This window comes from Marmota flaviventris, chromosome 11 (assembly GCF_047511675.1).
Source record: "Marmota flaviventris isolate mMarFla1 chromosome 11, mMarFla1.hap1, whole genome shotgun sequence".
Taxonomy (NCBI): Eukaryota; Metazoa; Chordata; class Mammalia; order Rodentia; family Sciuridae; genus Marmota; species Marmota flaviventris.
In genome coordinates, this window is record NC_092508.1 from 90,838,742 (window position 1) to 90,910,830 (window position 72,089).

General features: G+C 36.2%; 1 pseudogene; it reads left to right on the forward strand.

The window, feature by feature from the left end:
• The first annotated feature begins 35,631 nt into the window (after positions 1 to 35,631).
• Positions 35,632 to 36,974, forward strand: LOC139707671 (activating transcription factor 7-interacting protein 1 pseudogene; annotated as a pseudogene).
• The last annotated feature ends 35,115 nt before the right edge of the window (positions 36,975 to 72,089 follow it).

The following is a 72,089-nucleotide window of genomic DNA, read 5'->3' on the forward strand; positions in this document are numbered from 1 at the left end:
TCCATTTGTTTTCAGTATTGGAGCTAGATGCACGGAGAATTCTGGGTTACATGTAGTATGTAATACTTTATTTGACATTAAAAATTAAAAATTTCTTGAACTATATTTGAAAAACAAAACTTTGAGCTTTGCAAATAGACATAGAAACCCTAGTAAATAAAAACCTATATTGAGGAGTAAGTAATAAGATATATATATGGGTAAAATAAAAAATTTACTGTTGTACCTGAAACCTAAGTTACTGGAAGTGAACGAATTGCAAATGGTTATTGCTGTGAGAAACAGCTTCTGCTTGTTAGTCTTAATATGTCAACTATGATCTGCATAAGGCCTACTTCCATGCGGCTTGAGGTAATAACTGAGAGAAAGACAACTCTTCCCAACATGTAATTCTTTTCCTTTGTATCTTTTTTCATTTTTTTTCTTTCTTCAGAGCTTATGTTAGTCAGCTTTCGTGAGGCTGTGACAAATACCTAAGAAAAACTACTTTAAGGCGGAAAGATTTATTTTGGCTCATGGTTTCAGAGATTTCAGTCCAATGTTGCACTGGCTTGACAGAGGTAGAACATCATGGTAGAAGATGGTATGGGGGAGGAAAGCTGATCATGGCAGCCAGAAAGCAGAGAGAGGGGAAGTGAGCAGAGGCAAGAAATACCCTAGCAGGACATACCCCCACCCAGCTCCACTTTCTCCAACTAGACGCTATCCCTAAAGTCCCTACCACCCTCCCGTAATGCCATCCAATTACTAATGCATCAGTGTGTTAATCCACTGAAGGAGTAGGAGACCTCATGATCCAATCACTTCCCCATAATCCCCACTTATGAATTTTGCTGCACTGGGGACCAATGCCTCCGAGGGACAATCCAGATCCAAACCCTAGCACTTCTTTTTCTCCTCTTATTTTCCTGTGTCTTCTAGATCAACAATTATTTGAATATGTATTATGTACTCAGTGTAACTGTTGAAGGATCAAAACAAAAGAATATTGAAAACTGTAAGACCTGTCTCCTAATCTTGAGAGACTTATAGTTTTTTTTTTTTTTTTAAGGAAGAAAGGGTAAAGAGAAACTATGATAAACCTAGTTCTTGCAGTAAAGTGACCTTTGTGTCATATTAAGTACTGAGAAGACAGAAAAGTGCTGTCAACTGGGTTATAGTCTAGTACTAAAACCCCAAACCCAAAATGAAACAAAATCAAAAAAGAAAAAATATGTAAAAATAAAGTAACTTGGCAGACATTACTCATTTAATTCCTTCAATAGCTCTGTGAGATACTTGGCATAGCCTCATTGTGAAGAACTGAACTTAAGATATTTGTTTAAGTGTATCCTGATCTAAAGTCATATTTACTTGTACTACATGAAGCAGCCTTACAGAAATAATAGAATACAATGGAATCAAGTACATTATGGGACGAAGTAGGCTAGATTTAAAATAGATATGTTAAAGAAGGATATTACAGGTAGTTGGAAAAATGGGTAAAGACTTAATGGAGAAGTGTGGACTTGAGTCATTTTCAACATTCATTCCTTAACGAAATGAGTTAAGCATTCTATGCCAAACACAGTGTATAAGCCTGGTTTAGCTGCTGGAAACACAAGTTTTAAATAGGATCGATGCCTTCAGAGAAATCATAACAAAAACTTTGTGAAATACATTATGTAGTGAACTATAGACATATTTCATAAGATTTTTATTTTCCAAAGTTCAATTGAAAAAATTTAATTTCAATTTCTTAAGTTAAGGTGAACCCCTACAAGAGTCAACCAAGATTTGTACTTTTTATATTTAATTTCCACTTAACATTTACCTTTAGCACAATGTTTCTCTAATGTAGCTCAGCAAAGAAATCACCTAGTTTTTCAGTTTTAAATCACTTAAAACTGAAGATTCTAGAAGAGTCTGGGAATCTGTGTTTCAAACAATGGCCCCAGGCTATTTTTACCATTATTAAGTTTGGAAATCACTAATTTAGCCCTAAGTCATTTGAAACACAGACTTGGAAATCTTGATAATCAACTCAGATTTGTACAATCCAAACTGGTTTGACACACATCTGGAAATGTCTGTGACATCATGGGGTCAGATAAACTTGGGCTTTTGTTTGGATGAAAAAAATCACCATTCCAAATCAGATTAAAGTGAACAAAATTTAACATAAGTAATTTTTAATCCTACTAATGAAAAAAAAAAGAACAACTAAATTCAAATTAGTGTCGTTTCTAAATACCTAAAACCAAACTTTTTGGGGAAGAGAATTAGACTTGAAGAAAATTATATAGGACGGGGAATAAAATCTGATTTCTAGGAGAACATTGTCTGGTTTTCAGTTTTAGCAGAATTTAAGAACTTAACAGGAGGGTGAATAAGTATTTTGGTGAAAAACTTTTCAGATTTTGGAGGAGGGTAGTAAAGGAAGAAATCTATGTGTTATATATAGTATGCTTCATAAATACTTTTTTAAAATACATTTTTTTAGTTGTTGATAGGCTTTTATTTTATTTATTTATATGTGGTGCTGAGAATTGAACCAGCACCTCACACATGCCAGGCAAGTGCGCTACCGCTGAGTCACAGCCCCAACCCCTAAATGCTTCTTAATGGTAGTTACAATAAAATTTTCTGAAAGCCAGAGCCTTATTGTTTTATTTTCTTGGTGAAGTGGCTAAAGGTTGTTCTGTGGAAAGAGAAGAAAAGATGCTTTAGCTTCCTGATCCTGAGCAGTGAAGACTAATGCACATAATCTCTCCTGGATGTTTGTCAGTGTGTTTGGGTTTAGGCTGGTCTTGCAATAAACTTGCTGTGCAATTTGGAACAACTTCCTCAAGTGCTTTATTTTTTATGTTCAATCTCTGTCAAAGGGAAGTAACAACATATAATCTATCATGTAGATTATTGTGAGGCTTGAATGAGATAGGGGTTAAACATGAGTTATTAAACTAATTTGATAATCACATATTCTGTAGATTTTGTTTCAAAATGGTCTAAAAATCATTCTAAACTAATTGAAAGAACTATTCAAGGAAACTAACACAGACAAGGGAAAAGCCCCAATAAATTCTTGAGATTCTACCAGCGCCCAGATGCTCTGGGACGCAGTAATAGGCCACCTCATCACCAGAAATCATTTCAACATCAAAGAATAAAGTAACAATGGTGTGGGAGCCACTCTCGTAAACCTTCCCAGTCCCTGCTCTACCTGTTTAGTAGCTAAGTAGAGGCCATCCTATCTACTGCTGTCCATTTTTCATGGGCTTGTAACTCAGACAGTGGTTGTGTTCCTTCTTAATTTAAATGCTGTTACTCACTTGGAATGCCAAATGGGAAAATGCTGGCAATGCAAAGGTTAATAGAAGCGCTGACACAACCTTAATTGCAGCAGCACAAACATATCGCTATAATTGTAGCTAGTACTTATCTCAGTTTCTCATACTCCTTCAGCCCACTGAGATCTGCTGCAAGCTGAGGATGAAAAGAGGGCCTCTGGAGTCGCTCGATCAAGCCGGGTCTGATAGAGTTATCAGGCTTTTGCAGATAGAATGCCTGCCACTGTTGGATACACTGTCATAATCCCTGTCTAGGCAAAACACCTGGACTTCCTCAGGGACCACCAACCCCTTCCCCACCTCAACACTTACTGGCACCTCATCACGCCACTAACTGGGCGGGACAGATGAAACTGAAAGGAAAAAGGTGCCAGTCTAAACTGGTTGTCAGATGCTTCACTGAACATTTCCCATTAGGTCATTATTTACTCTCATTTGAATATATGTTTATTTTCATTCTTAGGAAGGCATTGGAAATGTGCCCAACTCGTCTACGGCAACTGACTGCAGTTTTTAAAGCCCAAACATGCTGATGCTTGTTGAGTGTAATTGGCCATGCTGCATCGTGATGGCTTTGGGAGGGTGGAGATGCTCATTTTGCAACTTTGAGATCTCAAGTCAGCTAATTTAATGAAGACCCAGACTCCCTACTGTTGAAAGAGACTCTCACGAAATTAGCCATCATCATTGTTTGTCTCCTTAATGTTAGTGTTGAACTTATGTAGATTGAGTACCTGTATGGTGCCCATTAGACCAATGTGATTGGGTTAATATGTGTGGATGAAAAGGTTGGCACTAGTGTCTTAAATTCAACTTTTACAGTCTGTGTGTTTGGTTCTGTTTAGACAATTCATAGAGGTACATGTATGTGAAATTGTGTATTGTTTATCGATTTGGTTTGCCTAAACTAATGGTAGGTTATCTATATGACATCACTATGTATATAACAGGAGATATTTGTGCTCAATATTTTAACCCTAATCCTGGGAAGATCATGGAGCTAACATTTTTCAGGTGAAATCATGTGTTTAGAAAGACAATTCTGTCTTCTCTACATATACTTCTAAACACTTGATTTCAAAGGTAAAGACCGTTGCCTATTTATTTATTTGGGGCTGGGAGCGGAGGTTCCAGCAATAGCCAGAAAGTATGCAAGGTGAATTCAAAAAAGAGCTGGAACCCTTCTTTGCCATCTTTAAATATCTAATGCATGGGTTTGCTTTTGACACCTCAAGTCACACACTGGAGAACTTTAATTCTCTCTCGTAAAAAAATCCAATGCACTCAAAGATCTACATTTCTTTCATTCATTCTGAGAATTTGTTCATCCTAATGGTTTAGTAAGTTACTCATGTTCAGAGGCATTTTTGCTTAAAAGAGGGAGTGTGGCGGAGGGAATGACTAATCTTACCACAGTAGAATGAATCACTGAAAACGACAGAAACCCAGTGATCAATAATGATACTCTTAGAGAAAGGTCCTCTGCAGTGTTCATCACTCTTATAATCATATCTAATAAAGAGGCCCAGACTCTGGACCATGAGTGTGATAATCTGTCACGAGAATAAAGTGGACATATGGGTTTGTGTCCTGGGACAGACAAAACACATATGTAAGAAATACCAGCTGCGTATTAAAGGGGCTCCAAGAAACATGTTAATGGACAGAGAAAGGGAAATAGGTCCTTGGAAAAATAAATATGTGTACAAATGGAAGACATGGAATTTGGAAATATTGTTCTCATCAGGCTAATGATAATAATAATTCTAATAACAATAAGTTATCATTTATTGAGCATTTACTTCATGCCAGAACTCTTAAGTGCTTTATCTTGTTATAAATTTCTTGCAACTACTCTGTGAAGGAGATGTAGTTCTTTACATTTTAGATGGTGAAAGTGAAATACAATTTAAAAATAGTACTTGTCAAAGTTGAATAAAATACAGGGGATTCTAATTCCAAAACCTGGACTGTCAATGAATGTATTGAGCAGTTTCAATAAAGCCAGTTCAGAAGTTTCTTTAATTTTTTTTCCTTTGCTGGAGGAATATATAGGTCAGCTTAAATCAAGGAAGAGAAAATGGCTAGTTAGGACACAAATTATGTGTATCCAAATCATGAATTCTTTGAACTGCTGTACCTCTTAAACAGCTATTCATTCTCCAGGTCAGATAAGGAAAAGAAAAGTTGTTTTTAAAACCCATAGGAGAAAATTTAAAGGAATCCCTGAATTAAATGACTGTTGTGACTCTACTTAGAAAATTCTTCCTTAGATGGATACAGTGGCCCATGCCTGTAATCCCAGTGACTTGGGAGACTCAGGCAGAAGGATGGCAAGTTCAAAGTCAGCCTCAGCAACTTGGCAAGGCCCTGTCCCAAAATAAAAAAATAAAAATGGTTGGGATGTAGCTCAGTGGTAAAATGCCCCTGGATTCAATTTCCAGTATCAAACAAACAAACAAACAACAACAAAGTTCATTGAAGCTAGATTATTTTCCAGAACTTGACTGTTGACTAAGGAAGAACAAGCATCATTTTTGTGGAAGGTCTGAAAGGTCATTTCATATTCTGAGTTACTCAGTCATCAGTGCTTCCTTCACATTTGCTCTGGTTTATTTTGGTTTGCTTATTTTTTGGTTTCTTTTGGGAACTATAATTACATGTTAGATAAAATAGTAAAATTATACTTTTAGTGCTGAGATAAAGTTTGTATTTAAACACTGGCTTAGCCTTAGATGCGAGCCAGGTTGGACAAAAATAAGAAGGATATCCAACATTGGGTGGATTCCTTTTTAGGTGTTCCAGAGTATGAGAAGTGATCTTTGCACAAAATGAGGATTTAAGAATGGCTTATTAATTATAATAGAAGAGTACAAACTTTAACAATTTAACCATTCTACCTAGAACTAATCTTGTTCTCTATTTGTAACTTTTGTCCAATTATGTAATAGAAAATACCTGCAAACTTGAAGTCACTTATTTTCTTAAAGTATGCACACTAACAATGAAAGAAAGAAAAAAGTCAATCTTCCAACTCAGAATCTTACATGGCTTTTGAAAGGCAAAAACAGATCTCTTAGCTCTGGTTAATCAGATTAATTTGATCATCAATAATTAAGAATTAAAATTTTAATCAATAAATAAAACCATTTAGTTAAATCATCTTTACTTTCAGACAGTATATCACTGAAACCCCAAAATAATCTGTGTAAAAACTACCACAAGCAATAAAGCAGTATTAAAATTAACATATAAAATTGAACAAATATGTAAACAAAACTACTTGAAGTTAAAGAGAATGAAAGACCCAATGTATGATTTAAAACCCACACAGAGATACCGTTAGACATAGCACAGCAAGAAGAGTTCAAAACTTCTATAAAGAGAACCATAAAGCACTGCTGACAGACTGTAAAATACACCAAAATAACTGGGGGAGAGGAGATATATTATGTTTTGAACGGGAAAATTTGATACCCTAAAGATATCAGTTATTTCTCAATTAATTAATTTAATGCAATCTCAAGAGAAATTGCACCACTTTTTATTTTCTGGCATTAGAAAATTTGTCTATAAAGTTGATTTGGAAGAAAAAAAGCAACAATAGACATGAGGAACTTAATTGAAAAGAATAATAAAAGGAGACTAATCCTAAAATATATTAAAAACCATATCATGTACTATAAAACATCTATAATTAAAATAGTATAGCATGAAAGCACAACTGGAAAGGAAAAGTAGACCAAATGTGTCAGAGAGGTAAATCACACCATAAAAGAACTAAAATGAAAAAACAAGAGAGAGAAATGAATTGCAGTAGATGGGGTAGAGAGAGAAGATGGGAGGGGAGGGGAGGGGAGGGGGGATAGTAGGGGATAGGAAAGGCAGCAAAATACAACAGACACTAGTATGGCAATATGTAAATCAATGGATGTGTAACTGATGTGATTCTGCAATCTGTATATGGGGTAAAAATGGGAGTTCATAACCCACTTGAATCAAATGTATGAAATATGATATGTCAAGAGCTTTGTAACGTTTTGAACAACTAATAATAAAAAAAGAACGAAACTGGAATCCAAAAAAAAAAAAAAAAGAACTAAAATGAAAAATGGGTGAATACCTTATAGCCTAGGCATGATACCTTTCTAAGTAGGACTCAAAATACAAAAGCACTTGGAAAACTATTGATAGTTTTAGAGGATAAAAGATTAACAATAACATCAACAAATTTCTGTATGGCAAAAATAAGTAAAAAAAGAAAACCCACAATGAGCAAAGTGAAATTGACAAAATTGGGAAAAATTTCTCAATTTATATCAAAAACAAAGGATAACAGTTCTAATATCAAAAGTTTAAAAGTGTTGGACTGTGGGTGTGGCTCAGTGCTGTAGTGCTTGCCTAATATGCATAAGTCCTTGAGTTATCTACAACACTAAAGAGGGAGAGGAAAAAAGAGAGAGAGAAAGAAAGAAGGAAGGAAGGAAGGAAGGAAATGAAGGAAAGGAAAGAAAGGAAGAGCTTTTAAAGCTTTTAAGTTGGAGAGAAAAACAATATGTAGATCCTATAGAAAAGCAGGCAAGAGATTTAAGTATACAAACAACACACAAGAAATACAACCAGTCCCTAACCATTTGCAAAGTTGCTTAACATCATTGGTACAGGGCTTAAACATTTAAAACTACACTGAGATCCCATTCTTGTTTATAAGATTGGCCTAAATCTTGACAGCTTCCCCTTCTGGCTGAGTGAGATATTCTCATATATCGATGGTGGAGGCACTGAAATGTGTAATGTCAAGTGGAGGACAAATTGGCAATACCTATTAGTTGGCATAGAATTCACACTTAGGGGAACCTATTTTAAATGAACCATAGAGGGAAAAAACAAGACGACATTTGTGCAAGACTATTCATTGCAGAACTCAAATGCCCATCATTTAGGACTGATCATATGCTATATTATATCCATACAATGGGGGCAATATACCATTGTTAGGAGAAATGAGAAAGAACAGTCTACAAGCATCAAGTCATCTATGAAACTAATAGGCTAAAGGAAAGACTTAAGAGACATAGCTACCTGATACCATATACAGGTCTTATTCATAAAAAACATGGATAATTTTATGCCTTCTAAGCATAATAATGATGATATTAGGTAGGATTGATAAAGAAATATACCTAAAAAAGTTGTTATATAAGCTAGAAAGATGTTAAGAATGATGGCAGGCCTTTTGGTAATTAGATAGCTCATAGTCTAGTGAGTCAAAATCACTTATTTTAAACTAATTACCATATTCAATTTATTCTAGGCCTTTTTGGATTCATTCATAAGCCAAGAGTTAGAATGAGGACTAGAATTAGAGCTATAGTTAGCTTGAGTTTAAGATTGTTAAACTATTTGGGAACCTATTTCAAATGAACCATAGAAGGAACAAATAAGAAGACATTTGCGCAAGGTTATTCATTGCAGAATTCAAATGCCCATCATTTGAGGACTGATCATATGCTATATTACATCCATATAATGAGGCAATATACCATAGTTAAGAGAAATGAGAAAGATCAATCTACAAGCATCAAGTCATCTATGAATCTACTAGGCTAAAGGAGAGACTTAAGAGACACAGCTACCCGATATAGTATACAGGTCTTAATCATGACTTCACAAACTTCTTCTGTAATTAGTACATGTTTGCAGCTTTATCAGTCATACAGCCTTAGTTAGAACTATCAACTCCGTCCTTGTTATTCAAAAACAGTCATAAACAATATATAAACAAAGGAGCAACGTGTGGCTGCTTTTCAATAAAATTTTACTTTCAAAAATGGGCAGCAGCCAGATTCAGCCTGCAGGCGATAGTTCGCTGACGCCTGACAAACTATTAAAAATTATATGAGACAAGTTGAGCACTGATTAGATGGGAGAAAAGGGATAGGATAACCACAATGACCCTTTTATTTGGAAAGGAGAACAATGAGACACACAGAGCAGTTACTGGTCCATGGAAATTCTGAAATCTTATTAAGCAAGATCCTTTCACACTGAAGTGGGCACTGTTTCAAGTTTACACTGTAGTCTCTGTCTTTATAAGTAGATTTTCAGTCTGTTGCATTCTATGACCTTTAGTCCCTCTTTCTGACGTTCCTATCTTTTCCATTATCAACCTTGGCCACGTATGAAAATGTTCTTCTTGGGTTGAGCAGTTTCTCAGCCTGCTTCCTTCCTATGCTGGATTGTCTATTGTTGACTTGGCACCTGGGCTCCTGGCTAAGGCTGGGAACTGAATGTCTTAATCTCCTGTTCTCTAAGGTTGTGAGATGGAATTGGCCAAGCAGATGAACCTTCATGGGACTGAAATGCAGAGGCTGTCACTCTTGGGAGGTTTTGGTGTCAGATATGTTGCATGAAGACATCTCCTGAGCCTCTGGTTCTCACTCTCCTGCTCTAGCTCATCCTCTTGATTTCCTGACCATGCTAACCAACAGCTGCCTCAAGCCTCCCTGAGCTTGGCTGTAGATCCACAAAGGTTTGTATAATGCTCTCCCTGAGCTCCTGCCTTGTTATATCCTCAGGTCCCTCTCTGGCAATAGATATACACAGGTTTCTTATATCTTCCTGCAAGATTCAACTTGTCAGCTCATGCTTCAAGAAAGCAGTCATTAGTGACTATTTGTCTTCAGCTTCTACTTTTAAGACCTACACTTTCTAAACTCCACCCGCATTTGTGTCAACTATAGTTCTCATATTAAATCTCTTATTTCTTGCAATCCTCATAGTGGCTTTGTTTCCCTGACTTAACCTCTATAAGCACACTGCCCACAGCAAGGCGAGAACCAAGAGTTATTTAACAGCTCAGTCATCTTCTGTCTGAGTCCAGCTGGATGATCTTTTGGAATATAATTCTCAAAAGCTTGCATAGCTTTTTGTACATATAATTTTATTTACTTCTTTGTATCAACACCCACACTAATAATTCTTTTTGACACATGCATCTTTCTCGGAAATTAATTTTGGTTACTTTAAACCTATCAGATTTCATGTAGGAGTCACGCCCTTAGCATATTTTCCCCTTGTCCTTTATCTAAATAAAAGGATTTTTGTTTTTCTCTTGATTGATTTAGAAGTTTCAAAATGGGCTTATAGTGAAATGCTTGGTTTTATCTTCCCCATGAAACTTTTTAAATTCACATTGATCACCCAAAATGTCTCTTTTGATGTAATCTTCTATTGGTTGAAGATCACATCCAATTTCATACTTAAACACTGAAGGCCCCACAAATTTCTGTGCTCCCTTTATTTCCTTTTACTCTCACAAGCTATCCAGTTCTTTTCTAAGTTGATCTCTTTCTTGTAATACTTTACTAGCTCTCCCAAGTTTCTCCACTTAAAGTCACAAGCTCATTTAGTACAATCTTTCCCCATGGTTATTTGTTTGCCATTACATAACAAGGGTCATTGTCTTTCTTCTGTAGACAAATTTCAGAGTCATCTACCATCCAGCAGTAAAGCTAAATGCTATATGTTTGGGATTATATGTTACAGAAGCATCTCACTTTGGGGATGAATTTCTCTATGAGTAAGTTTAGTACAAAATGTGCTATAGTTTGGCTCTGTTAGGCTAAGTATTAGCTGCTTAAAATGACAGGATTTTATTTCTCACTCACATTATAGGCTTATCAATGGTCATCTGAAACTTGTTTCTGTCTCTTGTAATCCATGTAAAGACAGCAGTATTTATGGGAAATGTGTATAGTCTCATCACAGCGAACAGAACTGAGCAGAACCACACAAAGTAGGTATAGCCGCATACCTACTTTCCCCAAATTTCCTAGAAACTGGAAGAGAAAACAAAAAGAACTTCAAAATACACAATCACCTGAAGATGTGGACTTAGAGATGAAACATGTGTAAACATTTTCTTGTTCCTCTAAGCTCATATTTCACAACTGTGTAAATTCTTAGCTACTTAACTCTTATTGCAGGTTTGCTTAAAACAAAGCCCTTTAGTGTTTAGTCTGACAGTAGACAAATTTCAATAGGAAATACTGTATATTTTTTGTATTAATTGTCCTTTGGCATTCTTATTTTTTAGTTTAATTAATTATACATGACAGTAGAATGCATTTTGACACATCATAAATAAATGGAGTATGACTTCTCATTCTTCTGGTTGTACATAATGTAGAATCACACGGGTCGGGTCGTGTAATATATGCATACAGGGTATGACAGTAGAATGCAAATCAAAACTACATTCATTCTACTGTCATCCCTACCCCATATCCCCTCCCCTCCCTTTTACTCCCCTCTGCCTAATCAAAAAGGGCCTCTATTTTTCCCCAGCCTCCCCACACCCTTATTGTGAATTAGCATCCAAGTATCAGAGAAAACAATGAGCCTTTGGTTTTTTGAGATTGACTTATTTCACTTAGCATGATATTCTCCAGCTTCATCCATTTACCTGCAAATGCCATAATTTTATTCTTCTTTAAGGTGAGTAATATTCCATTGTATATACCACATTTTCTTTATCCATTCATCTGTTGAAGGGCACCTAGGTTGGTTCCATAGTTTAACTATTGTGAATTGAGCCGCTATAAACATTGATGTGGCTGTGTCACTGTAGTATGCTGATTTTAAATACTTTGAGTGTAAACTGAGGGATGGGATAATTGGGTCAACAGGAATCTCCACAATGCTTTCCATAGTGATTGCACTAATTTGTGGTCCCACCAGCAATACTTTTTTCCTACATCCTCACCAACATTTATTGTTGCTTGTATTCTTTTATTTTTTATTTTTTTAATTTTTATTGTGGGTTGTTCAAAACAGTACAAATTTCTTGACATATCATATTCCACACTTTGATTCAAGTGGGTTATGAACTCCCACCTTCACCCCATACACAGATTGCAGAATCACATCAGTTACACATCCATTGATTTACAAATTGCCATACTAGTGTCTGTTGTGCTCCGCTGCCTTTCCCATCCTCCACCCTCCCCCCTCCCCACCTCTCCCCTCCCCTCCCCTCCTCTCTCTCTACCTCCTCCACTGTATAACCCTGAGGGTCTCCTTCCATTACCATGCAATTTCCCTTCTCTCTCCCTTTCCCTCCCACCTCTCATCCCTGTTAAATGTTAATCTTCTTCTCCTGTTCTTCGTCCCTACACTGTTCTTAGTTACTCTCCTTATATCAAAGAAGACATTTGGCATTTGTTTTTTAGGGATTGGCTAGCTTCACTTAGAATAATCTGCTCTAATGCCATCCATTTCCCTGTAAATTCTATGATTTTGTCATTTTTTAATGCAGAGTAATACTCCATTGTGTATAAATGCCACATTTTTTTTATCCATTCGTCTATTGAAGGGCATCTAGGTTGGTTCCACAGTCTTGCTATTGTGAACTGTGCTGCTATGAACATCGATGTAGCAGTGTCCCTGTAGCATGCTCTTTTTAGGTCTTTAGGGAATAGACCAAGGAGGGGAATAGCTGGGTCAAATGGTGGCTCCATTCCCAGCTTTCCAAGAAATCTCCATACTGCTTTCCAAATTGGCTGCACCAATCTGCAGTCCCACCAGCAATGTACAAGTGTACCCTTTTCCCTACATCCTCGCCAGCACTTGTTGTTGTTTGACTTCCTAATGGCTGCCAATCTTACTGGAGTGAGATGGTATCTTAGGGTGGTTTTGATTTGCATTTCTCTGACAGCTAGAGATGTTGAGCATTTTTTCATGTATTGTTGATTGACTGTATGTCCTCCTCTGAGAAGTGTCTGTTCAGGTCCTTGGCCCATTTGTTGATTGGGTTGTTTGTTTTCTTATTGTCTAATTTTTTGAGTTCTTTGTATACTCTGGATATTAGGGCTCTATCTGAAGTGTGAGGAGTAAAGATTTGTTCCCAGGATGTAGGCTCCCTATTTACCTCTCTTATTGTTTCTTTTGCTGAGAAAAAACTTTTTAGTTTGAGTAAGTCCCATTTGTTGATTCTAGTTATTAACTTTTGTGCTATGGGTGTCCTATTGAGGAATTTGGAGCCCGACCCCACAGTATGTAGATCGTAGCCAACTTTTTCTTCTATCAGACGCCGTGTCTCTGATTTGATATCAAGCTCCTTGATCCATTTTGAATTCACTTTTGTGCATGGCGAGAGAAAGGGATTCAGTTTCATTTTGTTGCATATGGATTTCCAGTTTTCCCAACACCATTTGTTGAAGATGCTATCCTTCCTCCATTGCATGCTTTTAGCCCCTTTATCAAATATAAGATAGTTGTAGTTTTGTGGATTGGTTTCTGTGTCCTCTATTCTGTACCATTGGTCCACCCGCCTGTTTTGGTACCAGTACCATGCTGTTTTTGTTACTATTGCTCTGTAGTATAGTTTGAAGTCTGGTATCGCTATACCGCCTGATTCACACTTCCTGCTTAGCATTGTTTTTGCTATTCTGGGTCTTTTATTTTTCCATATGAATTTCATGATTGCTTTCTCTATTTCTACAAGAAATGCCGTTGGGATTTTGATTGGCATTGCATTAAACCTATAGAGAACTTTTGGTAATATCGCCATTTTGATGATGTTAGTTCTGCCTATCCATGAACAGGGTATATTTTTCCATCTTCTAAGATCTTCTTCTATTTCTCTCTTTAGGGTTCTGTAGTTTTCATTGTATAAGTCTTTCACCTCTTTTGTTAGGTTGATTCCCAAGTATTTTATTTTTTTTGAAGATATTTTGAATGGAGTGGTTGTCCTCATTTCCATTTCAGAGGATTTGTCGCTGATATACAGGAATGCCTTTGATTTATGCGTGTTGATTTTATATCCTGCCACTTTGCTGAATTCATTTATTAGCTCTAATAGTTTCTTTGTAGAGCCTTTTGGGTCTGCTAGGTATAGAATCATATCATCTGCAAATAGTGATAATTTAAGTTCTTCTTTTCCTATTTTGATGCCTTTAATTTCTTTCGTCTGTCTAATTGCTCTGGCCAGTGTTTCGAGAACTATGTTGAACAGAAGTGGAGAGAGAGGGCATCCCTGTCTAGTTCCAGATTTTAGAGGGAATGCCTTCAGTTTTTCTCCATTCAGAATGATGCTAGCCTGAGGCTTAGCATAGATTGCTTTTACAATATTGAGGTATGTTCCTGTTATCCCTAGTTTTTCTAGAGTTTTGAACATAAAGGGATGCTGTACTTTGTCAAATGCTTTTTCCGCATCTATCGAGATGATCATATGGTTCTTATTTTTAAGTCTATTGATGTGGTAAATAACATATATTGATTTCCGTATATTGAACCAGCCTTGCATCCCTGGGATGAATCCTACTTGATCATGGTGTACAATTTTTTTGATATGTTTTTGTATCCGATTCGCCAGAATTTTATTAAGGATTTTTGCATCTAGGTTCATTAGAGATATTGGTCTGTAGTTTTCTTTCTTTGAAGTGTCTTTGTCTGGTTTAGGTATCAGGGTGATGTTGGCCTCATAGAATGAATTTGGAAGTTCTCCCTCCTTTTCTATTTCCTGAAGTAGCTTGAAAAGTATTGGTATTAGTTCTTCTTTAAAGGTTTTGTAAAATTCTGCTGTATACCCATCTGGACCTGGGCTTTTCTTAGTTGGAAGTCTTTTTATGGTTTCTTCTATTTCCTCAATTGATATTGGTCTGTTTAGGTTTTCTATATCCTCCTGACTCAATCTGGGCAGATCATATGACTTAAGAAATTTATCTATGCCTTCACTATCTTCTAATTTGTTGGAGTATAAGGATTCAAAATAGTTTTTGATTATCTTCTGTATTTCTGAAGTGTCTGTTGTGATATTGCCTTTTTCATCCCGTATGCTAGTAATTTGAGTTCTCTCTCTTCTTCTCTTCGCTAGCATCGCTAAGGGTCTGTCGATTTTGTTTATTTTTTCAAAGAACCAACTTTTAGTTTTGTCAATTTTTTCAATTGTTTCTTTTGTTTCGATTTCATTAATTTCAGCTCTGATTTTCATTATTTCTTGCCTTCTACTTCTTTTGCTGTTGTTTTGCTCTTCTTTTTCAAGGATTTTGAGATGAAGTATGAGATCATTTATTTGTTGGTTTTTTCTTTTTTTAAGGAATGAACTCCAAGCAATGAATTTTCCTCTTAGAACTGCTTTCAATGTGTCCCATAGATTCCGATATGTTGTGTCTGTGTTTTCATTTATCTCTAAGAATTTTTTAATTTCCTTCTTGATGTCTTCTATAACCCATTGATCATTCAGTAACCTGTTGTTCATTCTCCAAGTGATGTATGCTTTTTCCTTCCTTCTTTTATCGTTGATTTTCAGTTTCATTCCATTATGATCAGATAAGATGCATGGTATTATCTCTACTCCTTTATATTGTCTAAGAGTTGCCCTGTGACATAATATATGATCTATTTTTGAGAAGGATCCATGTGCTGCTGAGAAAAAAGTGTAACTGCTTGATGTTGGGTGGTATATTCTATATATGTCAATTAGGTCTAGGTTATTAATAGTGTTATTGAGTTCTATAGTTTCCTTATTCAACTTTTGTTTGGAAGATCTGTCCAGTGGCGAGAGAGGTGTGTTGAAGTCTCCCATGATTATGGTATGGTGATCTATTAGACTCTTGAACTTGAGAAGAGTTTGTTTGACGAACATAGCTGCACCATTGTTTGGGGCATAAATATTTATGATTGTTATGTCTTGTTGGTGTATGGTTCCCTTAAGCAGTATGTAGTGTCCCTCTTTATCTCTTTTGATTAACTTTGGCTTGAAATCTATTTTATTTGATATGAGTATGGACACTCCTGCTTGTTTCCGAAGTCCATATGAGTGATATGATTTTTCCCAACCTTTCACCTTCAGCCTATGTATGTCTTTTCCTATCAAATGCGTCTCCTGTAGGCAGCATATTGTTGGGTCTTGTTTTGTGATCCATTCTACTAGCCTGTGTCTCTTAATTGGTGAGTTTAAGCCATTAACATTTAGGGTTATTATTGAGATATGGGTTGTTCTTCCAGCCATATTTGTTTATTTCTGTTACTAAACATGGTTTGTTTTCCTCTTTGATTATTCCCCCTCCCCTTTACTGTCCTACCTCCCACTGTTGGTTTTCATTGTTATTTTCCATTTCCTCTTCCTGTAATGCTTTGGCGAGGATGTTTTGAAGAGATGGTTTTCTAGCTGCGAATTCTTTAAACTTTTGTTTATCGTGGAAGGTTTTAATTTCATCCTCCATCCTGAAGCTTAATTTCGCTGGATACACAATTCTTGGTTGGAACCCATTTTCTTTCAGTGTTTGAAATATGTTATTCCAGGATCTTCTAGCTTTCAGAGTCTGTGTTGACAGATCAGCTGTTATCCTGATTGGCTTACCCCTAAATGTAATCTGCTTCCTTTCTCTTGTAGCTTTTAAAATTCTCTCCTTATTCTGTATGTTGGGCATCTTCATTATGATGTGTCTAGGTGTGGATCTCTTATGATTTTGCACATTCGGCGTCCTGTAGGCTTCTAGGATTTGGGGTTCTGTCTCATTCTTCAAGTCTGGGAAGTTTTCTTGTATTATTTCATTGAATAGACTTCTCATTCCTTTGGTTTGGAGCTCTGTACCTTCCTGTATCCCAATGACTCTTAAGTTTGGTCTCTTAATGTTATCCCATATTTCTTGGATGTTCTGCTCATGGTTTCTTAACAGTCTTGCTGAGCTGTCTATGTTCTTTTCCAGTTGAAATACTTTGTCTTCATTGTCTGATGTTCTATCTTCTAAGTGTTCTACTCTGCTGGTAGTATTCTCCATTGAGTTTTTAAGTTGGTTTATTGCTTCCTGTATTTCTAGGATTTCTGTTTGTTTGTTTTTTATAACCTCTATCTCCCTGTATAGTTGATCCTTTGCTTCCTGGATTTGTTTGCGTAATTCGTTGTCGAAGTGATCTTTCATTGTCTGATTTTGCTGTTTAATGTCTTCCTTGATACTCCAGATCATCTGAAGCATGTATATCCTGAATTCTTTATCTGACATTCCATCTGCTGCAGCTGTTACCTTTTCTAAAGTTGCGTTGACCTGCATTGCTTGTGGTCCTTTCTTTCCTTGTCTTTTCATACTGCTTGCGTATCTTTCCTGCAGGTGCGGGCGGCGGCTCTGCTCTCTCCTTATTCCAATTGGGGTGTCGTGGCTACCACGCCGGCAGGTCACTGGGCCTGTTCTGGGAGCTGGCGGCGGCTCTGTTCTGCCCCTACTCCAATTGGGGTGACGAGTGTACCACGCCGGCAGGCCACCGGGCCTGATCCGCCGGTCGGTTGCAGGTTTGCCTACCCTGCAGGCGCGGGCGGCGGCTCTACTCTGCCCCTACTGCAAATGGGGTGACGTGTCTGTCGTACCGGCAGGCCACTGGGCCTGTCCCGCTGGTCGGTCGCAGATCTGCCCACCTTTCGGGCACGGGTGGAGGCTCTGCTCTGCCCCTACTCCAATTAGGGTGTCATGGCTACCCCGCCTGCAGGACGCTGGGCCTGTTCCTGGCACGGGCGGAGACTCTGCTCTGCCACTACTCCAATTAGGGTGGTGTTTGTACCACGCCGGCAGGCTCCTGGGCCTGATCCGCCGGTCTGTTGTAGGTCTGCCTACCTTGGAGGCGCGGGCGGCGGATCTGCCCTGCCCCTCCTACCACGCCTGCGGACCCCTGGGCCTGATCTGCAGGTTGATCACTGGTCTACTCACCCTGCGGGCACGGGTGGCAGTTCCGCTCCGCCCCCACTCCAATTGGGGTCACGTGACCCCCACACCGGCAGGGCCTGATCCGGGCGTGGGAGAAGGATCTGCTCTGCCCCTACTCCAGTTGGGGTGACGTGTGTACCACACTGGCAGGCCACTGGGCCTGACCCGCCAGGCTGACACAGGTCTGTTTACCTTGCAAGCGCGAACCGCGGCTCTGCCCTGCCCCTCCTACCACGCCCATGTACCACTGGGTCGCGGGTCTGCCCACCTTGCGGTTGCGGGTGGCGGCTCCGCTCCGCCCCCTCTCCAATTGGGGTCACGCGGTCACCACGCTGGCGAGCCGCTGGGCCTGCTCCGGGCGCTGGCGGCGGCCCGGCTCCTTCCCTCTGGCTCGACGACAAATTGAGGAGACTCGGGTGACTGTGCCTCACCCCCCCTACCAGGAGACCAACTGCTTATGTCACCACTGGTATTGATGAAGTTCCCTCCTCCGCCGCTTTCTGCAGATGTCAGATCTCTGCCATGTTGGTATCCTATGCGAATGGCAGCATTTCGTTCCCCTTGCCGGGCAACCAAAGCACCGGGTGAGTCCTGACCGGCCCTCAGCAGGACCCGGACCGAGAAGCAGTTTCCGCGGGCTCCTAGCCCCGGGCCAGGGAAGTTCCGGGAGCCGGAACTCGGCCACTCCGTGCTCGGTGTAAGCTCCTATAAATGTAAGCTCCAAGAAGCAGTCCCCGCGGGCTCAGTTCCGGGAGCCGGAACTCGGCCGCCCCGCGCTCGGTATTCACTCTGATAAGATCAGGTTCTAAGAAGCACCCAGGCGCTGAGCCCTAGCAATCTGTCTGCAAGCCGCAGGCGAATTGCAGCCTGAAATTACCTGTTCTATGGCTGAATGAGCTGCGGTCAGTCAAAAACAGGGGTGGTGACGTCAGTTTACCAACATGGTGGCTGCTGGCCTCCTCTGTGGTCTGACCGGTGTGGAGAACCGAGATGGACCGCTTCCTTCCCCCGTCTCGAACCCAGAATTCAGCCCTGAGTACGGTGCTTGCGCGGCTGGCAGAAACTGCAGCGCTGTAACCCTGCGTCTCTATCCCAGACTTTAGCCGCGGGGTGATTTGCTGAATAAGCAGTGTTACCCTCCGTGCGACAAACCTCTCGCGTTTGAGTCCCCGTAGCCGATCCTCGTGCGATGGAAATCCTTCCTCCAGGTTCCGGAGCACCCCACTATTGCTGGAAATTCCTAACAAAATATCCTTTAGCCGTCCTGACTTGTCATACTCCCACACAGTGAAGCAGCACACGGGGACAATGCACTCCCCTCGCCGCCATCTTCCTTCTGTTGCTTGTATTCTTGATAATTGCCATTCTGACTGGAATGAGATAAAATCTCAGTGTAGTTTTGATTTGCATTTCTCTAATTGCTAGAGATGTTGAACATTTGGAAATACTGTTTTATGATCAATTCAGTTGCTGAACTATATTATTCTTTTATCTATTTAAATATTTGGCACTAATTTTATCATTTTTTATAAAAGGTGGCATACTTATTTGTGATGAGCTTTTAATTATATATTTTTTGTTGGTAAAATTACTTTTTTTTCCCAATGTAGCAATTTTAAAATAGCCATGGTAAACCATGAAAATAAGCCTATGCTAGAAGTTCCAAAGTCAAAATAGTAAAATGTAGCAGAAATGTGCTAGAAAGAACTGTACCTTTGAGCATGTAGCTCTACTAAAATAATCTATTCACTTCTTTGCTATAGGTTGATTTTATATAGTATGTGCTTCCTGCCTTCTTGACTTGGATTCAGTCATGTAAAAATTGTTTTAACTCACACAAGTTAGAAAATAGGATGCAAACCAAATTTTGAATTTGCTCCCTTTGCCTTGGAGTATCAGGAGAGGATCATGCCTGGTGTTCTTCTATCCTTAGTCCCAGGAAGAGACTCACAAGAGGGGCTGTGGAGCCATCCCAGTCCACCCACAGGCACATGAACCTGAAACATATTCTCTTCATTTAATCTGTTTTTTTTTTTTTGTTCATTTTAACTGTACAGAGTAATGATTTTCATTATGGCATATTTGTAGATGCATATATAATATACTTTGATCATATCTGTCTCATTACCCTTTCTTACCCACCCCTAACTCCTCCCCATGGTCCTCCTCTTCTCTAATAGTGCCCCTCCTACTTTTGTGTTATCTTTTTTTCTTTCTTTTAAATTCCACATATGAAAAAAAAAAACAACAACATGCAAAACTTATCTTTCTGAGTCTGGCTGGTTTTGCGTAACACAATGATATCCAGTTCCAGACATTTTCTTGCAGATGCTAAGATTTTTTTGTGATTGTGTATCATAGGGCAAATGCTAATTGGTCATGTAACTGGAGACCTAGTTTGTACCTCTATCTCTGCCTAGTTATCAGGTGTATGAGGATATAGACAGGATACTCAACCATTCTGTGCCAAGTTTCTCATCTGCAACTAAAGACAATAGTACCTATGTTAAAACTTTACTTTCAGGCTAAATCAAGACAATACTAAAAATGAAAAAACACATTGAATAGTTGTGAAATATTTAGTTGGTGAATATTTAGTTGGTAAAATAGTTGGTGAAGTTTCAATGAGTAATAAAATGCAGATATACATAAATTATATATATTTGTTTCATAAAATTTATTTTTATTTTCATTTCAGAAAAATTACATGCTAGATTATCATGATGAGATTTTTTTCATAAGTGAGGGCATAATGTAATGATAAGAAGGAATAAAAATGAGATAGCTATTCTGAAATTATAAATTTGAGTATATTTTTACTTAAAATGTATTGAAGATTAAATATGAAAATGGTGAAATCACTGTCATGCTTTCAAAAATTTATTTAAAAAAAACATTCAGAATGTCCACTAAAAGAGTATAAAACAAATTAAAATTAGCAAAACTAAAATTAAGGTTGATAAATTAATTTTTGGAAAATATAATTATATATCATTACTTTTTTAATAAAAACAAAATTATTTGCAAATGTAGCATTTAGTAGTCATTTAGTTGCCAATATAAAGATAGCAATCATGTTTTGAACATACATACACATTCAAAAAGAATATAAACTGTTACTTCATCAGTAGTATGCATGTTCTATGAATGCTGTGCTAGTCATGAGTACCACTGGATTCAGAGTGGAAGAGAAAAAGAGGAAAAAGTACTGAGAAATAATGTTTGTGCAGCAATCCATTGCATTCATGCTGAGAAGATTTTATCAAGTACATTATTTGTGAGTTAGTTATCTAAGTATTTCTGCCACTAAATTCCTGCCTGTACTGGTGTCTAAGACTGTTTCACACAGACTGGATAATTTATAAAGAACAGAAATTTATTCTTTCACAGGTCTGGAGGTTGGAAGTTTAATATGAAGACACTCATATGTCCTTCTTGCTGCATTCTCATAAGGCAGAAAGAAGAAAGTCAAGGGGAGGTGAGGGCTGTGTCCATACTTGGCAGGAGAACAGAAAAGAGAAACCTCACTCCTGCAATCCTTGTTTGTAGTGGCATTATCTATTCGTGAGAGCAGAACCCTCATGACCAAGACACATTCCAAAGGCACACTTCTCAACACTGTTGCTTGTTTCTAACACCTGAATTTTAGAAGGGACCTATTAAATCCATAGCGACTGGCAAGCAGCTTCTGACTCTGATATGGGAATTAGCACAACCCTCAAACCTTCACCATGTAAGGGCACAATTTCCCTTTGTTTAAGTTTGTAGGACTCAAACTACAAGTCTTATGCCTTGGAGGTCAGGGGTAGCTGGCGTGAGCTATTACTAACATCCTTGGATTTCAAAAATATATAACATTTCAAAGACTCCTCTTAACTAGCAACCACTCCTTCTCTGACGCATCTGGCTGCACATTGTTCTTTGCCCTGTGTGGCTTCTGTTATCTTTCAAGGCTGGACCAGTGTCTGTTTAAATTAAATCTAATTACTGAATAAAAATTCTGAGAACCAGAAAGACCTAACATGTTTTGTTCTAGGCCTCAAAGTTCTAGAGATTATTCTGTGGAGTGGGGGAATGAAAAAGCACCTTCTTCTATGGAGAAGAATACAGCAGTTTCTTGGCATAGACAAATTGCCATTACTTAAATTTTGTTTCTTTCTCAGAGTTTTGATAGAGTCCTAGGCTAACTTGCTGGATTTTAAGCATCATCTACCTTTCCAATTATGCTTATGATGTTAATGAAAGTCCCAGAACACTCTAAGTCAAATATACTTAGTTTATTTTCTGTTGCTTCAACTAATTACCTGAGACATGATAATTTATAAGAAGCAGAAGTTTGTTTGGCTTATGATTCTGAGGCTGGGAGGTCCAAGAGCATGCTGGCACCTGCTCAGCCTCTGGCCAGCGTTGCATGATAATATGATGGAAGTGTGAGTGACAAGACAGACAGTGAATCAGTTTAGGTCTCCTTTTCTCTCTTCGTATTAAGTCACCAGTCCCATCATGGGGGCTCCACCTTGATGACTTTATTTAATTCTAATTGCTTCCGAAAGGTCCTTCCAAATACCAACATATGAATTTGGGAATTGTTTCCAACATGTGGAATTTAGGGAATACATTCAAATCCTACAATATACCAAAGGGGGAAAATGAGAATGGGGGAAAACTTTTCCACTGCAAGATGATGACATATTCCTCTGTTTAATCAAACTCCCTGCTAATCATAACTACCAAGGTCATTTGGACAAACAACTTGCTTTGCATACTGAAACTGATTTAAGCTCACAGGACTCCATAATTTCAAAATCAATAAAAACTTATTATTGTTCCTATTTGTACTGCTGAGTAAATCATGGTGTGATTTTTACCTCTTAATTCTTAAAGGTGTTATATAAAAATATTGATTTTAATAGTTTTTTTGTGCTACCAAAAGGATATGTAATTTATACATACACAGCCCTTTGGCATGATGCCTAAGGCAATAGGATTGTTGCTACAAATAATGTGTAAGAAATTTTGTTTTAAAAATCTTTTATTGAAGTACAACTTTCAGGCAGAAATATGCACAAATTACAAGTGAACATTTTGCTGAATCTTACAAAAAAGTAACACACTTTTTTTAGAAAGTAACACACCTGTATAATCACTCTGCAGACTAAGAAACAGAATATATCAGTACTTGAAAATCTTCCCTCTTCCTGCTATCAGCTACTATGAACTGAAAAAGATAATCACAATCTGACTTATAACACCACTAATTAGTTTTTTTGGTATTGAACTTTACAATAAGTTGGACCCCATAGTAAAGAAAATTGTTATGCCTACTTTAAACAAATGAACTCAACTTTATGTTTATGCAATTCATTCATATTTGGGGGGGTTAGCAATGATTTTTTTCATTCCCTTTATTATAAAGTGTGCCTCTGTATGAATGTATCAGGATGTCTTTATCCACTTTTCTGTTGATGGACACTTGGTTCCAGGTTTTGGCTGCTATTAATAGTGATGCTATGAACAAGTCTTCTGGTGTACTCATGCAAGCATCCATAGCTGTAAATTCCTGAATCATAGAGTATTCCTGTGTTAAGTCTTAGTTAATAGTGCCAAACTGTTTTCTAAAATGATTGTGTCAGTTCACACTCCTGATCACCATGTAAGCCACTTCCCTCTGTCACACTCTTCTGCCATGATGTCCAGCCTCACCTCAAGCCCCAAGGAATGGAGTCAGCTGTACATGGACTTCGACCTCTGAAAACTGTGAGCCCCCAAATAAAACCTTTCCTCCTTATTGTTGTTTTGGTTGGTTCCTTTAGTCACAGCAGCGAAAAAGCTGACAAAGCAATGTTGTACGCCTTTTCTTAAATTTACTGGCTATCTGGATATCCTTTTTTTGATGAAGTAGTTGGCCAAATCTTCTGCCTATTTTCCCATTTGAATCTCTGTCCTTTTGTTGTTGTAGTTGTGGATGTTTGTTTGTTTTAATGGATTGATAGGAGATATTTTATGTCTGGGTTTCCATCTTTAATGCATGTTACAAATATTTTTTCCTACTTCATAGATTAACTTTTGCTTTCTTAATGACGTTTTCTAATGAAACTACAGTCTTAATTATACTATTTTTAGTGTCATGTATTCCCTTTTAATTAATTTTTTTTATAATTGCTTTTTGGTGTCCTGTTTAATGCTTTTGCTTTACCCAGGGGGATGAAGTTTTCTACTATATTTTCTTTTAGCAGTACGTGTGATGTAGCTTTACTTTAAAAAAGTAATTTTTTTTTACTAAGAACAGAAAAAAAATACTGATAAATATCATTAGTATCTTGTATTTCTATCCTTTCAAAGAAGTTGAATTAATTTATATATTTACATTATTTATATAAATGTATCTTGAAATGGTGCCGAATAAGAATAGAAATATCTTTCTTAAATAATTTCATATGCCTAAGAAAGAAGACAATAAGTATACATAAAGGACTGTAAAAACTGAAAGGAATGAAAGGAAACACAAAAGGTGCAAATAAGGAAACCTAGGTATGTTTTATTTTTCTTTCTCTTTTTGGGTGGGTGACAGGGAAGACTGCGTGGAAGAGATGGCATTATATCCAAGCCTCATGTATGGAGGGAATTTGGGCATGAGATATGGTGAAGGTATTTGGAATAGTGAGAATAGAATAAAAAAATTATCAAAACTTGGAGTGTTATACAGAGAGTTCTCAAGTTACAAAGGCTGAGATTATAATTTTTTTTAGCTTTATGATGGTGCAACAGTGATACACATTTAATTAATTCAAGGTAATAGGTGTACTTTGAGTTTTGATCTCTTTCCTGGCTAGCAATACACAGAACATTCTATTTTGCAATGCTGGGCAGGACTCCCAGTCATCTATGTGATCACAGTAAATAAGTGATACACTGTAGTGTGCTGGGTTGCTCTACTGTGATATTCAGTATGTTTGTTGCACTAAATGCATTTTCAATTTAATGATATGTTCAATTTACAAACAATTTACCAGGGTTAGTGCCATAGTAAATCAAGGGCATCTGTATATGCAAAGATAGGGGCAATTTAACCAGATAGCTTGTGTGCAGTATGACTAATAAGTCTCTAACCTTGTGTTATGGTTTGGATGTGGGGTGTTCCCCCAGATCTTGTATGTGAGACAATGCAAGAAGGTTTGGAGGAGAAATGATTGGGTCTTAGCCTTAAGCTAATCAGTAAATTGATCCCTGATGGGATTAACTGAGTGGTAACTGGGGACAGGTGGTGTATGGCTATGGGGTGTACATTTTGTCTGGAGACTCTCTCTCTGCTTTCTGATCATCATGTGAGCCACTTCCCTGTGCCACACTCTTCCACCAAGATGTCCTGCCTCACCTCAAGCCCGGAGGAATGGAGCCTGCTGTCTATGGACCTCTGAAACCGTGAGCCCTCAAATAAACTTTTCCTCCCCTAAAGTTGTTCTGGTCTCACAGAAGTTGACTAAAACATGTTGACTATTAAAAACAAATTCAACAGAAAACACGTCTAAATTGCATGTCATTTCCTACAAAGTGGCTGTATTACCACCTTTTCAGTTATATTAGCAGAAACCAACAGTAGCCAGTTTAAGTCCAAATAGGAAGAGGGATAACTGGGTATTCCATGGAATCTAATGGTAGGCATGCAGACAAAATTCAGAAATCAGATGGACTATAAAGACTGGTGCTCCATAGTGACCCAGGTAATCCTCCATCAATTTATCTGCCTCTCAGGGGCATATCTGTTTCATTTAGTTCTCCTGCTGGAGAATGGCTTCTTTGATTCTCAGGCCAGATGTGAGAAAAATAGCTTCGAGAACCTCTTCCATAACTCTCTTCCATTTATGAAATCAGATCAATGTGCTTGGAATCCAAAATTCCCCAGAGAATGGGCTCATTGATCCAGTTTCAGTCAAGTGTCCATTCCCAGTCTGATCAATTGTGGCAGGGCAGTGCACAAGAGGGATGTAATAGCAGGCATCATCTTTGCTGATGTGATTCTTGGTAGCCTTCCCTCCTTCCTCTACAACTATCAAAAGCAGTGAGACAGGCATTGTTCTAGTGATAGAAATGCATCAATGAAAAAGAGCCCAAATTGTGGTCACCATGGAGTTTATCATCTAGTGAAGAATATTACTATATAAACAAGGATATAATATACTTTGTCAAGTGGCACATCCTCAGAAGAAACCATAGAGCAGTGTAAGAAGATAAGGAAGGATGGGGTGAAAGACCTCAATTTTAGATCAGGTGGTCAGAAATGCCTCTTTGGGAGGGACTATTGAGCAAAAGGAATGCCTCTTTTGAAGGGAATGCCTTTTATGAAAAATTGGGGAAAGGTAATTTCATCAAGAAATGCATGGGTATTGGCTTTCATGAGGAACTATTAGAAGATTAGAGCAGCTAGAGAATGGAGAATGAGAAGAGTGGTGGGAGACAAAGTCAGACATGATTATTATTTGTAATTAGTGGGGAGTTTTCCCTTTCTTAATTTTATATGTTGTCAAGAACAATGTATAAGTAGAAATCTCTGAACAATTGCATGTTTTCTTTTGAGATTAGAGACCTTTTTTGCAGGTACTGGGGATTGAACCCAGGGGCACTTTTCCATTGAGATATATCTCCAGCTCTTTTCATTGTTTATTTTGAGACAGTGTCTTGCTAAATTGCCTAGGGCCTCACTAAGTTTCTGAGGCTGGTCTTGCTAACCTCCTGACTCAACACCCAAGGCACCGGGATTATAAGCATGCTTCTTAAAACCTCTATACTACTTTCAACTGCTCTTATTCATTTTATGTATTTTCCTAGAGTATCAGAAATAATTATTTTTATGTAGAACTTGATATTCTTTGCTCTAAAAATAAAATTCATTTTAATCCAGACATAAAATCTATATTGAATCCCACACTTGCTTACACAAAACTGACTGATAAATCTGGAAAGTTCCTACATACAGAACATTTCACTATTGTCTGCTTCTAGAATCAGTCTTATTCTTTAAATTTTGCACATAATAAAAATAATATGCTTTGCTCTTTACCAGAAAACATCACATTTGAACTAGCAGATAGGAGTGCTAGTTTAACCCTGTCACACACTCCTTCTGTGGCTTAGAGTGTTAATATTTTGGGGGACCAAATTCCAGTAAGTATCTTAAAGCAATTTGAAAGCATTAAGTTATCATTATCATCTCCAGCTCCAATTACATTGTTAAGCACATGGTAGATATTCAATCAATATTTTAATGAAAGAATGAATTCAACAACATTACTTCTCAAGAGTTTAGTTAAATGCCCCATTAAATAATCTACTAAGTAATCAGAACTCTCTCCTGCCTTTAGTGTTTGATGGAGGAGGAAGGGAAAAAATATGGTGTGGTTTAATCAGCAAACATTACTTAAGGCTTCCAATGTGCCAAGTTCTATATTAGGTACTGGAATTCCAGGAAGGAGTAGGAAGAATCTTTCAAAACTGTTTATTTTGTGTTGGTCCATAGAAGGAAACCACCTACATACCTATTGATGTGTTTTCTGTTCTTATATTCTGTGAGTTGTTAGGACTATTTGAACCGTTAGAACTGTTGGTTTTCCCATTCAGATAAGCTAAATAAATAACTCTCTTACCAGATGGATTTAGTTTTGAACATTTTTCTTCTTAATTAAGCAAAGCCAGGTTCATAAAACATGAAGATCAGCCACCATTTCTGAAATGGTAGATTGTAATCTGGCTCCTCAATAGAATCATATGGTGAGATTTTAAACACCACCAATTCCTGAACCTCACCTGAGAGTTTCTGATTTAATTTGTTTGATATAAGCCTGAGTATCAATCTTTTTATATTTCTCCTCCTAATTCTGTCATGTGGATAGAGTTGAACACCACTATTTTAAGGATTTCAGTTTTGTATTTATTCTAAGAATTTCAGGAGCAACTAAGTTCACATGTATATATTTAAAGTTCTTTTTAAAATTCAGAGGATCAATATCCTGTTTGGCCTTTAATATCCTACAGTAAATAGTACTGCTGGTTACACATGTGAATGGACATGTGCAATGATAAACATGAGAACTCTTGGAATGCAGCTTATCTCTCAGTTTGAACCCACTCTCTGTAATGCAAAGAAATGTAATTTTTTTGAAGGATCTGCAATAGCATTATCATAATGGTTTTCAGTGAACTTCCTAAACATTAATGCAACATTGTGTATGCAGGTTCTTATAGGTGTTTCTGGGAGGAAAGGTCTCTAAGTCAGATATTCAAGTCAGACATGGTGGCTTTAATCTCAGCAACTCAGGAAGCTGAGGCAGGAGGTTGCAAATTCAAGGTCAGCCTCAGAAACTTAGCATGATCTTGTCTCAAAATAAAAAAAAAATTAAAAGAGGACTAGAAATGCAGCTTAGTGGTAAAGTGCCCCTGTGTTCAATCCCCAGTACCTAAACAAACAAATAAAAAAATTAAATCAGATAGTCAAAGGGGACTGTGAAGTCTTCTAAGGTTATTAAAACAGCCATTGCACACTGCTATAAAAATGCAGAGCCCCCCCCAAGTTTAGAGGAGAAAGTACTGATGTCTCTCAAAACCAGTCTGATAAGAGGTAAGAGGATGTTTCTTGACTTTTCAGAAGACATTTGAGAGCACCTCCTACTTCTTCCCACTCTGTTTCTAAGAATGATTCCATGACAGAGGAAGGTGAATGTGAAAGACTTCAATATATCCAACCACCTTTCTTTTCTGGGAGTGAGTCAATACACTTTCTTCTTCCTATATTTTTTGCTCCCTAAAGAAATTTAGGAAAACTTTCTTCACTTTTTGCCTTTAAAGCTTTTGCCATATACTTATTATTGCTGGACATCATGTGTATTTCATTGTTTATTGTTTTGCTCAGTAGATAAGCAGAATGAGCCCAGGATGCTGCCTTATCATGGTAGTTCTGTTTTTTCACTGCTGCTTCTCACTGTCTAGGACAGTGCCTGGCATGTATTAGGTGCTCATAAAATGTTTGCTGAATGAACAATGAGTCAGTATTCAATATCATCTGTCACCATCCACTTCCTCATTTGATTTTATCACAGTGTTCATTCAATTCACACTGTCATTTGTCGGTCTCTCAAGTCAAGACAGAAATTTCAGAGTATGGAACAAGCAGATAAATATATATATAGAGAGAAGCATAACTGTCATATCATCATGGTTGATTCTAGCACATTTTGGTCTATTATGCTTCCTAAGTTATTGATTGCCTGCTCACTGAATGATAGAGAGGCTTGACTTCATTCTCTAGAGTTCCTCTAAAATGCCTAGCAGGGAGTGCAGGAAAGTTTAGTAGAAAAAGAAATACAAAGAACATTAAAATGGGAACCCAGATACTTGAGATCTAGATTTGGCTCTGTGGCTGTAAGATCTAGTGGTAATTAGCTTCTCTCTTTTAGTGAATGTCTTGGGCCAGCAGATTCTGATTCCAGGCATGTGTGCTTTCCATAGCAAGTCAGTATATTCACTCTTTATCTGTAGGTTCTGTGCCTGCATATTCAACCAGCTATCAGTGGAAACTATTTGAAAAACAAAATTGTGTCTGTACAGAATATTTAAAGACTTCCTTCCCACTTTTCATTATTCTCCAAACAATACTGTATAATAACTACTGACATATCATGTACATTATATTAGGTATTAAATTAATTCAGAGATGATTTAAAGTATACAGGAAGGTGTGAAGAATATATGCAGATATTATGCCATTTTAATAAGGGATATGTGTATCTACAGATTTTGATATCCAAGGGGGTCTTGGAACTGATCCCCTGAAGGCAACTGTAATAAGTACCAGGCACTAACATGTAGGATTCACACAAGAATCAGAGAAACTTCACAAGGGAAGCAAACAGCTAAGGAATTTTGCTCTCTATGATTGGGCTCATCTACAAGTAGTTTATGCATTTCTCATGATTTAATTAGCAAAATCTTCAGTGCTTTCAACAGGCTGAAATATTTCCTTGTGATTCCTTGGCTATGTCCACCCCTATCTGAGACATGATAGAAATTGCTCCTGTTGTCTTGATAGGCTATTCATTCTCCTTTCATGAGCTGGACTACCTGGTGCCTCTTTAAGTTACCTGTATTTTAGCATGACCTAGCATACTGTACTGTCTCCATTTCTCACTAGGAAGACCATGAGCTCTTAAAGACAGGTACAGTAAGTACTTAGTCCCTAGTAGGTGCTCCTTCAATTTTGGATATGCAAATGAATAAATGAATGTAATGTTTGCTACGGTTACAGCTAAATAAATCAATAAGTCAAATTTACCTCCTATTTCATTGAAATTATAATAAGACTGGGTTCAAGATAACACTTCTTACAGTTAAGGATTATTATTTACTTTTGAAAATGTCATTCCTTTACAAGTATCAAAACATGATAATAAGGTTCAAATGGCAGCTGAATGTTATGGTGAGCTTTTATACTTCCATAAAAAGCACAGAACTGCTGGGTATGGTGGCTCATGCCTATAATCCCAGGAACTGGGGAGTTTGAGGCATGAGGATGACAAGTTTGAAGCCAGTCTGGGCAATTTAGTGAGACCCTGTTTTCAAAATAAAAACAGGATTGGGGATGTTAGCTCAGAGGTAGAATGCCCTTAGGATAAATCCCTAGTAACACACACACACACACACACGCGCACACACACACACACACACACACATACACACACACGAACAACAACAAAAAAAATAAAGAAAAGAAAAAGAAAAACAAAATTACAGCATCAGATATAGGTCTTACCAAATGTTAGAGCTAGAAGAAACCTTGGCTATAATCTAATTATGCAGCAGTAAGGAGACAGAGGCTTAGTAATTAATTCACCTGAAGTTCCTAATAGAGAAGCCACTAACTGAGACCATAACCCAAATTTTCTCATTTCTACTTAGTTCATTAACCTCACTGCACTACCACACAATCTATAGTTCCTGTGCTTCGATTTAGAATTAAATTGGAAATTTCTCTTGCTTTTGCCTTCCCCTCCTTTTTGGGCAGACCCTGTTTGGGGCATTCAATCTCCAGTCGTGTCCTCTCCTCTGTGTACTTTGCAGTACTTCTGTGCAGTTAACTTGCTACTTGAGGCTCCTTTTCTCTCATTTCCCTCTTAGAGTCTTCTGAATGAAACTGTAATTCTGGAAATTGACAGGGAGTGTGAAAGGGGTGGAAAGGCAGCAGATGGAGTGGAGGGAAGGAGGGAAGTGGGAAGTCTGGAAACAGCCTGGAGGCAGCCACAACCTGGTGGCCTAAGCCCACAGATGCATTGCTTGACTTTGAAGAAATCTACACACATATTCTCATGAATATTCTCATATGGCAATAATATTGTACAGGTGCAAAGCACTTGCAATCATCTCATGAGAGAAGGGATATAGGGTGAGGAGCAACCCAAGTTTGAGTATTGTGATTAAAATTATAATAATTTACTATAAATAAATTACTGTGAGTTTTTGGCAGACCATATAGCTCCTCTGAACTTCAGTTTCCTGATCTATAAAATGGAGTATATTCTATGGCCCTCTTAGATTGTCTTGGAGAACCAATCAGTTTTAATATTCAAAGCATTTTGCCAACTATAATTGCTATATGAATGAAGTACCTGGCATTTGGCAGTAGGAATGTTTGAATCCTTATTCTTAGAATCCACAGCAGGATGATTCTAATAGCTATGTAAATGTTCAGTTTCATGGATTTGTTACAGGGTGGTGATGTTTAAATACCTGTATCAACACCGCATGTGTATATTATGACATATATTCACCTCATCTTCTATCAATCAAACCTATCCCCAAGTCTGGCTTATGTAAGTCAGGCAGAACAGGGTGGAAAGTGTGCAGATATGGATGGGCCCCAGAGAGAGCGATCTCTGCAGTTTGACATCCTGGTTGCAGAGAGGGAGAGAGTGTTAGCAGAGTAGGCCTTGACAACACTACAGAGATTTTTGACTGCCAGTGTGGCACTGAAACAGAAGCAGACTGAGTTACGAGAACGGTATGGGGAAGTGAAAAAATACGAGGCGTATCGTAAACTTTGTGCTCTGTCAGATAAGGAAGCACACAGAATAAAAGACATTTCAGACTTGTCATGTGGACGATGGACATCTAGGACAGGGAATCAGTCAAGGTCACAGCAGGAAAGAGCTGGCACTACATTGGTAGGAAATTTGAACAGGTATTATCAACAAAATAATTGATTGCAAAGGTACTGGTACAATATATGTTTCAAGAACCTAGAACTAGACACAGCAGAAATGTTGCCACCACCAGGCTGGAAGGGATGAGGAGAGGGCATAATTCTGGAAATCATAAGCAAAAGGATTCATGCAGAGGAAGCTGATTCTGTTTGGAAACCAGAGGGAAGTAAACCCTATTGACCTGGTCCATTCTGTTCAGACTCCAGGGCAGAGCATGGGGTGAAGATGAGTTTAGTAATGAGCTTGTGTGGGCAATTGGGAGATTTTTAGAAATCTCATTCCAATTTCTTGGCACTGTATAAACCTCTAGAACTTTGGAAAAATCCCAGGGAAAGGGAGGAGCATGGGTACAAACTGGTTAACTTTTGAGTTTCCACCCCTACAGCGGAATGGGGACTTGAAATAGAAATCGAGCTCAGTTACAGAAAAAGACATATGTTATGGTTATGCTTCTTGCAAAACGTAAGTTTTGTACTGAGAATTGTAACCACGTCATATAATAAGGTGAATACATATTATATGGACCATAGCAAGGATCTGTAAGCCCAGTGTTATATATCACATACATGTGTAAACATATACCACACACACATACACACACACACACACACAGAGAATCCATGGGTGTTATCACCACCAAATGACAATGTAAATGACATTTGCATCAGGGTATAATGTGGAAGAGTGCTGGCAAAGAGGAAGGAAGAATGGGATGAGTAAGAAATCAGTAGGAGTGTATTAAGTCAGAAATATCAAGAAGGAAGGAGCAAATGCGATTTGAAATGGCATGAGCCACGGGTGTGATAAGCTGGAGACTTCTTAAATGACATCATGCAGTCAGCAGAGAGCAGCTCTTTGTCCACCGTTGTCCAGGATGAGGTCATGAGGAGGAGCAGCATGCAGCCACTAATGGAGAAGAAAAGAAAGAGGACCTGGAGTCCCTGAAGACTCACAGACAAGTCTGATTTCCCATTTCCCTGTTTTCACTTCCATGGGAGTATCTTCAGCCTGTCTATGGCTTTCTTTCTCACAGTGTCTCTTCTTTTAATCTAGGTTGAGTAGTGCCTAGTTACCTGTGTGTCTATTATAAGTTTTATAATTATTTTCTGAAGTGTTTTAAAATTGGGGAAACTCAATCCCCATTCTTTCTTTCTTTTTTTTTAAAGAGAGAGAGAAAGAATTTTAATATTTATTTTTTAGTTTTTCGCGGACACAATATCTTTGTTTGTATGTGGTGCTGAGGATCGAACCCGGGCCGCACACACATGCCAGGCGAGCGCGCTACCGCTTGAGCCACATCCCCAGCCCAATCCCCATTCTTAATTACTGAGAAAATGAAATCTAGCTGGGAGTGGTGTGGCATGCTGGTAATTCCACTATTCAGGGGGCTGAGACAAGGGGATTGTGAATTCGAGGCCAGTTTGACACCATAGCAAGCCCCTATCATTAAAAAAAAAAAAAAGAAATCTAAAACTCAGTCAAATTTAGTGATTATTCAGTCACTTTACGTGGAAGTTGACACAATCAGGACTATTTTACTTTGGAGGGCCTTAGACACAGTCATGGGTGGCATTAGTAAGAAGAGAATGGCCATTGTTAGCACTGTTTCAAACTATTGTGTCTGCTGCATCCTTTAAGTTGTATCTAGAATTATCTGGTGTTAACACAATCCTCCTTGACAGCAGTCATCTATTGAGATATAGTCACATTGTCATTTAACCATCGGTAGGATAGTCTCCAGCTCCATTCATTTACCTGCAAATAATTTTATTCTTCCTTAAGGCTGAGTAATATTCCATTGTGTATATGTACCACATTTTCTTTATACATTCATCTGTTGAAGGACACATAGGTTGGTTCCATAGTTTAGCTATTGTGAATTGAGCTTCTATTTATAGAATAGTTGTGGCTGTATCACTGTAGTATGCTGATTTTAAGAGTTACACTCTTTTTTTGTTGAAGGTTTCCTTCTCCCAATCATGAAATTCTTTCCTTCTCATCTTTCCAACTTTAAATGCACACTTAACCCTTGAGTTATAACTTAGAGTTATAACTCTAGAGTTATAAAAACTTGAGTTTTATAACTCAGAGTTATAAAAACTCTAAGTTACAGTATATGCTACTGGATAAATATTTAGTAGACCTTTGGAACAATCTGTGAAGATTAAAAAATGCTCTCAGAAAAGAAATAATCTCTCAAGCATATGTGGGTGTATGAATATGTGTGTGCCTTTTTTCTTTCCAACTTAAAAGTATTTTTCACCCCAAATATTTGATACTGGGTGACCTAGTTTCAAGTCCTATTTTGACTACATATTGCTTAGGTGGCATTGGAGAGTTCACTAAATGGCTCAATGTGTTTCCATAATTGAAAAATTAGGAAAGCAATATCTACCTTTTATCTTTAAGGGAATGAAAATACTTGGAATACTTTAAGGGCTTGGTAAATGTTACCTATGTTTGATCTTATTCCATTCCACTAATGATACAGATGTATTGAAGGCAAAGTAAGAAAAAAGGACTGACCATAAATTAAAGTGTAGGAAAAAAATTCCAGTAGTTCTCCAGTCTCCTTTGTGCATCCATTTTTATTGTTTTAGGAACCACTTAAGTCCAGCTGGATGAGATAATTTGGGTGTTGATTGCAGCAGAGATCTTTTTTTTTTTTAAAGGAACCTAGATTTTTTTATTTGTTCTGATTAGTTATATATGACAATAGAATGCATTTTGATACATCATACATAAGTGGAGGTAACTTCTCACTGTCTGTACATGAAGATATGGCGTTGAATTACACTAATTGTGCAGTCATATATGCACATAGGGTAATAATATCTGATTCATTCTACTCTCCTTCTTACCCCCATATCCCTTCCCCTCCCTTCACTCCTCTCTGTCTAATCCAAAGTACTTCTATTCTTCCCTAGCTGCCCCCCACCCCTTATTGTTAATTAGTAATTTCAAATCAGAGAAAACATTTGGTGTTTGGTTCTTTGGGACTGGCTTATTTCACTTAGCATAATAGTCTCCAGCTCCATTCATTTACCTGCAAATAATTTTATTCTTCCTTAAGGTTGAGTAATATTCGATTGTGAATATGTATCACATTTTCTTTATGCATAAATCTGTTGAAGGGCACATAGCTTGGCTCATAGTTTAGCTATTGTGAATTGAGCTTCTATTTATAGAATAGATGTGGCTGCATCACTGTAGTATGTTGATTTTAAGTCCTTTGGGTATAAACCAAGGAATGGGATAACTGGGCCAAATGGTGGTTCTATTCCAAGTTTTCTGAGGAATCTCCATACTGCTTTCTATAGTGGTGATACCGATTTGCAGTTGCACCAGCAACGTATGATTGTACCATTTTCCCCACAGCCTTGTCAACATTTACTGTTGATTGTATCCTTGCCAAATCCCGCTAAACCAAACAAGGGTCCTTCTGTGCTCAGTCCTAGTATTCAAGGGAACTCTCCTGCCAGTGCTGCACCATTAGGAACAACACTTGCCGTAGAGGCTGTTCCCACAGCACACTCTATTGTGCAAGCCACAAGGACTTTACATACAGTAGGCCCATCAGGACTCTAGAGTCCATCAAATAACCGTGGTCCTATACAGATGAGAATTCCAATTTCTGCTTTTAGTACTTCATCTTCTGCAGAACAAAACAGCACTACCACCCCAAGAATTGAAAACCAACAAAACAGTAGATGCTTCTGTTAATAAAAAAGCTGCCGATAGCACATCACAGACTGGAAAAGCCACTGGCAGTGATTCAAGTGGTGTCATTGATCTCACAATGGATGACGAAGAGACTGGAGCTTTACGAGACGCAAAAAAGCTAAATCACACTCCTGTATCAGCCATGGGTTCTTCTTAGCCTATGTCTTGACCATTGCAACCCATACAACCACCACCACCTCTTCAAGCATCAGAGGTGCCAACAGGTGGACCATCTCAAACAACACACTTGCTACCTACAGCTCCAACCACCTTGAATGTAACACATCATACAATAACTCAGGTGACCACAAGACTCCCTGTGCCAAGAGCTCCTGGAAACCATCAGGTGGTTTTTACGACTCTCCCAGCACCACCACCTCAGGCTCCCCTCCGAGGAACTGTTATGCAGGCTCTTGTTGTTCATCAGGTCAACCTTCAAAAGAGTGTTACAGTTTGAGTGCCTCAAACTACCACATATGTTGTAAACAATGGACTAACTCTGGGATCCGCAGGTCCTCAGCTCACCGTGCATCACCAACCACCACAAGTGCATACGGAGTCCCCGTGTCTTGTGCACCGGCACCCTTACCAGAAGCCCCACAACCACACCAGAAGCTGCCAGCACCTCTATACCTCAGAAGCTACACTTGAAGTTAGCACAAGTTCAGTCAAAATGACATTGTACTGTCATGGAGTATCCTGGAGGTGGATTGAAGCTGTGCTACGGCGGAGTTGCCAACTCTATGCTTACTATGAGGAACCTAGTGCCACTGTGTTCTCACAATGGAAAAAGACTGGGGAGGTAAAGTCACTTCCCTTTCCCAAGGCTTGTACTCTTACCCAGTTTGTTTCTGGTAGCAAACTATTTTGCAGTATGAGCCAATGATATTTATGGATGTTTTGGACCTTTTTGTGACCCTCATTCAACGAATGTGATCTCTTCTTCCCAGAGCAGTGAAATCTTGGAGCCTTGATTGTTTCCTCTTTTAAAAGTTCCACCTTTTGGTCTTGTTTTTAATCTTGTGCAAGATACCTAATGTAAAATCCACATTTGTGCAAGATTTCTTGGACATATGTGTGTATATACTACATTGTTTATAACCAGAAGTAAAATAAACTCAGCCTGTAAAGCAAGAATCTTCTCCCAGACCAAAAAAAATAAAGTAAATGTAGAATATCAAGCCCAATTTAATATAGAGGAATAAAAAGTGACTATTTTCCAATTTCTGGATAACAAATAAATAACTCAAAAAGGAAAGAATATTTGACTATAGAAAAGTAGAATAGTTCTCAGTTTTTATTACTATGAATGGAATTCAAAGACAGCAAAATTGAGAAGTTATTTAACTACATTTATGTCAATTTATTAATAACCTTAATATTGAAAGCAGTTGTATAAATTGAAATAATTTCTATATGTTTATGAGCAAAATACATGAATAGATAATTTGTTTTAGAAGTACAAATGATTAATTAAAACATGTGAAATGTTATCAAATACTCAAAACGTTAGAAGTTAAAATGAGATAACATTTTTACATATTGAATTAGAAATATGAAAACAACTCAGTGTTGTTGAAGATCAGGCTATACATAATTCTCATATAGTACTGGTGAGAATTGGACATAATGTAATTATAAAATTGAGCTCTTGCTTGTTAGGCTACAACCTTCTATTAGGTATTTACCGAAGAGTTTACAGTTGTAGATAAGTATCTTTTGCATCTCTCTAGGACCTGAGAGCCATTGGTCTCCAAGAGCTCCGTGAGTTGACAGATCCTGACTTTAATAATTACCAGCCAACAAACACAGCTGGACTAGTCTCACTTTCATGGGCCAACCTTTTGTATTTTTTACTTCTTGGACTCAGCTCCAATAGTTCCTCTTTGTTACTTGCTTTAAGTTGACTTCAAAAATCACTAATTATTCAGATTACACACTGAGCCACATATTATTAATTTCCTGCTAGCTATACTATACTAGGATAACACATCTGGATGTTGGTTAGGATAACAGTTGCCTGGATTAGTTTTCTGGACCTGAAAGGTGCTTTTGTCAAAACTGCCAACTTTTCATTTGATCCAACACTGGTGTCCAAAGGGTAATTTTTGAAATCAGGGAGCCCAAAACTCCATCTTCAAATCATATAAACACATGTTTTTCCATGCAAAGTCTTAAAAAGTGATTATGCATGCACAGTAGTTATCTTTCCCCATACTTTCAGTCACAACAATTCTTTACCCCAAACCCTATCCTTAGGGAGGCAGATTTGAGACTTGGGTCTTTTACCTCTGCCCTTGACCATCTTGTAAATTGACTCTTCTTGCAAAATTCAGTGTCTGTGACAGCATACTGGGCATCAGGCAAAATGAGCCTATTTCAGTAATAGTTATATATGCATAATTTTTATATATACAAAACCTAATAACAAGGCTGGCTTGGTGGTGCATGCCTGTAATCCCAGCGGTTTGGGAGGCTAAGGCAGGAGGATCACCAGTTCAAAGCCAGCCTCAGCAACTTAGCGAGGCCCTACGCAACTTAGTGAAACCTTGTCTCTAAATAAAATATAGAAAAGGGGCTGGAGATGTGACTCAGAGATTAAGCACTCTGTGTTCAATCTCCAGTGCCAAAACAAAAACAAACAAAAAATAATGTAATACTGGGGAATATACGCCATTTTGTTGAGCAATTTGATAATATGTATGAAAATCTTAAAAATGCTTACAGTATTTAACTGAGAAGTTCAATCTTAGGGCATCTATGATGACAAAATATTCTAAAATTTAGGAAAAGCTTCATTATAATAATAATCAGAGCCTTTCATTTATCTACTATGTCACAGGCTTTATTTAAATGATGTCATTCACTTATTAACAAAATTCCTAAGCAACTGAGCCAGGATTTGAATTTTTATCTGTCTGCTAAAAGTTTTGCCTGAACTTTCATTACCGTTCATCTGTCTAAGATATCTTTCCTGATACAATAGTGAAAATTTAGAAATATTTAAAAATCTATTAATAATGTAATGATCAAATAAACTATCATTTATACATTCTATTCAATTCCATGCAGCCAGAAACAGTATAGAAAATGCATATTCTTAATCATTTTTAAGTGTGAGTAGTGAAAAAATTTGCATATTTCTATGATTTTAAATATTTAAAGAGGATGAATTCAAAGAATGGGAAAGAATAAAATTACTAATAGCTGTCTTTAATTTGTGGTACTATAATGACCTTTTTCTTTTTTGTCTCTATACTTTTTGGGCTTTCCAATTTTTCCAATTAAAAATGGCTTACCTTATGTTCAGGAAAAAGTACATCTTGAAAGAAAAAATTTATGGAGGCATTTATCTTCTCATGGCCCATAGAGAATGTATTGTCTTTATCCAGTTAAATTTTCAGCAATACACTTTGCCTACCCAAAGAAAACTCCAGTGAAAAGAAGCAATTGTTCTGAGGTTACCACTAAAATGTATAATTAAACAAAATCTGTTAGTGCCATGTAAACAAATAAGAATATTGGTATCAACATTGTAGACAGGTGAAGACAGCTTTTGAAAATATAAGGGAATGAGAACAAAGTTATATATCTAATAAAGAGATTTTAGTTTCCAATTTAATCAGAAAATATTTTGTCTTACTAATAACCTGCCCTATGAATATATATTATGTCTAGGGAGTTAAGTACATTAACATATTGATAATTTTTTTTTCTTTAGGTGGAAAAACACGGAACTAATTTTTACAAGCTTTCATTAAACCTACTTAACCTGATTTTTTTTTTTAAAGGAGATATTTCTGCAGAACAAGTACCATCTTTTGAGCCCCATCTAGTTTTAGAAAATAAGCTTTACCATAACACAAGTAGGATAAAACCAGTGATTTTTGTATGTATTTCTATTTTCATGATACAATCCTCATAATTCCATAATTAACACTGTAATGATTTGATAATGATCACTTTGTGGGATTATTAACCACTCTTGGTTCCTTCTCACCTCATTAACTAGCAAACTAGGCACTGACTGTTGATAATAACCAGTTTCTCATAGGCTGTTGCTCAAATTACTAACTCTTTTTAGTTTTATGAAGCCATTTTCATTAGAGAGTGAATAGTTTTTTTAAAAATATTTTTTTCCGACATCAGGATCATGTTAAAAATAAATGACTTTTTCACCTAATTCCCAATTATTTTTTCCTACAAAGCAGCAGCATCAGATTAAAAATTGTTTTGTAAGCAGTTTTTTAAACAAGTAGAACTAGTTTAGTTAAAATGGTTCTGCTCAATTTGTCTGGTATCTTGCTAACCAAAGTGTCAGGAAACACAAGTTAGAATTTTAAAAATAATGGTAGCTTTGCTCTTATTATTGAGGAATAGTAACATTGACTTTGATTCATAAGTTGGGGAAGTCATGATTGGACAAGCCGACCAAATACATTGCATTGGAAGTGCACTTGTTCATAGGTCCCTGATAAGTGTTTATGATTTGCATTAAATGGAGACCACCAGTGTTACCATTATTTTTTTTGTCTTATTTACTTAAAATAAAAATAGGAGTTGGGACTATAGGTCATATATGATACAGTGTTTGCTTAGCATGTACCATGCCCTGGTTTTGATTACCAGCACAGCAAAATACAAACAAAAAAAAAACAATAACAAAACTAAATTAAAAAATAAAAAAATTAAATAAATCCAGAGATTCATTTCCTGTGAATTCTCAAATAATTTCTTTTCTCAATCTTTTTTTTTTTTTTTTGCAGGGGGTGGGTACCAGGGATTGAATTCTGGGACACTGGACCACTGAGCCACATCCCCACCCCTTTTTTATATTTTATTTAGAGACAGATTCTCATTGAGATGCTTAGGGCCTTGCTAAATTGCTGAGGCTGGCTTTCAACTGGTGATGCTCCTGCCTCTACCTTTGGAGCTGCTGGGATTATAGGCCTGTATCACCGAGACTGGCTTGCTTTTCTCACTTTTATATCAAGTTATCCTTTTTCTTTTGTTTATAGATAATTTTTATAGAATATAGCTATAAATTTAAAAAATTCTTGTTTGAAATAATTTCTGTTATTTCATGTAACTATTTACTTAGTTGACAATTATATATATTTGCATATATAACATTGCTTTGAAATAGATATACATTGTGGAATGTCAAAAAACAGGTAATTAGCATGCTCACACTTTATAGATTTATATTTTTGTGTGGTGAGTGAGACCTCTTAAAATCTATTCTTAACAATTTTTAAGAATAAAATACGGAAGTCAGGCGTGGTGGTGCATAATGGTAATCCCAGCAACTAAGTAGGCTGAAGCAAGAGAATTGTGGGTTTGAAGCCAGCCTCAGCAATTTAGTGTGAGTCTCAGCAACTTAGCAAGACCCTATCTTTTTGTTTGTTTGTTTATTTATTTATTTTTTGTAGTTGTAGATGGACAGCAGCCCTTTATTTTGTTTATTTTTTTATGTGGTGTTAAGGATGGAATCTAGTGCTTCATGTGTGCTAGGCAAGTACTCTGCCCCTGAGCTATCTTGAAATAAAAAATAAAAAGGGCTGAGGATATAGCTCAGTGGTAAAGCACCCCTGAGTTCAATCCCCAGTGCTTAAAAAAATATGACACTATTAATTATAGTCACAATAGTTGAACAATACATCTAGTAACTTTTTACCTCTGTAATTGTTAATTTGAATTGTCAAATTGATTGGTTTAAGAGATGCCAAAGATTAAGAGGCTTCTGGGTGTGTCAGTGAGGGTCTTTCCAAGAATGATTGTCATATGGGATAGTGAACTGGAGACCCTCCCTAAGTGTGGGCAGTACCATCCAATAGGATGGTGGTTTGGATAAATAACAATTGGAAGAACAAAGAAGCAGCAATAGATGCAAGCTGGGTTCTTCTTGAATGGGTTCTTGATTGCTGCTATGATGGCCTTTTGCTCCTTCACTTTTCCAAAGGGGATTTTGCCAGTGTGTTTCTCCAGGGAATTTCCAAAAGCCTTTTGTCTAAGACTGGGGTAGCACAGTTGATCCCGCTTTTCTGAGGCTTCAGCCTCTTTGTGCAGCTACTAGTTCCTCCTGCTCTCTATCCTGCAGAGGACCATTGTGGACTATTCAGCTTCTGGTTATGTAAGCCAATCTAATAAATCATGTTTTTATAATTATGCTTCGTGTTGATTCTATTCCTCTAGAGAACCCTGACTAATACACCCTTCTAACTGAAAATTTGTGTCCTTTAACCAACATCCACTACCTTACTCTCAACCACTGGTAACCACCATGCTTCTGTCTGCTTTAATTAATTCAACATTTTTAGATTCCACACATAAGTGAGATCATGCAGTATTTGTCTTTCTGTGTCTTATTTCACTTAGCATGATATCCCCCAGGTTCATCCATGTTGTAAGAAATGACAGAATTTCCTTCTTTTTAAAAGGCTAAACAATATTACATTTTGTGTATGTGTATATGTATCTCATTTTCTTCACCTATTCATCCATTGAAGGGCACATAGGTTGATTTCCAAGTCTTGGCCACTATCACAATGCTGTAATGAATATTGGAGTGCAGATATCTCCCCAGCATACTAATGTCAATTCCTTTGGTTTACCCAGAAGTGAGTATTACTGAATCATGATAGTTCTATTTTTGAATTTTTGGAATCTTCATACTGTTTTCCATAATGGCTGCACTAATTTACATTCTTATCAACAGTGTCAAGAGTCCCCTTTTCTCCATATCATCATCAACAATTATCTTTTGTTGTTTTGATAATAGGCATTCTAACACAGTGAGTGTTATCTCATTGTGGTTTCAATTTGTATTTCCCTGATGATCAGCTATGTTGAGCATTTTTCTCTTATACTCACTGGCCACTTACATATCTTCTTTTAAGAAATGTCAGCTCAGAGCCTTCACCCATTTTGAAATCAGGCCTTTTATTTATTTATATATTTTTTTACTATTGAGTTGTGTGAGTTCCTTATGTATTTTGGACGTTTCCTCACAAGATATACGGCTTGCAAATATTTTCTCTCATTGAAGGTTAAATATTTATTGATTATTTCCTTGTCTGTGAAGAACTTCTTTGTTTAATATAAACTCATTGGTCCATCTCTTCTTTTGTTATTGCCTGTAGATTTAGCATTCTTTTCTTAAATACATTTTTAAGTCCTAATTAGTTATAATTGACAGTAGAATGCATTTTGACACGTCATACATAAATGGAGTATAACTTCTCATTTGTCTGGTTGTACTGATGTAAATTTACACAGGTCATGTAATCATAAATGCCCATAGGGTAATTATGTCCGGTTCATTCTAATATCATTCCTATACCCTTCCCCCACCCTTCCCTCACTCCCTTCTGTCTAATCCAAAGTACCTCTATTCTTCCCCACCCTTCTTGTGAATCAGCATCCACATATTGGAAAAAAAAAAAAAACATTTGGACTTTGTTTCTTTGGAATTGGTTTACTTTGCTTAGCATAATATTCTCCAGCTTCCTCCATTTACCTAAAGATGACATAATTTTAATCTTCTTTTAGGCTGAGTAATATTCCATTGTGTATATATACACCACATTTTCTTTATCCATTTGTTTGTTGAAGGGCACTTCGGTTGGGTCCATAGTTTAGTTACTGTAAATTGAGCTGCTATAAACATGGATGTGGCTGTGTCACAGTAGTGTACTGATTTTAAGTCCTTTGGGTATAAACGAAGAAATGGGATAACTGGGCCAAATGGTGGTTCCATTCCAAGTTTTCTGAGGAATCTCCATACTGCTTTTCATAGTGGTTATACCAATTTGCAGCCTCATCAGCAATCACCATTTTCCCCAAATTCTTGCTTGTATTTTTGATAATTGCCTTTCTGACTGAAGTGAGATGGAATCTCAGTGTAGTTTTGATTTGCATTTCTCTAATTGCTAGAGATGTTGAAATTGCTAGAGATGTTGAATGGCTTTTCATATATTTGTTGATTGATTATATTTCTTCTTCTGTGAAGTGTCTGTTCAGTTCCTTGGCCCATTTACTGTTTGAGTTATTTGAGGTTTCTTTGGTGTTAAGTTTTTTGAGTACTTTATATATCCTGGAGATTAATGCTGTATCTGAGGTGTATGTGGTAAAGATTTTTTACCATTCTGTAGGCTCTCTGTTGTTATTCATTGTTTCCACTGCTGTGAAGAAGCTTTTTAGTTTGATTTCATCCATTTATTAATTCTTGATTTTGCTTCTTGTGCTTTAGGAGACTTGTTAAAAAGAAGTTAGGTTCTAAGCCAATACGGTGGAGATTTGGGCCTACTTTTTCTTCTGTTAGGTGCAGGGTCTCTGTTCTAGTGCCTATGGCCTTTGATCCACTTTGAGTTGCTTTTTGTGCAGGGTGAGAGATAGTGGTTTAATTTCATTTTGCCACATATGGATTTCCAGTCTTCCCAGCACAATTTATTAAAGAGGCTATCTTTCTCCAATGTATCCTTTGGCACCTTTGTCTAATATGAGATAACAGTATTTATATGGATTTGTCTCTGTGTCTTTCATTGTGTATCATTGGTCTACATATCTGCTTGTTGCCAATACCATGATGTTTTTGTTACTATGGGTCTGTAGTATAACTTAAGATCTAGTATTGTGATGCCTCTTGCTTCATTTTTCTTGCTAAGGATTGCTTTGGCAATTCTGGGTCTCTTATTTTTCCAAATAAATTGCAAAATTGCATTTTCTATTTCCATGAAGAATGTCATTGAGATTTTAGTAGGAATTGCATTAAATCTGTATAATGCTTTTGGTCCTATGGCCATTTTTACAATGTTAATTCTGCCTACCCAAGAGCTTGGTAGATCTTTCCATCTTCTAAGGTCTTCTTCAACTGAAGAGCACTTTCTTTAGTGTTCTGTAGTTTTCATTGTAGAAGCCTTTCACTTCTATTGTTAGATCAATTGCCAAATATTTTATTTTATTTTTTTGAGGCTATTGTGAATGAGGTAGTTTTTCTAATTTCTCTTTCAGTGGATTTATTATTGATGTATAGGAATGCATTTGATTTATGGGTGTTAATTTTATTTTATTTTTTTAATTTTTAAAATTTTTATTATTAGTTGTTCAAAACATTACATAGTTCTTGACATATCATATTTCATACATTTGATTCAAGTGGGTTATGAACTCCCATTTTTACCCCGTATACAGATTGCAGAATCACATTGGTTACACATCCACTTTTTTACATACTGCCATACTAGTGTCTGTTGTATTCTGCTGCCTTTCCTATCCTTTCCTATCCCCCCTCCCCTCCCCTCCCCTCCCATCTTCTCTCTCTACCTCATCTACTGTAATTCATTTTCCCCCTTGTTTTTTTTCCTTTCCCCTCACTTCCTCTTATCTGTAATTTTGTATAACAATGAGGGTCTCCTTCCATTTCCATGTAATTTCCCTTCTCTCTCCCTTTCCCTCCCACCTCTCATCCCTGTTTAATGTTAATCTTCTTCTCATGCTCTTCCTCCCTGCTCTGTTCTTAGTTGTTCTCCTTATATCAAAGAAGACATTTGGCATTTGCTTTTTAGGGATTAGCTAGCTTCATTTAGCATAATCTGCTCTAATGCCATCCATTTCCCTTCAAATGCCATGATTTTGTCATTTTTTTAGTGCAGAGTAATACTCCATTGTGTATAAATGCCACTTTTTTTTTTTTAATCCATTCATCTATTGACGGGCATCTGGATTGGTTCCACAGTCTAGCTGTTGTGAATTGTGCTGCTATGAACATCCATGTAGCAGTATCCCTATAGTATGCTCTTTTAAGGTCTTCAGGGAATAGTCCGAGAAGGGTAATAGCTGGGTCAAATGGTGGTTCCATTCCCAGCTTTCCCAGGAATCTCCATACTGCTTTCCAAATTGGCTGCACCAATTTGTAGTCTCACCAGCAATGTACAAGTGTACCCTTTTCCCCACATCCTCGCCAGCACTTGTTGTTGTTTGACTTCATAATGGCTGCCAATCTTACTGGAGTGAGGTGGTATCTTAGGGTGGTTTTGATTTGCATTTCTCTGACTATTAGAGATGGTGAGCATTTTTTCATGTACTTGTTGATTGATTGTATGTCCTCCTCTGAGAAGTGTCTGTTCAGGTCCTTGGCCCATTTGTTGATTGGGTTATTTGTTTTCTTATTGTTTAACTTTTACAGGAACATACCTCAATATTGTAAAAGCTATCTATGCTAAGCCTCAGGCTAGCATCATTATGAACGGAGAAAAATTGAAGGCATTCCCTCTAAAATCTGGAACAAGACAGGGATGCCCTCTCTCACCACTTCTGTTCAACATAGTTCTCGAAACATTGGCCAGAGCAATTAGACAGACGAAAGAAATTAAAGGCATAAAAATAGGAAAAGAAGAACTCAAATTATCACTATTTGCGAATGACATGATTCTATACCTAGCAGACCCAAAAGGGTCTACAAAGAAACTACTAGAGCTAATAAATGAATTCAGCAAAGTGGCAGGATATAAAATCAACACGCATAAATCAAAGGCATTCCTGTATATCAGCGACAAATCTTCTGAAAATGAAATGAGGACAATCACCCCATTCACAATATCCTCAAAAAAAAAAAAATACTTTGGAATCAACCTAACAAAAGAGGTGAAAAATTTATACAATGAAAACTACAGAACCCTAAAGAGAGAAATAGAAGAAGATCTTAGAAGATGGAAAAAATTTACCCTGTTCATGGATAGGCAGAACTAACATCATCAAAATGGCGATATTACCAAAAGTTCTCTATAGGTTTAATGCAATGCCAATCAAAATCCCAACTGCATTTCTTGTAGAAATAGATAAAGCAATCATGAAATTCATATGGAAAAATAAAAGACCCAGAATAGCAAAAGCAATTCTAAGCAGGAAGTGCGAATCAGGTGGTATAGCGATACCAGATTTCAAACTATACTACAGAGCAATAGTAATAAAAACAGCATGGTACTGGTACCAAAACAGGCAGGTGGACCAATGGTACAGAATAGAGGACACAGAGACCAATCCACAAAATTACAACTATCTTATATTTGATAAAGGGGCTAAAAGCATGCAATGGAGGAATGATAGCATCTTCAACAAATGGTGCTGAGTGTTAATTTTATATCCTGCTACTTTGCTGAATTCATTTATCAGTTCTAGAACTTTTCTGGTGGAATGTTTGGGATCTTCTAAATATAAAGTCATGTCATCAACAAATAGTGATAATTTGGGTTCTTCTTTTCCTATTTGTATCCCTTTAATTTCTTTCTTCTAATTGCTCTGGCTAGAGTTTCAAAGACAACTTTGAATAAAAGTGGTGAAAGAGGGCTGGGGATGTGGCTCAAGTGGTAGCTGCTCGCCTGGCATGCGTGCAGCCCGGGTTTGATCCTCAGCACCACATACAAACAAAGATGTTGTGTCTGCCAATAACTAAAAAATAAGTATTAAAAAATTCTCTCTCTCTCTCTCTCTCTCTCTCTCTCTCTCTCTCTCTCTCTCTTTTAAAAAATGGTGAAAGAGGGCATCCTTGTCATGTTTCAGTTCTTAGAGAGAATGGTTTAAATTTTTTTTCCATTTATAATGATGTCATCCTTGGTTTTAGTATAAATAGCTTTTATAATGTGGAGGTATGTTCCTACTATCCCTAGTTTTTCTAGTATTTCAAACATGATGGGGTGTTGTATTTGTTAAATACTTTCTAGAATCTATTGAGGTTATCATGTGATTCTTGTCTTTAAGTCTATTGATATGATGAATTATGTTTATTGATTTTTTTGTGTTCAACCAACCCTGAATCCCTAGGATGAAACCCACTTGATCATGGCTCACTATTTTTCAAATATGTCTTTTTTTTTGGAGGGTATGAAATTTGCCAATATTTTATTGAGAATTTTTGCATCTGCATTCATCAGGTATATTGGTCTGAAGTTTTCTTTCCTTGATGTATCTTTGTTTGGTTTTGGTATCAAGTAATACTAGCTTCATAGAATGAGTTTGGAAGGGTTCTATTTGAGGATGGTTAGTGTTAAATCTTCTTTGAAATCTTGTAGATCTCAGTTGAGAATCTGTCTGGTCCTGGGCTTTCATTGTTGGTAGGCTGTTGGTGGCATCTTCTATTTCATTGCTTGAGATTGATCTGTTCAAATTGTGTATGTCTTTCTGGTTCAGTTTGGTTAGGTTGTATTTCTCTAGAAATTTGTCAATGTCTTTAAGATTTTCTATTTCATTGGAGTATAAATTTTCAAAATACTTTCTAATTATCTTTTATATTTCAGTAGTGTCTGTCATGACATTTTCTTTTTTACCATGAATTTTAGTAACTTTGCTTTTCCCTCTCTTTTTTTTAGCTAAGGGTTTATTAATTTTATTTAATTTTTAAAAAAATCAACTTTTTGTATTGTCAATTTTTTCTTTTGTTTCAATTTCATTGATTTCAGCTATGACTTTAATTATTCCTGTCTTCAACTGCTTTGGGTGTTGATTTTTCTTCTTTTTCTATATCTTAGCGATGTAATGTTAGGTCTTTTATTTATTGACTTTCTACTCTTTTAATGAGTATGCTCAATGCAATGAACTTTCCCAGAGATTTTGATATGTTTTATCAATAATCTCATTTACCTCTAAGTATTTTTTCATTTCCTTCCTGATTTCTTCTGCTATCCTTTGGTCATTTAATAGCATATTATTTCATCTCCAGGTATTAGAGTAGCTTCTATTTTTTATTTTATTGTTGATTTCTAATTTTATTCCATTATGATGTGATAGCATGCAGGGTATTATCTCTGGTTTTTTTGTATTTGCTAAGAGCTGCTTTATGGCATAAGATAGGTCTATTTTAGATCCATGTGCTGCTGAGAAGAACATGTATTCACTCATTCACGGATGAAATATTCTATATATGTTTGTTATGTCTAAATTATTGATTGTTTTATTTAGTTCTATAGTTTCTTTGTTTAGTTTTTGTTTGGAAGATCTATCCAGTAGTGAGAGAGGTGTGTTAAAGTCACCCAGTATTAATGTGTTGTGGTCTATTTGACTTTTGAAATTGAAAAGTATTTGTTTGATGTACATAGATGCTGCATTGTTTAGGTCATAAATATTTATGATTGTTATGTTTTGTTGACGTATAATTTCCTAAGGAGTATGAAATGTCCTTCTTTGTCCTTTCTGATTAACTTTGGCTTGAAGTCTATTTTATCTGATATAAGTATAGAAACTCCTGCTTGTTTATGTGATCCATGTGAGTGATATGCTTTTTACTTTCCTTCATCTTCAGTCTATGGATGTCTTTTCCTCTGAGGTAAGTCTCTTGGAGATAGCATATTGTTGGGTTTTGTTTTTTAATCCAATCTGCCAGTTTATGTATTTTGATTAATGAGTTTAGGCATTAATGTTCAAGATTATTATTGTGATATGATTCATGTTCCTGGTCATTTTGGTTTATTTCTAGTTTTTAATTTGAATTAGTTTATCCTTTGATTGACTATTCCTTTAGTTACTACCTTCACTCATTTTCACATTTAAAAAAAAATTTCATCTTCATGGAATATTTTGCCAAGAGTATTCTGAAGTCCAGGCTCTCTAGTTGTAAATTCTTTTAATTTTTTTTTAACCAGGAAGGTTTTTATTTTATCTTTAAGTCAGAAGCTTAATTTTGCTGGACAAAGTATTCTTGGTTAGCATTGGTATACATTTTCTTTCAGAGCTTGGTATGTTATTCTAAGACTTCCCAGATTTAAGGGTGTGGGTTGAGAAATCAGCTGAGATCTGTATTGGTTTTTCCCTACATGTAATCTGATATTTTTCTCTCATAGCCTTTATAGTTCTATTAATATTTTGTATGCTAGGTTTTTTCATTATCATGTGGTTTGATGTGGGTCTGTTGTAAGTTTGCACATTTGTGGTTCTGTAAGCCTCCTGTATTTGCTTTTCCACTTCAATCTTTAGACTTGGGAAATTTTCTGATATTTCAGTGAAAAGATTGTGCATTCCTTTGGTTTACATCTGCAAATCTTCATCTATCCTGATAAATATTAAATTTGTTTTTTTCATGTTATTCCACAATTCTTAGAAGTTCTACTTATGATTTCTTAACATCTTCTCTTCATAGTCAACTTTATTTTCAAGATTATGCATTTTGTCTCCATTGTCTGAGGTTCTGTCTTCCAAGTGGTCTAGTCTGTTGGTGATGCTTTCTATTGAATTTTTAATTTGCTTTATTATTTCCTTCATTTCAAGAATTTTTATTTATTTATTTTTTCAGAAACTGTTTATTGAGGTGATCTTTTGCTACCTAGATTTGCTCTCTTACATCATCCTTTACTTTGCAGATCAGTTTAACTATGTACATTCTAAACTCCTTCTCTGACGTTTCTTTTTTGTGGTGTCAATGGATTCTGTTATTAGATTATCTTGGTTTGCTTGTGATGATTTGTTCCCTTTCTTTTCATGTTGTTTGTATGTCTACCCATCTAATAGTATGAATCTGAGGCAGTACAGTTTCTACCCTATGAACTTAGAGTGTCTCTGAATGTTTTCACTTCTTCTTTAGGAAGAGACAAGTAACAAAAACAGGTGCAAACAATTTACAGCATTAAAACAAATAGTTCCCACTATGATGTCTACAATATTAATTATCACAATAAACAGAAATGATATGATCATTTATTGCCTATTTTAATAATGGCAAGTTTACAAGAGTTTACATTTTCAAATGATGGTTAAGGAGAGAACAGAAGTGATATAGAATGTGATGATTATGAGGAAGGAGGAGAGAAGAGAGAAGTAAAAGTTTAAAGGAAGAGTGAAAGAACAATAGAGATGGGCTGTTAGCAGAAGAAAAGAGAGAATCAAGGGAAACAGGAAAAAATATACATAAAGTTCTCACCCACAACCTGCACAGATGAGACAAACTGGGTTTAAAAGAGCTGACTGCAACATTAAGAAAGCAGTGAAAAGTCATGCGACCCAGACATAAGTTTTTCAAATCAAGGGCAGGATGGCCCTGAGACTTTAATGGTCAGTTTCCATGCTGGAAAGAGCCTGTGTTTTCTTTATTTTATAGCTGGGACATCAGAAGCAGGGATAAGGTTTTAAGGGTGGAGTCTTGCTTTGTGATGTCTTGTGATCAGCAGACTGATTGAAATCTTGGCAAGTCACACCCATCTCAAGTGCTGTGTGGGATCTAAGGCAGAGTTAGAGGGGGAGGCACTCCTGCATCATGCAATCACTCTCTGACAGGGAGCCTGCAATGCCAGGCCTATCCCCTCATTTGGCTACGATGTGCAATAGTTCACACACACAGCCCATGGATGGCTGGTGACATAAAGCAAAAATTAAATAAATAAATAAATAAATAAAAGGACACAAAGCAAAATTAAAATATACTAATCAAACATCCTAGTTCACAAAACAACTAATATATGTGAAATAACTGGCTTCAAAAATGCTAGACATGAGAAGGAAAAAAAATAGGAGTTTGTATAAATGTCTATGTACTATTAAGTCCACAATTAAACAGTGAATAGAATTAAAAAAAAAATTCTTGGTGAAAAGTTGAAGAATTCTTTCCGTTGGAGTTCAAAATATTCCCAGCTTCTCTTCTCAGCAGTTTTAGGTGAGGTTGTTTGGAGTGTGATGCTCCACTCTCTAGATTGCAGGAATGAGAGTGATAATCTTATAGGCAGAGTTCCTAGAGGCAAGGTTTGGCTTAGGCAGGCTTCGGGCTCTTCACTGAATGCTAATTGGTCTGAAGATTTCAAATCTGTGCATCTCTAGTATCCAGTAATTGCTGGTCCATGACAGAAGACTTTACCTCAAGGGTCTCCAACGGATTCCACTTGTGTGTTGTGGGAACCAATTTTTAGTTCCCTATGTCACCTGGAGACCCTACATTTCCATGTCTCAGATTTAGTCTCCAAGCAATTTCTCCTGCCCTTGCCCTTCAGAGTTCCTGGCCAGATGAGTCTCCCCCAGCATGACTTATAAGCAGTTGGATTGGAGGGGAAGGGGTAGAGCCAGGTGGGTTTACATGACCAGTTGTCTCCTGTGTAACCCTCTCTCCATGTTTAATTTTCTCCTGGTCAATTAAACACCCTTTATGTTGTGCGGTGTGTATTTAATGGACAACAGCAAAATTGTTCCTTCCTTTGTCCTCTGCATATTGCATGGAGAGACGGTGGCTTCTTTTCCCACATGGATATCGTGCAGCAGGTTCCTCAGGTTTGTTGGGTAATATCCTTTGTCTCTCAACACTTCATATTTCGACATGCCTCAGGCCTCCCCAAAATGTGGGCTCCTTTAATTTCCTTATCCCTCTCTGGCTGGAGCTTCTGGCCTACCTGTGGCAGTGGCTGTGCCACTGAGGATTTTTTTGTCTGATTTTATTATATGGAACCTCCTGTGTCCCTGGTCTGTTTTGAATGTCCAGTTTTAGATTCCAGTAAAGTTACCCCCTATCCCTTTTTGTTCTCTCACCTTGCAGAGAAGCTGCTGGTCTGCTTTTTTGGTTTTATGCCATGGAGCATCCAGGAACACTACCTTCTCTATTCCACCATCTTCTAGGGAAAAAACAGATCTAGCATTCTTATCCCAATGTCATCACCTAGAAAAATCATAGGGCTTTACCATTTTTCTTCTACTAGTTTTATACTTTCAGTTACCACATTTAAATGTTTAATCCATTTTTGAGTTGACTTATGTATATTGTGTGAGATACAGGTCTAGTTTTATTGTTGTACATGTAGGTACCCAGTTGTCACAACTGTTTATTGAAGAAATTATTCTTTCCTCATTGTTCTTTGGCAATGTGGAAAAAAAAATTAATTGGCCGTAAATGTGTGAATTTATCTTTGACCACTCCATTCTATTCCATTAGTCTCTGTGTCTGTTTTTATATTAGTACTATGCTGTTTTTGTTACAAAAATTTTATAGTGTATATGGATGTCAGGTTAGAGTACTACCTATAGCTTGGTTGTTTTATACAACATTGCTTTGCCTTCCAAAGTCTTTAGTGTTTTCAAACAAATTTTAGATGTTATTCTATTTCTGTGAAAAATAGCATTGGGACTTTGGTAGGGAGTACATTGAATCAGTACATCACTTTGAGTAGTTTGAGCATTATAATAATATTAATTCTTCCAGTCCATGAATATGGGATATTTTTTTGAATTATCTGTGTCTTCTTCTCATCAATATCCTACGGTTTCCAGTCTACAAATCATTTATCTCCTTGGCTTAATTGATTCTTCAGTATTTGTTTTTTTGGGGGGTAGCTATTGGACATGACATTATTTTCTTAATTTCTTCTTGGATGGTTTGTAATTTGTGTATAAAAATGCTATTGGGTTTTGTATATTGACTTTCTACTACTGGGATTTTACTAAATATGTTTATTAGTTATAATACTTTTTTGGGGTGGGATCTTTAGGGTTTTCTATCTATAGGATTAGGTCATTTGAAAAAAAGACAATTTAATGTCTTCTTTCCCCATTGGTCTACCTCCCCCACCCGTTTTGCCTTATTGACGTGGCTAGGATTTCCAGTACCAAGTTGAATACAAACAGCCAGATGGGCATCCTTGTCCTGTTCTTGATGTAGAAGAATAGCTGCCAACTTTTCCTGCATGTATAGTTTTGGCTGTGGTATTGTCATTATGGGCTATATTGTATTGAGGTACATTCTTTCTATACCTAATTTTTTGAGAGTTTTTATCATGAAAAGATGTTGAATTTTGTCAAGTGCTTCTTCTGCATCTACTGAGATGATGACACAGTTTTGGTTCTTCATTCTGTTACTGTGGTGTACCACATTTTTGATTTGCATATGCTGCATTTTCATTGCATTCCTGAGATAAATTTCACTTGATCGTGGTGAATGACACTTTTAACATGTTGCTGAATTCTGTTTGCTCATATTTAGTTGAGTATTTTTTTCATGCATGTTCATCAGGAATATTGGTTTGTAATTTTGTTTTCTTGCCATGTTTTTGTCTGAATTTGGTATCAGGGTGAAGCTGTTTTTCTAAAGTGACTTTAGAAGCATTTCCTCTTTGGTGTGTTTGGAACATTTTGCTAAGATTTATGTTAGTTCTTCTTTAAATATTTCATAAAATTCAGTAATTAAACCATCAGTCCTGGGCTTTTCTTTGATGGGAGACTTCTTATTACTGATTCAATATCCTTACGTGTTATTGGTCATTTCAACTTTTCTTTTTCTTCATGATTCAGTTTTGGTAGGTGGTATGTGCTTCAGAATTTATTTATTTCTTTTAGATTATCAAATTTGTTTGTGCATACTTGTTCATAGAAGTCTCTTACAATATTTTAATTTTCAGTAAAAGCATTTATCAATGTCTCTACTTTCATATTTTATTCTATTGTGTCTTTTTTCTTTTTCCTTAGTGTAGCTCAAAGTTTGCTAAGTCTGACTTAGTTTGGCATATAAAAACTTTTATGCATTCATTTCATCATCTCTCCCACATTTAAAAAATTTGATATCACAGTGTACATCTTTTTATATTGTGTATCCCTTATCGAATTATTGTAGCTATTATTTTAATAATGTTGCATTTTAAATTTAATTTTAAAGAAATAAATGTTCAGACATAACTTTCCTATGTTCATAAATGAATACATGACCAGTGTAACTCGACATCATGTATAAGCACAAGAATGGGAAATTATATTCCATGTATAAATAACATACCAAAATACACTCTACTGTCATGTATACCTAAAAGGAACAAATAAAAAAGATGAAAAGAAAAACTTTCCAAATTGGGAGAAAGATATAAATATATAAGTACAAGAAGGTCAAAGATATCCAATAAGTCTCAATTCAAAAAATATACTAATACAATCAATCTATCAAACCCAGAATAGCCAGCATTCTGAAAGCAGCAAAAGAAACAAAAGGAAATTCTAATTAGACTAGAAACATGTTTCTCAGCTGAGGCCTTATAGACTAGTAGAAAATTAGATAGTATGTTCAAAGTGACGAAGGGACAAAATTACCAAACAAAGCTGGCAAAGGTGTTCTTGTGAAATGAAGAGATAGAGACTTTCCCAAACAGAAGCTGAAAGAGGGCATCACCACCATACCTGTCTTAAAAAAAAGTTCTTCAAACTGAAAGAAAGGAAACCACTTGGTAACACAAAAACATGACAGTATAAAATTCACCAGTAAATGTATGCTCACCTTCAAATTCAGAATAATCTAACATTGTAACATTTACAAGTCTGGATCTGAGCATTTGCTGTGCTTATTACTACTAGAGTTTCTCTACTCCCAGCTCCTAGTAATAGAGTTAGGGAATATATGTGTATAAATGAGTGTGTGTATGTATATACAAATATATACAGATAATGTGTATGCATATAAGTGTATGTATATATCTGCATATATATTTGAATTTTTTTTCTGATACATATTCTATATCTATTGGTATATGTTGAAAATCACAAGTTCATATCCACCACTTTCCAATTCAGTCCTAAACCACAGAATTCCATTTAGTGTTCTTATTATAGTTATAAAGCCCTATTTTAGTGCTATAACTGAATCCCATTATCTGTAAAAAAAAAAAAAAAAAAAAAAATATATATATATATATATATATATATATATATATATATATATATATATATATATATAATATCAGTTTTCCTGAGGTTAATTAATCTTCTACCTTTTCTACCCTCCCAAGCTCACAGGACCACCCTGTTCAGGCACTGCCATTTCACTATGGATCACCATAGCATCTCCCATCTCTGTGGGTTGACTTCTTCATTCTTCCCCATGTAAGGACTTTTACACTGAAATCCATCAGGGAGTAGGGAAATAGGAAGTACAAAAAAGATACCTTAAAAACTTATTTTTAATGTAAAAAATGTATATATTTCTTCCATTTACTTTTTGTTTTGATCTAATGTATATACTAAAGTTTTCAGCATAAGTATAGATATATCTACTTCATTCTTTTTAAGCTCTCTTGATGAATTCTATAATATGGGTATGTTAATAGCTTATCAATTGAGGTCTGGTATTCACTTGATTTCATGAGTTTTCAATGTTATAAAAATGGATATGTTGTACATATTGTCTTTTGGTGTATATTTCTTTGTGTACATATAGAAAGTGAAACTTATGAATTAAGGGCATTCATGATATTTTATTTTAGTAGTATTATTGCCAAAACTTTTTTGAACTTTCTAGTGATTTGGAAACTTTTTGTGTATTAAGAATAATATTTTCCCAAATAAATATTACAATTGCCTTTTGTACTACTATGAAGAATGTCATTGAAATTTTAATAGGAATTTCATTAAATTTGTATAGTATTTTTGGTAGTATGCCATTTTGACAATATTAATTTTGTCTACCCAAGCACATGGGAGGCCTTTCCATCTTATAAGATTTTCTTCAAGTTTATTCTTTAGTGTTCTGTAGTTTTCACTGTAAAGGTCTTTCAGCTCTTTTATTAGATTGATTTCCATTTTTTTGAGGCTATTGTGAATGGGATAATTTCCCTAACTTCTCTTTCAGTTGATTCATCACTGATGTATATGAACACAGTTGATTTATGTGTGTTAATTTTATATTTTGCTATTTTGCTGAATTCATTTTTGAGCTCTAGAATTTTACTGGTGGAGTTTTTTGGGTCTTCTAAATATAAAATAATGTTGTTGGCAAATAGGAATAGTTTTTGTTCTTCTTTTCCTATTTGCATCCCTTTATTTTTTTCCTTCTGCCTAATTGTCCTGGCTAGAGTTTCCAGGATATATTGAATAGAAGTGGTGAAAGGGGCATTCTTGTCTTGTTCCAGTTTTTAGAGGGAATGCTTTTAATTTGTCTCCATTTATAATGATGTTGGCCTTGGGTTTAACATAGATAGCTTTTACAATGTTGAGGTATATTTCTACTAAGCCTAGTTTTTCTAGTGTTTTAAACATGAACGGATGCTGTATTTTGTCAAATGCCTTTTCTATATCTATTGAGATAATCATGTGATTCTTATCTTTAAGTCTATTGATGTGATGAGTTATGTTTATTGATTTTTGTGTGTTGAACCAACCCTGCATCCCTGGGATAAACCCCACTTGATCATGGTATTAGTGTGATACTAGCTTCGTAGAATGAGTTTGGAAGGGCTTCCTCCTTTTCTATTTAATGAAATAATTTGAGGACGATTTGGGTTAGTTCTTTTTTGAAGAACTGATAGGACTCTGGCTGAGAATCTGTCTGGTCCTGGGCTTTTCTTTATTGGTAGGCTTTTTGGCATCTTCAATTTTGTTGCTTGAAATTGATCTGTTTAAGGTTTCTATGTTCTCCTGATTCAATTTTGGTAAGTCATATGTTTCTAGATATTTGTCAATGTCTTCAAAATTTCTATATTATTAGAGTATAAATTTTCAAAATAGTTTGTGATTATCATCTGTATTTCAGTAGTATCTATCATTATATTTCTTTTTTCATCATGAATTTTAGTAATTTAAATTTTCTTTCTCTTTCTCTTCATTAGCTTGGCTAAAGATTTATGAATTTTATTTATTTTTTCAAAGAACCAACATCTTGTTTCATCATTTTGAATAGATTTTTGTTTTCAATTTCATTGATTTCAGTGCTGATTTTAATTAGTTCCTGTATTCTACTGCTTTTGGTGTTGATGTGTTCTTTTTCTAGGGTTTTGAGCTGTATTGTTAGGTTATTTATTTCGTGATTATCTATTCTTATAAAGAATGAGTTCAATGCAATGAATTTTCCTCTTAGAACTGCCTTTATATTGTCCCAGAGATTTTGATGTTGTATTACTCTTCTCATTTACCTATTTTCTTTTATTTCATCCTTTATTCCTTCTGCTATCCATTGGTCATTCAATAGCATATTATTTAGTCTCCAGGTGTTAGAGTAGCTTCTATTTTGTATTTTATTATTGATTTCTAATTTCATTCCATTATGATCTAATGGAACAAAATGTGTTATCTTTTTTTTTATTTGCCAAGAGTTGCTTTGTGGCCTAAGCTATGGTCTATTTTAGAGAAGAATCCATGTGTTGCTGAGAAGAATGTGTATCGATCATTGATTGATGAAATATTCTATATATAATAACATAGAATATATATAATAATCTGTTAAGTCTAAATTATATAATAATATATATTAATAAATAATAATATATATAATCTGTTAAGTCTAAATTATTAATCATATTTTTTAGTTCTATAGCTTCTTTATTTAGTTTTGTTTTGAAGGATCTATCTAGCTGTGAGATAGGTGTGTCACCCACTATTATTTTGTTGTGGTCTATTTGATTCTTGAAATTGAGAAGGGTTTATTTGATGTCTGTAGATGCTCCATTGTTTGGGACATTAGTATTGTTATGTCTTATTGATGCATAATTCCCTAAGCAGTATAAAATGCCCTTCTTTGTCCCTTCTGACTAACTTTGGCTTGAAGTCCACTTTATCTCATACAAGGATAGACACTCCTTCTTGTTTATGAGATCCATGTGAATGATGTTCCCATCCTGTTACCTTCAGTTTGTGGATGTCTTTTCCTATGAGGTGAGTCTCTTGGAGACAGGATATAGTTGGGTCTTGTTTTTTAATCCAATCTGACAGTCTATGTCTTTTGATTAATGAGTTTAGGTCATGTAAATTCAATGTTATTATTGAGAGATGGTTTTTATTCCCTGTTACTTTGATCAATTTCTGGATTTTAATTTGAGTTAGTTTCTCCTTTGATTGACTATTCTTCTATTGTAGTTCCTCCATTTGCTGGTTTTCAGTTTTATTTTTCATGAATATTTTGTTGAGTATATTTTATAATGCAGGCTTTCTAGATGTGAATTTTTAAAAATTTTGTTTATCATGTAAGGTTTTTATTTGATCATGAATTCTGAAGATTAATTTTTGCTGGGTATATTTTCTTGGCTGGCATCCATCTTCTTTCAGACCTTGGTATATATTGTTCCAGGATCTCCTAGCTTTGAGGGTTCTGGGTTGAGAAATCAGCTGAGATCTGAGTTGGTTTTCCTCTAAATATGCCCTGTCATTTTTCTCTGGCAGCCTTTAAAATTCTATGCTTACTCTGCATGTTAGGCATTTTCATAATAATGTGCTGTGGTTTGGGTCTGTTGTAATTTTGTATATTTGGGGCCCTGTAAGCCTCCTGTATTTGATTTTCCATTTCATTCTTTAGGTTTGGAAAATCTCCTGCTATTATTTGATTAAAAAGATTGTGCACTCTTTTGGTTTGCATCTCTGAGCCTTCATCTATCCCAGTGAATCTTAAATTTGGTCTTTTCAGGTTATCCCATATTTCTTGCAAGTTCTAACCATGGTCTCTTAACATCTTTTCTTCATGGTCAACTTTATGTTCAAGATTATATATTTTGTCTTCAGTGCTTGAAATTGTCTTCGAAGTGGTCTAGTCCATTGAAATTATAATTTTGGTCTTTTACTTCCTATATATTGTCTCTGATTTCACTCCTTACACTATTCTTTACTTCATAGATCAGTTTAGCTATACACACTCTAAAGTCTTTCTCTGACATTTTTTTTTTTTTTTTTTGTGTGTGTGGTGTCAATGGATTTTGTTATTGAAGTATCTTGGTTTGTTTAGGTTGCTTTGTTCTCTTGCCTTTTCATGTTTTTTTTTTTTTTTTTTTTTTTTTTTTTTGTGTGTGTATTTGTTTACCCATCTAACAATATGAATCTGAGGCAGTAGAATTTCTACCCTGTGGACTTATAGTGTTCATGAAAATTTCCATTACCTCACTGTCTAGAGGGAGACAAATAATAACAACCAATACAAAAAATATACAGCAATAAAACAAACATTTCTTGCTATGACATCTACAATGTTAATTGTCACAATAAATAGAAAATTTATGATCATTTATTGCATTAAAAAAGTAAGTTTGCAAAAGGGTCTACAATTTCAAATAGTAGAGGGGGAACAGAAATGATGTAAGATGTGATGATTATGAGGAAGGAGGAGAGATGGTAGAAGTAAAAAATTAAAGGAAGGGTAAAAGAGAGAACCATAGAGATGGGCTGTTAGCAAAAGAAAACAGAAAGAGAAGCAAGGGAAAAAGATGAATGAGAAGAAAAAATATATGAAGTAAAAAGTAAAAATAAAAATGAAATAATAGAAAATAAAACTAAAATATACTAAACAAACATCCTATTCCTCAAAAATTTGATCCATAAAAATTATTCAAAAATACTAGAAATGAGAAAAATATGAAATGAATATGTATAAATGTCCATGAATCATTAAGGTCACAATTAATCAGAGAAAAGAAAGAAGAAAGAAAAAAAAAAAACAAAATAAAAAGAAAAAAAGATATTGGTGAAAAATAATTGTTTTTGCTGGAGTTCAAGAGACTCTCAGTTTCCATTTTCAGCACTGTTAGGGTTATCTAGAGCTTGATGCTTGTTCCACCCTCAGGTTGGGGTTTCTGGAGTGAGAGAGTTAATCCTGCAGGTTGAACACTTGGAAATGGGGTTTAGGCTTAGGTAGACTCCAGGTTCTTTGCTTAAAGACAATTAGTCTGTAGATTTTAAATCAGTGCACCTTTAGGGCCAAGCAATTGCCAGTACATGCTGGAAGACTGCACCCCAAGGTTCCAGTCATGTAGTGGAGTGTACTACATTCTTAGTGTACTACATTACCTGTGGACCCCACTTTTCCTGGTCTCAGGTTCAATCTCTAACCTTAATCTCTCCTGCCCCCACCCTTTTGAATTTCCAGCCAGACACATCTTTCCCAGCTGGTCCTATAAGCAGTCAGATTGTAGGGGGAAGGAGAGAGCTGGATAGATTTCTGTGATCAGTAGTCTCCTGTGTAAACCCCTCTCTATGTTTGGTTTTCTCCTGGTCACTTAAGCACGCTCTATATTGTGCAGTGTGGGTTTACCAGGCCTGGATTTCAGGCCAAACTAGGGTTTGCCAGGAATCAGCTCCCCAGCTTCTGGTTCCTGTGCCATGGCTGCAAAATGGTTCTTTCCTCTGTATGCAGCCAGGAGAGATGCAGTTTCTTTCCCACACAAGGGTATTGTGCACCACACCTTTTAGTTTAGTCAGACAGTGTCTTTGATGTCTGAACTGTCCACATTCAGACACACCTAAGGCCTCCTAAAAATACAAGTTCCTTTAATTCCCTTATCCCTCTACTTTGCTTGCAGAGGAACTGCTCTGGCTGGTGGCAGTGGCTGTGATGCCACTTTATTGGAAGAAATGCTTGTTTTACTATATACAACCTCCTGAGTCCCTGATCTGCTTTGCATGTCCAGTATTAAATTCCAGTAAAGTCCCCCACCTTGTTTTTTTTTTTTTTCTGGTTTACTTACCTTGTTGAGAAGCTGCCTATCTGCTTTCTTGGCTTTGTGCCATGGAGCAGCCAGGAAAGTGACCTTCTCTATTTCAATATATATATATATATATATATATATATATATATATATATATATATATATATATTATAATTTTAAGTATATCAACTTACATTAGGACTTTGTACACACACACACACACACACACACACACTCACACAGTTCACCCAAGCACCCAAGATTCTAGGTAGGCTGATTAGTATTTCTGAGTATATGGTGCAAATTTGTGCTTGAAGCCTGAGTCTTCCTGCCTGGTATTGAGGCTATTTGGGAACCTAGAGCCACTTGGTCAGCCTGATACTGGAACAGGCACAGGATCCCTGAGGCCAGGAGATCCTTCTTGGTATCAAGGAATACTTGGAAGTTCAATTCAAGTATACTGGCCAAAAGTTTGTGGTCCCAGGAACTTGATGGGCATTTGATGGGCCTGGAATCTATATCTTCAGGTGTCAGTTCAGAGGCTGTACCCACAGGAGAAGTTTTGATGACTAGGGCACTAAGGATTAGCCTGGTGCTGGAGTAACACCTGAAACCTAAAGCCACTGGGGCCAATCAGGCACTAAGGGTGATTTGGAGCTGAGAGGCTCAAAATCTGGGGAAGTAGGCCTGGTGGTGGTGTTGTCCAGAGAGCAAGTTCACCTGGAGCCTGGGGCTGCAGGATGGAGCCTCATATTGGAATAAACCTAGAGGCTTTGTCTTCATGTACCAGTTGTTGTTGTTCTTCTTCCTCTTCCTCTTCTTCCTCTCCTACTCCTTTTCCATCTTCTTCTTCTTGTTCTGAGCTTTAACCTAGGGGCATTTTACCACTGAGTTATATCCCTAGCTCTTGTTATTTTTTACTATTTAATTTTAATTTTTATCTCATTAAGTCTGATATATATATATATATATATATATATATATATATATATATATATATATAGTTGTAGTTGAACACAATATCTCAAACCCAGCATCTCACATGTGCTAGACGAGCGCTCTATAGCTGAGCCCCAGCCCCAGCCAGCCATATTTGTTGTTCTTCAATAAATGCTTCTGGTTAATAGCTTTCCTTATAATAACCTCTTGAGTTGCAGCCCACAAGTTTTCAAATGATGTTATTCATTGCAGTATAATTTTAAGTATTTCAATTCACATTAGGACTTCATACTTAATACATAAATTGCTGAAGAAGTCTTATGAAGTATCTTATTTTTCTCTGCATGCCCAGAGAGCCACACCTTTTCATCGAAACATGTCCCAGCACATAGTAAGTATTATTTCAAAGCTGGTTGAACTGAACTAATTTTTTTTCAAGAGCATTGAGAATTTAACTGAGAAGAGGCTAAATATATGTTTCTTAATTTTTTAAAGTTAAGTTTATTGAGGTATAATTTAAATTCAATAAAATTCACCCTTTTTAATGACCTTGAAAAAGTATATAACCATCACCACAGTTTAAGATATACAACTTTTATTTTTTGCGCTCCTCCCCCATTTTTTTTGAGAGAGAGAGAGAGAGAGAAAGAGAGAGAGAGAGAGAGAGAGAGAGAGAGAGAGAGAGAGAGAGAATATTTTTAATATATATATTTTTTTAGTTTTCGGCGGACACAACATCTTTGTTTGTATGTGGTGCTGAAGATCGAACCCGGGCCGCACGCATGCCAGGCGAGTGCACTACTGCTTGAGCCATATCCCCAGCCCCCTCCCCCATTTTTTTGTACTTCTTTTTAGTCAAATTTCCTACCTTTTCATCTCCAGGCAAACTCTGAACTTTTTTTTTTTTGTCACTGTTATTATAGTTTGCTTTTCTAGAATGCTATGAGAAGCATATAGTTATACAATCTTTCATGTATGCCTAATTTTCTTAACATAATGCATTTGAGATTTCTCCACATTGTTGTGCATAAAAAGAGTTCATTGCTTTTTATTGGCAAATAATGTTCCACAAAATATTTAAATAACACTTTGTTATTCATTTACCAGATGAATACATTTAGATTCTTTGTATTTAGGTGATTGTTAAGAATTATGAATAAGGTTGCTGTGTAATTTGTGTACAGGTTTTTTGGAGTGCATACATTTTTCATTCTTTTGTAGTAAATAACCAGGAATAAAATTGTTGGCTGTTACAATAACTTTATGTTGACAGTGGAGATAGATGATGGTAGTAAAGGAAGAGGGGTTTTCTGAGTCCTGGTGCGGGAGATGGCTTCCTGGCCCTCCTGAGTGGGGATAGGACACCTCTAATGGCATTAATATGGATCCTAGGGTTGGGCCTGGGACTGCTCATAACCTTCTTTCAGGGGTAGGGGATTTTTCATCTGTGTTCTTTATGTAGCCTGGGTCTTTACATATTCCTGGGATAGGCAGGGATTTGGATCCCTCTCTCAGAGGCTGAAAGCTTTTGTTCTTTGTGAGAGAATGATGTACACACGGTGGCTGGAGTTCATGCTTTCCTTATAGCAGCAGCCATTTGCCTTCTCCTGATCTGTACTAATGGATTTTGCCAATTGTTCTCTGGGTCCCCATCTTTCTCATGAGCATGTCTTAGAGGTCCCTGGAAAAGATCCTGAAGCAAATCCCAAATCCTAATGTGTTTGGGGCTTCCAGAGTTTCTATGCTGTCACATTAGCCCATGCTTGTTCTTCATAGACTTTTTAAAGAAGTCTTTACAAGTACTTTATATAAACTGCATGGTGGTCAGCACATTTTTTCTGCCACACTCTGCTTCCTTTGAGCCAATCCACTGGGGCTTGATTTAATTTAATTTCATTCAAATATAAAATAAAATTAAAAGTAATTCAACACAGTTTTATTTCCTGTATGACAATTCCTGTGAATTCCATTTTGGGCAGGAATGGAAGGAAAATGAAAGTCTGAATCCAATGAAATATGATTACCAATCTAGCCTCCCACAGAACACTGAAGTATTGCTACAAAATTTAACCAAGTTGGTGTTTTTCAAGATACTCAGAAAATATTTAAGATTATGAATAGAATTTTCAGAATTTGAAGTTTTTAACCTCATAATATGCTTTATTATAAGACCTTGGTAACTGTGGCTGATTGCTCAATGGTACAAACATCTGGATAAACAATAAGCAAAAAGTGGAAAATTGGACAATTAAGCTATTTCATAACATCATAAAATAATTGGCTTCATGTTATATAGTTTTAATTTGATAACATGTTTTTTTCTGAAAATTTTTTTATTTGGGGGAGGGTAGAGAACTTATCATTTTAGAGATGCCAAACAACTTTTGTGTTGCCTATAAAAACCCATAATAGCCTTATGGATAAATACCTTAAAACAAACGGGACAATGTGGCTAAAAATTAGAATGAGCAAAAGGTCTTTGATTTCAATCTTATTGTGCTTCAGTTATTGTCATGGCGAATGTTATTTCAAGTCATTTGAAAAGCAAAAATTTTAACAAAGTGTATTTGAATACCTAAAGGGAAAACATGTTGAGCATAAATAAAGCTTTTTTCCCTAAATTTTTAGTTGATGCCAATTTTTACCTTGCAAATGGTATAGGAAGACTGTTTTCATTAGCTTTTCTGTTACTGTGGCTAAAAGACCAGATCAGAAAATTGTAGTGGAGGAAAAAATTATTTAGGGGCTCACAGTTTCAGAGGTCTCAGTCCAGGGACAGCTGGCTCCATTCCTCAGGGCTGGAGGTGGCGCACAACATCATGGTGGAAGAGTGTGGTGGAGGGAAGTAGTTCACATGATGATCAGAAAGCAGAGAAAAACTCCACTTGCCAGATACAAAATATATACACCAAAGTCACACCCCTAATGCCCCACCTCCTCCAGCCACGCCCCACCTGTCTTTAGTTACCACTCAGTTAATCCTTATCAGGGAATTAATTCACTTATTGGGTTATGACTCTCACAATCAAATAACTTCTCCTCTGGACCTTCTTGCATTGTCTCACACATGAGCTTTTGGAGGACACCTCACATCTAAATGATAACAAAGAATTTCATGATTGAAGTGAAAATATTTGGAATATATTCTGAAGAATTTTTCAACTTTTGCAAAATTCAGTAAGTGAATGATAATTTTACAAAACATAGGATATATATTTTTTACCAGAGTTGAAAGCATTCTGGAATATAAGATCCTTCTCCAAACTTGGAGTCTATTTATGTCTTGTTTTTATGTTTAAACACATGCAATATAAATATGATTTGGTTGGTAACATAGATGTGTATGTGTATTAGTAATAGTTTCTGTTAAAATTTCTTTCTAGTTTGTAAAATAAAACTAAATATAACATTTCATGTCATTCCACAAAATGTGGTATGGTTTCTAAATAATTTATCTCCTGTATTTGTTTTGGATTTTGTTTTTTCACATTATTTACCCTAGATGTTGGAGAACAATCATTAATAACAATTTGGCCTGAGAAATGATTGCACACTAATTTTGTCATCTGCAAAATGGAAATGATAATAGTTCCTCCTTCATAGGGTTGTTATGAGGATTAAATGTGATGTTCATAAGCTGCTTCTTATATAACCTGGTCAAAGTAAGCAATTATTAGAGCTTAGCTTTGATTAACATTTATAGCACAGAAATGGTCTTGAGATGGTTTTTCATTAGAAAACTTAAACATCATTGTAGAAATGGTCTTGAGGTGGTTTTTCAGAAGAAAACTTTAAAAATATCCTTTGAAGTGGAGGGAACAATGATGATAATATTTTATGACCTGTTAACTTCAAGCATTTACTGTGAGGATCAGTAACTGCTCATTAATCTATGTTACAACTTTAAAATACCCTGCACACACAATATCTTGGGGTTGCAAAGTTTATGTCTACTTACACCAAGAAAATTTGTCTTTATTATTTTACACACTTAATTTTAATAAAAGCTATTATGGCTTGGCTATAAAGTGTTGTCTGAAAACCCATATGTGAAACAATTCATGAATGTTCAGAGGTGAAAGTATTAGATTATGAGAGAGATAACTTAATAAGTGGATTAATCCACTTATTTGATTGTGAGAGTCATAACCCAATTAATTAATATTAATCCATATTATCATCATTGTTCCCTCCATTTCAAAGGATTTTTTTTTAGTGGATTAATCCATTTGATGGATAAATAATTTGAAAGGACAACTATACTGGATATTAACTTTAAGTAGGTAGGGTCTGATTGAAGGAAGAAAGTCACTGGGAGCATGCCTTTGGGCCTTATATTTTGTCCCTGGCTCCTTTCTCTCTCTCTGCTTCGCAGATGCCATGAACCTATCAGCTTTCCTGCACCACAACCCTCATGATGTGTTTCCTCTTCTTAGGCCCAGGGCATTGAAATTGGTGGACCATGGACTGAACCCCTGAAACCATGAGTCCCCAATACATTTTTCTCCTCTGATAAAAATACATTTTTATCAGATCTGTTTGTCACATTGATGAAAAATTGACTAACATAGCTGTCAATTTTTATTTTACATTTTTTATTCTCCTAGCTTTCATTTTTTAAAAATAACAGCTTTTCTAAACTTGAATTTAAAATATCTCTTTTCTTAGCTTTCACGTGTGACAAGCATGAATATTAGTGTGAAGTTTTAGTTCAGTTCAGGATGTAGAACAAACTCAGTCATTATGTACTTTCTTAAAATTCTAAAATTGTCCTTCAAGTGGGTAAGCCTTTGCCCAAAATATCAGTGTGACTCTGCAAATGGTTTTCCAGTTTTCTCTGAAGAACCAGCAGAGGGAGCACTGGTCTCTCCCTATCTAAACAATCATCATGGCTTTTAAACATATGGTAGGCCTTTCAAGATGAGAGAGAGAGAGAGAGAGAGAGAGAGAGAGAGAGAGAGAGAGAGAGAGAGAGAGAGAGAGAGAGAGAATATTTAAATGAAGGTATAAAATTCAAGTATGAATGATCATTAATTACCTTAATAATGCTGGCAAATTTAATTCAAATTGAAAATGTTTTTTCCAAGGCTATAGGTCATTATGGAATAAAACTGGGACTTACCGAGTAACTTAAAACATAACATAATTTAGAAAATAAAAGTTATGAGAAGTAGAGGGAATTGGAAAGCTGAGACTGGCTATAATAATTTAATAAATATTTATCGAACATTGCTGTGTTTCAGATCATGAACTAAATTATGGAGCTTTAGAGATAGACCAAATTTAGTCTGGGGAGTAGGCAAAAGGAAAAGGCACTCAAAGAAAATGTCTTGTTGTAAATAAGAGTTTTAAGCAAAATGTTTGTTAAACAGATGAATGAATGAAAGCTAGTAGTAAGTATAATCATTAATAACAATTTGGCCTGAGAAATGATTGTTTTTATATGGTGCTTCAAAGCTATGGTGCTCCTGCATACATTACTCATTTAATTATATATCGAATCTTTAATTTATATATCGATATATAAATTGCCAACTTAGGCCCCTACTGCAAGTCAGTGGGCTCTAGTCTTACTATATATTTACAATTTGTCTTTTTAAAATAAAGTAAACTTGCTTGCAAATAAATTTTTGGAAAATAAGCATTTTCCTTTAGTAATAGACAATATTTTTTAGAAGTTCATTTTCTACCTAGCAGAAAATAATTTTAGAATGTTAAATACCTGTGTTTAGAAGATCAAGAAAGTTAGCCAGGGGTATATGTATAAATATAGAGTAAAATTTAATGAAATAGCTGGATTAATTCCCTTGAGATAATTAGACAGTTTTACTTGAAGGAAGTATAGGATTATGCCATTTTTAAAATTCACATATTGAGAAAAAGGATCCAAGAAATTTTAGTAGTGTGCCTGAAAGAACATCCGAGATAATATACCATGTATATTTGTGCTCATAATCTCTTGAATTTTGATTAATTTACCTAATATTAAGATCAAAATTTTGAATTAAAAGAAAGTGACCCAAGAGTTAACTTTGAATTCATTAAGTTTTGTGCAGATAGAGTAAGATTCTGAATGTTAAAAAGTGAAGTACATTGGTGCTATGATGCCTTTTGAGGACTATAAATAGATGCCCAGATTTTTTATCAATCAGATTTACTCTCACTAAGCCTGGAGATGAATTTAAAATAAACCAAATACAAATTAAGTACATGAAGTTATTAGAAATTTTATTTGAGAATAGAAAAATTATAGCCAACTCAATTTTATGTTGAACATTGGGATTAGGTGCCACAAATATTCTCTGGGCAGATGCAATAAAAATTAGTTTACCTTCAGTCAGATGAGTTGCATAGAGAGTGATCGACCAGGTAGGAAAAATGAGGAGAAACAATCAGGTTCCACAGAATGCAGACATTATGCAACAGGAAATACGGATCCAACATGTGAGATTTGGGAATAAAAAGGGTACCCAGGTACACAGATGACATAAAATATCTACAAGAGTCTAAGGAAGACCACAATGAGTGTGTGAGCAAAGGAACAGATTCTTAAGTGTGATTTCCTCCATTTGAATCCACACTCCTCCACTTACTAATGTTGTGGCCTGGTCAAGTAACATTATCTCCTTATGCCTCTTTCCCCTCAAACATTAAATAGAAATAATTTTAATACCTCTTTTTCAAGAATTTATTGAGGATGAAATGAGCTAATATAAATCCAGTGCTTAGAACAGTACCAGGTTCATAGTAAGTACTTAATAAATATTAAATATTAATGAGCATTGGTGAATACCATAGGAGTTTAGTAGTGAGCTTTTCTTCAGGCACCTTACCTAGAGTGTGAATAAGGGAAATGAAGAATGCTTAAATGAAGCAGTAATAAGTGGGTGATGACAATCCAGGAATGCTTGCCTCCCAAATCCATACCTGAATTTGGAGACAAATAGATGTGGCATAGTAAAACCCAAAGGAAAACTCACTGAACCCCACATGGAAAAAAACGTAAATATAATTCTACCTTTTTTTTTTGTTCATGTTTTAACATTCTGCTCCACTATAGTGACAGTCAAATCCTTAACCTCTTTGATTCCCTATCCATAAAATAGACAATAGAACTTTATGTGAAATGCAATTATTGACATGAGAGCATTTTGCAATGTTATAGAAAGTTTATATTCTTCAGAACTCTTTCATTTTCAAGTGAAGAAAATTCAACTTAAATTAGCTAAGAAGGTAAGCAGAGTTAATTGCTTGATGAAACTGGACTTTTCATAGGACTGGAGGAAAAATGAGAGGAACCTGATCCTAAGAGGCTGTAATAAGATTTTTGAAGTGACCTGGATGCCTTTTATTTCTCTTCACCAAGACTAACTTTGTGTCTCAACTCCATAGGACACTCTTCACTTCATATCTAGGGGAATAGCACCAGGTAGGGCACAAGGTGGAACAGGGTAAAGGGTGCTTTTGGGGGATGTGACATGTTCTCCTTTCTGCTTGATGCTAGCCCTCTTATTCCATATTATCTTGCATGGAAAAGCAAAGCCTGGGAAATATGGCCACAAGGAGCTCTAGCATGTATGATTCCAACACTCTAACAGAAGGGAAAACAGAATCTTTCCTATTAGCTCAAGTGGAAAGTTGAAGAACCACCAACTGGGTGATGTGCATATTTTTGAGCCACCGTGTCCTGCAGAAGGGGCCCTCTGTTTGACAAGGCTGAACCAGGTGCTGGTCCCTGTGAGTGAGTATGTGGTGGTGGAGGGGGGACAGCTTACATCACTGAAAACTCTGTACTTCAATCATGGGAAGTAGAAAAGGAGTCCTATTATCCAAAGAAGAGATATGAAAGACAAGCTTGTGCTCACATAGTCTACTGTAAATGAAAGCATTATTATTTTCTGAAGCTCGAGATTATTCACTGCCCTCCCACACAGCATTAATGTGAAGAGTGAACTGTGCAGTACTGTAGTTTCATGCCTATGCGATATATATTAAGCCTAGATTTTCCTATTGGGGAAATAAACTGCTTGCTGAATTAAGATACTTCACCACAGCTATACTATTTTTCTTCACCATTACCCTTTCGGAGCACTGTAATAACAGTGATGAATCAGATATTGCTTTTCTATACACTACCTTCATGTGGACATACTTTTAAAATCTTGAAAAGAGGTGGAACTATCTCTTTTTCTAAAAGGGGAAGAGGTGAACGTGGAAATTCAAAGGGCATTCGCTTGCTGCTAAGTCTCCTGAGTACACTCACAAATATGAAGAAGACTGCATGGCTTAAGGAAAGAAAGCATGTATTTATCAGATGTACGTGCTGAGGTGCATAAACAAATAGTACTGGGACTATGGAAATGATATGTGGGTATGTTTCTTGAAATTTAAACAGAAGTATTATTCAGTGAGCAAAAGACTTGTGTCTGGGAATTGATAACCTTTGAGGGCTCAGTAGAAAATTCATATATATATATATATATATGAATAATAGCATATATAAAAAACGAAGGAGAGCTAGTTGTCAATTCTAGTTTAAAACAATAATAAAAGAGTGCCTGTTTCTTTCCCTGAATTTCTTTATTCACTATTTCTATTTTAAAGATGATTCTTTTTAGTATCTTATATTAATATATTAATATATTAGTGACAGAGCCAGCATAGGGACAGGCTGGCTCCAGTGCACCTGCTCTTAATTACTCTACCTTTTATTGTTCTTGTTGAATTCAAGGTAAATCACTAGAATCTAGTGCTTGGTCTAATTCTGCTTTTGCAGGAGACTTTTTGTGTGACAGGATATGATGATTGTATTCACCCATTTACTAAGTGTATCAACAAGGTTATAATATTTTTAAATATGCATGTCCTGAATTCAGAGCTAGGAGTATCTCACTGTCTTGCTAGTTGTGTGAATATAGGTATACTGCTCAGATTCTTCACTTAAAGCAAGGAAGCATATTACCTGCTTTACATTCCTCAAAAATTATTGGCAGAAAAAGAGATGGGAAGTTTGATTTGAGAGTGTTACAAAAATTGGCACCGTGAAAATGAAGCAAATTGAAACCAACACCAGCTTCTCACTGTCTCTTCTTTTGTCTTTCTGGTTTTGTCCTGTTTAACTTAGATCATAAACTCTCCAGTCTGAAACTATTGCTTCTTTATGCAAAGACTGGTATCACTACTTAATAAAAATATAAGCAGCAGCAGCAGCAGCAGCAGCAGCAGCAGCAGCAGCAGCAGCAAAGGTTTGAAGTTAAATCCACAGACCTAAGATGAAAGATTTATATTAAGTTCCAACTTTAGTTCATTATGGCAAAGTTAAGGGCATGGATTTATTTTCTTTATTTCTCTAGTAGTAGTATAATGTGGCAATTCATAGAGCAGAGCCCAAAGCTGGATTTCCTAAATGACAATTCTGGCTTGGCCTCTTAATACTTGTGGGACATTTTAAACACACCATACATCTTAGATTCTAAGAAACATAGTGTTTTGCATTGTCCCATGTCAGAAACCCATATTATTGGTACAGTTGATGGCATGTTATGATCGCTATTGGTGTTTTAGTCAGCTTTGTATTTCTGTGAACAAAAGATCCAACAAGAGCAGCTTAGAGGAGGAAAAGTTCATTTTGGCTCACATTTCAGAGGTCTCAGCCCAGGGTCAGCTGAGTCTGTAGTTATGGGCCCTAGATGAGGCAGAACAACTTGGCTGAAGTGGCATAGGAAAGTAGCTTAGGACATGACAGTCAGGAGGTAGAGAGCTCTGCTCACCAGTGACAAAATATAAACCCCAGAGGCATGCCTCCAGTGACCTACC